The sequence below is a fragment of the Bactrocera latifrons genome, unplaced genomic scaffold (assembly GCF_001853355.1).
Source record: "Bactrocera latifrons isolate USDA-ARS-PBARC rearing strain unplaced genomic scaffold, ASM185335v1 scaffold_22, whole genome shotgun sequence".
Lineage (NCBI taxonomy): Eukaryota > Metazoa > Arthropoda > Insecta > Diptera > Tephritidae > Bactrocera > Bactrocera latifrons.
The window spans coordinates 935,161-1,007,249 of record NW_017535741.1 but is presented as its reverse complement, the minus strand read 5'-3'; the positions used below and the strand labels follow the sequence as shown (position 1 = coordinate 1,007,249).

Here is a 72,089-nt window from a genome sequence, read left to right as displayed (position 1 = left end):
ATTTGTTGTTGTATGACGCCTAGTTACTCTTTGCATTTGTACCCCATTCCTTTCATGGAATCATAGCCACATAGTTCCCTTTTTATTGCATTTTGGAATTCGCTGAAAGGGGGAAAAGGGCTGGCACAAACAATAACCCTATCGCGATATAAGGTGGGACCTATATTTAGAAGATTGTAAGTGGTGATAGGTAGAATTTATTATTATTGTAAGTGGGTCAAAAGTTTCCTATTTCATAATTTTTTGTTAAGCAAGTTTATTGTATTTATGCCGTAAAATAAATAAATTTTTGCAAAAAAGGTATGAGTAAGTGTAATACTTCCAGAACCCTTATTGGGTAAACTGATTTTCTTCGCAACTGGTGACCAGAAGTTACAGATAGCTAACGTCGACAACATTAAGTAAGCACCGTTTGATATGGATTGGCATGTATGCTCGCTTAGAAAATCTTAAATTTGGCCAAGTAGATTGCAATATGTACGTGTTATTCAGTTTCCCGAAGCAATTATAAAGGTAATTTTGTGGATATAAAAAATTAGTTTGTCAAATATCTCCCTTCCGAATTATTGCCTTTAAATTTGGCGGCTATGTATAAAGCGCTACAGAGCTCGTATCTGGCAATACTATACATCTTTGAAAGGTCGCCATGCCTGATTAGTTTGGATATTCGTTCAACAGTTGTAGACGTGTAAACATGGAGTTCGCAAACATCGCAATTGGCTCTATTTTAAAGTTTTCCTTCGTTAAAGGCAAATCCGCTAAAGAAGCGTTCCGTGAGATTAATGGTGTTTTGGGGGATGGTAGTCTATCACTACGAACTGCGGAGGAATCGGAGTGGGTGAAAACGACACCATGGATAAGCAAGCCGGCGCAAGACCTGTGACGACGAGTTAGACCGGCATGTGTTACCAAACCACTTTAAACCATCTGCAGGAGAGTAGATATACAATAGGCTTGATGTTTGGGTGCCGCAAGGTTTCACGCGAAAAAACCTTCTGCCCCGAATAAACGCCTGCGATATGCTGCTGAAACGGAACGAACTCGACCCATTTTTGAAGCAGATGTAGTCGAAGGCCAGTGAGTCGTCCCAAACAGTGGCCAAGCCGGGGTTGACGGCCAGGAAGGTTTTGCTGAGTGTTTGGTAGGGAATCATCCATCACGAGCTGCTCCCATATGGCAAGATGCTTAATTCTACCATCTACTGCGAACAACTGGACCGCTTGAAGCAGGCGATCGGCCAGATTCATCCAGAATTGGCCTGTAGTGTTGCAACAGGACAACGCCACACCACATATTCCGTTGATGACTCGTCAGAAGCTACGGGAGCTCGGATGGGAGGTTTTACCGCATCCACCATATAGCCCGGACATAGCGCCAAGTGATTACCACCTGTTCCTGTCCATGGCGACGCCCTTATCGGTGTAAAGTTGAAGACAAAACGACATTTGAAAAGTGGCCGTCCAAGTTCTTCGCAAATAAAAAGGAGGGCTTCTACGAGGGGGGTAATATGAAAGTTGCTGTTTAGATGGAAACAGATTATCGAAAGAATCGGCGCACATATGAACTAAATGCGATCACTGTAACACATTTTATAAAGCGTTGAATAAAGAGCAAAAAAAAAGCGGAAGGGATATATTTGATAATCTAATATTAGGAGGAAAAGCTAGGATTTAAATCCCCCACTTTTGTTTCTACTTTCTTGTGTTTGTTATTGATTCTACATTAAATGTGTGACAAGTTAGGATCATCAAAAGCAGTGATGCATCAAAAACTTGACATGATCAAAGTGATGCTGGAAGATGATCAGTAGACTGGTACGTCACCAGGAATTATAAAGTTAAGTTCAGTTTTGAAATCTATTGAAATCCGTATATCATACAGAAATCTATCTTACATATTAGATTGCGTCAAGCTTAAAAAAGTGACACAAGAAAGTGTTTAAAAACAGGATACTTTGTTATGTCCCTATAGAATTGGGCTCTGATGGATGCCAAAATAATAGCTGATTGTTAAGAACGATGTAGTGTTTTCCAAAGAGAAATCACATGAAATAAGGAAAGGTCTACAGATCTGACAAGCGGTGAACACACAACAAGCAATATAACTATATATACAGAGGGTGAGGCGGCTTTGAGAACACTTAAGTCTTATAGGACATTGCCTAAGTTAAAGCAAAAATGCCTCGATCTCTTGGTGATATCCGAGAGAACTGTAAAACAGGTTAATTAGCCAGAACAGGCACTCTCTTATATGTAAACTCCGCAAAAAGAGGGAATTTATATTCTCCTGGCTATTTGCGGATATTTAACCGACGAGGTATAGCTGGGTCTCGGTGGTGTCAATCCCCGACTTGCTCGACAAGTAGGCAAACGTGGCATGAATGGAATATGGGCCTCACTAAAATTTAAAAGTAATACTATAAGAACTCTAGCAAGTCTCTATATAAAATGCAGACATGCCAGCAGACTAGGAACGTCTTGTAATGTCTAATTCAGAAGCTCTCAAGATATAGAATTGAGGAGACTATCTAAAAACTGCTAAGTTATTGTGAAACTGTATTGGTAAAGGGTTTCCGAAGTTGTTCAGATAAAAGTTTTCACGATTCCGCTGGTAAGATAATGGGCCCAAGTGCGCTGTGAGTTAGCCAGTCTATCTCCTAAAACTTTGGTTAAAAAAGTCGAAAAAGTTACAAATATTTAACTGTAAATCAAAGCTTCATTATGTTGTTAACTGAAAAGCGGTTGTCCTTTAGGTTGCTAAATTTACATTTATTTATTTTTACTTGTTTTTATTTCAATCAGGTACAACTTCACAACAAATTTTCAAGGAATTTTTTAATATGTGAATCACACACACTGAACGACATATTCGACAAAAGGTAAATTAGAATAACGAAAAATATTATATATATATATATTTTATGGGAGTAGAAATAACTTGAGGACGAAATTCTCATATTTTCGGCATTAAACTATTATCATCTATTACACGTTCAGTCAATTTTGCTAAGATATCCGACTGATATATATATATATATATGGTTTAATGCCAACCGGAATTTCGAAAATATTATCTTACGTATATGGAAGATAGGGGTAATATTGACCTGAGTAATATTGCTCCCTGAGCTTCATTAAGGTACCTCAGTTACCACCACCAATATTTTTGGACTAAAGTCTAAGTAAAAATGTGGAGTTCCGTAAACCTGACATAGTTGTATGTGTACTTTCGATTGGTTTTATTCATTTTTGTAAGAAATGCACGTTGTACCATAAAATAAACCGGAAGTTCAAAAATCTGTTTAGTGGCTATTTCTGGGCTAAGGAAAACATTTATCGGATTCAACTCGTTTTTGAAATACAAGCTTACTGTTATCATGCCAGGACTTGGCCTGAATTTCAATAACATTTCTCACAGATTTCGATATAGGAACTGGATATCTGGGTACATATATGGTATCAGAGCTTTAACAGTTGTTGTGCGGTTTTGACAATTTTTAGTAGTAATCGATACATTCATTGGTGCTTGATTTAAAATAAAATGAAATAATTGGATGGATTTTAGAATTATGATATATGGAAAGTAGTCGCGGTTAAAGTTAGATCTTAGTCAAATTGTATCTAATTTATCTATATGTAATTGAAATATCTATATCAATATCAATTTCATAAGATAAGGTTAAATTGTCCACCCGATTTCAAATTCTTATTGGAATTGTTGACAAATATTGACGGGCTTCTGATGTTATTAGCAGCAAATAATCTACCACCACGAATTAATAGTAAGACATTTAACAAAATAAGGCAGAGATCTCTTTTAATTCGCAACTCGTTTTGAGAGTCTATTTTTTGTAATCGCTCTTTTATTAATAACGGCCAGCAGAAGTCTTCAGAAAAATTTTGTAAAATTTTTTATTCCCATTGAAAAGTCCCTTACTTGATTTCTTTAGTAGTTTTATAAACACAAAATGACATATTACCTAAGAAAAAATTAAAAATTATTAAGACTTTTGGCTTTTTTAAATATGATTTTATTTAAGCCGAGGTATTTCACTGTGCGAGTCCTAAATTAAAAATCACGCTAAAGCAGCTCAAACCATGTGACAGATCAATTATATGTTGCTGCCTCGAGAACGGTATGAGAAAATACTGAAGTAGATATATTATGTAGCTGCCCAGCCCACGGTTACTTTATTCACATAATAGGAACATATACATATGTATATGAAGCTTATATTGTAAAGGTGTCTCGTAGGAAAAATAGAGGTCACATCAATGTGATGGGGCTAGAAGAATTGATAATTCTTCTGGTTGCCGGATAATTTATATCTGCGTAGTACTCACGAGAACCTACATCGCGGGTTTTTTTCATCTTACCTTAAAAACTTGCTGTCTACTTTTTCACTTAAAAAATATTACATTTTTTCAGAAAGTAGTACCAACTTATTTCAGCAATTTCTTGTAGGGGTCTACTGTATACATATGTGTACTAATACTCCGCAAGTACTTATGAATGCTTATTAAGCCCGTAATATTATTATTGCCATTTCCATGTGAATGAGAAAGCACCTTAGAAGTTTAATCTGCCGAAGCGAAACAATACGACACAGTGTAACTCGACAAAGAGCATACCATATAATAATAAATAATAAATGCGGAAAAGCAAACGAAGCATGTAAAAAATCACTGCGAGACTAGATACAAGAAAACATGGAAAGACAGGCGACAGCCAAATAGAATGTATGTCGAAGATAAAAAATACTCAGACAACAATAAAATAAATTCGAAAATTATCGCAAAATCAGTAAATATTCGACAGCGGGAGGATTCAAGACAGTGCTCAAAGTGCTCTTCCAATAAAGCGTGACATTTAACAAGATAGTTATATACGGAAATATTTCTCATTTAAATTACTTTATTCTTTTTTTATCTAGAAATTAGCGGCTTTCAATGCTATCTATATTACTGGTTAGATTTCACCAAGTCCATTCTTCACCGACACCTTTTTCTCAGAAATACAAATTTTGGAATCTGTCAGACAGAGATGTTATATCATCCCTAAAGGTTAATAATAAGATGAAGACATGCCAGTTTTATTAGTACAATTAGATTGGGGATTGACTTGGAATGCCTCTAAAAGGAAAAGTAGGTTGTTTATCATATCTTTGGTGCTTCCGAATTTGTTTGTCAAAATAAAAGTAAAACAGTCGTAACAAAGTGTCAAAAATAACTCGAGAATGGATCACTGCATTATGCTTTAGCTCTGCTTAGATCACTTTATCTCTTCGTGAACCAATTTTTTCTGGATTCCCAACCAGCTTAAGAGTTATATTTACCGTAACATATGCATCTAACTAGCAGGACCGATGGACTGATAACATAGTTTGTTACCTGAAATTTCAAAAAATACATTACAGAATCTTATACGATATTTCATTCAACTAAAGGCTAATTAAAAAATTGTCTGACAAAATGAAGTTAAATGGCTTTTGGGTGTAAAGTGGTGAGAGTGGTGAGGGTGCTACGCGGCGTATGAGTGACATTTTTGCGCTTTTCGCAGCACTGAGCAGCTGATATGGACGTACATAAGTTGTTAAGCATGGCGGAACACAACTTGAATAGCAACAAATTATTATGTCATGAAATCAGAAATAACAAAAACAGCGACAACTGAGCTAATAAACTCAAATACAAACAAGACCGCGTTACCTACAGCTAAACATCTAGTACAGCCATTCATGCCTTCAGTCAAAGGCACTCCATTTCGCTTTCCTTCAGTCATGCTTCGCTTGTTTCGGTACACATTCTACGGCTGATGAGCTTGTCTTGTTTTGTTAGCTTAGCTATATGTGTGTATGTGCTGTGTCCTCTGTTTGCTGCACGAGCGGTTGTTCCATGTTGTTACTGTTGTTGCGGTTGGTAGTTGTCGTTGTTTTTGTTGCGCAGTAGTGCATGAGCATTCAGTAACTCATTCATTTCGGTAATATTATTGTTATTTGTCGTTTCATAATGACAACGCACACAGATTCATTTGAAAGTGGCTCTTTTGTTGCTATTGTTTGTCTCGAGTACACCTCTTCAACTTTATAGCTGTTTCATGGTTGCTTGGCAAAAATGCTACGTATTTGTATAATACTTACTTGCATGTGGGTGTGACATTCAACTGTTATGAAATCAAATAAATAAGCTTTTCGGCTTTATTATTATTTTCAAAAAATTTAATGGATGAAGTTGAAATTAGACTTAATGGAAAAATAAGCACTTTTCTTTATTTAGGCAAATGCCTATTTCGTAGAAAAAGCCAATATGAAAGAGTTCTTTCCTAAGAGATCTTTTTCATTCTGCTAAAGATTTCCATTCCATAAAATTCTTAAATTTTAACAAATAAAGTGTCTTTAATATGCCTAAAAACGAGAGTGCTTGAAAACTACTCGAAGCACTAACTTTATGAAGCGATATATTCATTAAATTTAAAGATTTAGACGCAGCCTTTTTTCAAGTTTAAGATCCGATTCAATTGGCTGAGCTGCGTAAATATCTGAAGGTTGCTGTGCCATCCTAACATGAGGATGAAGAATAAACAGTGAGTGCTCTGTATCAATCATGTTATGGACCAGTAGGTCTATGTGTAGCGTAATAGCCGGTGAGTATAACCTAGCCTATCCTTGGGTATAAGAAAAAGAATGAATATAAAACACAGTTTTATATACGAAATCATAAACGATATTTCAAAAATTGAGCAAAATTTATTTTTCAATCATTCTAATTAATAATAATGTCTTTTAGTAAGGCCAATTCCGACATTCAGTAGACTAACTTTGAAAAATAGTCAAATCATTGAATTCCTCATGACTAACTGTGCGAAAAATATTAATTTAGTGAAATAATTTGCGGAGGACCGTGTTAAGGGAACTGGATATTTATATAGAAACAGTGATACCTCTGTTCACAAGTAAAACTAATTACGAGTATTTGACCCGAGCTATTTTTGAGAGAAGAGAAAACAATATCTAGTTGACAATAATAAGAAATACCATATTTTAACCTTAAGTTCGAAGTAATGTATTGGAACTTCCAACATTGACATTTCAAGAAATAACAGACAAAAACCATGACCGACGCTGCGTTTTCGCCTTTTTTGATTCATGGAATTCGGTGACCATAAATATATACCTACAGATGCATGGTAATTAAAAATATTCCAGTGATACAGAAATACTTTTGAAAGTGGTAGCGATTGCGATGCATCCTTGGGTTAACATGTCCTCTGATTTATAATTGCATATAATTGTGTTGCAGTTTTTTATTTGGTGGTGCAACTACTTTCCGCGCAAAATAACATTTTTAGTTGACGCTTAGAATTGAGCAAAACTATATTTTCCTTCAAGCCGCTAGTTTTTAAGGACAATAAAATAATTATATTTCCTTTTGACAGTTTTGTATCATTGGAGATATAATATTTTTGGAGAGTAAAACTGGTTCAAAATGTTGGCAACATTGAAAGTAGCGGCTGTACTACATTAATCAGGTATCTGCAAATTCTTTTGTGTCTTTTGTGTCAGCGCACGAAAATAGCGAGCAGAGAAACGTCGAATCGACGACGGCTAATAAAAACTTTTTGTCATTATAAAATATCCTATAGGAATGGTTGCGTTCAACGCAAGTAAAGTCTTTTTCGCTTCCATGCAAACAATTGCATGCATTTTGTATGAGAAAATGTTTAAGTTACCAGGAACTTATACAATTTCTATAAGAAACCATAACGAAATCATTTCCCCACCTCAAATGTGGGTCGCAGCTTTCCTTCTCATAGACCTTATGATATTGTATTATATTGTGGCAACATAGTTGTACATTTTTATAACCTCCGCAGAGCGTCAAACAGCGCAACTTAAGATGACCTAAGTATCAGTTTTCGGTTGCGGCAGTCTTATTTAATAACCATCGCAGTCCAGCACCTACAAAGCACTTTGTTCACTTTTTATTTATTCCATAATCCGGTTGCCTCTTCCTCCTTACACTTACATGCGTTTTTGCAGTCAATTGATTTTTAGCTCTTTCGCAGCCGTTAGCACCTTGCTTGCCTCCTTCACTTGTTTGACATACGCGAATTTATTTTCGACCAACGACAGCTGGCCGGATCATTTGGTGGGGTCTGGTGTCACTTTTATTAGCTCAATTCTGTCAACGCGCGTTTCCGGCATTGGGCAAAAGTTCCGCATTTTCGCAGGATTTTATGAGCCAGCATAAACGCAATAAAGTGGCCTGTCAAACAGCCACGCAGCGGCACACATTCGTAAGCATCTACTCGTACCGTTAAGCGCGCGAGTGCCTGCTTATGCCGCTCACATATTATCTGGAGCATGCATGGTATGTCCTTATGTCGGATTTGTCAATTTGATTGCGACACTTCCATAAAGTTTTTTTATGTTTCCATTATTTGCAGATTTTTCATCATCATCAACGCCCGCAAAATCAAGGACAACAACAACAACAACGGCGTCGGTAAAAATAATTGGCATAAAAAATCAGCAGCAGCAGCATCAATCACTGGCGCATAGCAGTCCGAGAGCGATCAAAATGCCAAGAGCTTACATTAATTTCACTTTTTTGATATGGGCACATTAGGGTGATACTTAAATAGCACATAAATAAACGAAATGAAAGTGAAAGCTCTGAGAGAAATTTACAATAATTCAGTAAGTTATTAAAATAAAAACAAATAACAATAATTTGTAAAAAGGTGGCAACGCTCTAAACTAATAAATTGTATTAGATTTTCGTTCGCAAATTGAACGGTTCTTAATTAACAATTCCGCTACTGCATATATTTTATTACATATTTTGAAATAGGTGGCAACCATTCACAAAACTTATTTTCGCTTAAAAACTTACCGTTAATTCTTCAATTTTTAGTTTTCATTGCGCATTATTTTGCTTTAGTTTTGTTAAGTATTTACTTTACAGGTGGCAACCCTTCTAATATTTTTTTTTTATAATCTAAGCTTCTACATATATTTAATATTCCTTTATGTGGTATATATAAATGGATTTTTAAACTCTTTTCTTTCAATAGTATTTCTTATTTTCTCCCACCCTAGTATTAAAACCCCATATTTGCTTGTATAAAATCGTGCATGCCAAGCAGCCTCAATATGCGTAAGTGGTATTTTTTTGTACCCACAAGTTATTTACCCAACTGCACGGCTTACATTTAAGTGATTGGTTGTAAACGCCTGACTTTATGCTACATACCCACAACTAAATTACAGTTATGGCTGCTTGCTGTAATCAATGCAACACACTCAGCCGCTATCCGCACACGTCTCGTATACACACACCCATAAAAAGGTACATTGTTTACATGTGTGCGTGTTTGCCTTGTTTCATATGTGTTGCTCGTTTGGTGTTGGCGCTAATAAAAATTTCATTAAACTTGACCCGCTGCCAAATGCGGCCGCCAGTTATTACAACTATCCACATTTAGCAGAGGCAACTGGCAACTGGCAACTTCACCGCCGCAAAAGCTGTCACCGGAAATGGTCAGCATTGAAACGAAATGAAATTTCCAGCATTCATAAGCAGCCAACTAGCCCGCCGCAGCCAGCAGCCACCAGGCAACAAACATCACAAAGCGCGCCAATTTTTCGTCTGCGCAAACTTCTTCCACACTGTTGCAGCAGCTGCCGTAACAATGGCCGCCGCAAACACTGCCAATCTGTTGGCTGGTTAAATGAGCGCCCGAAGCGCCCTTTGCACCCTCCACCAGCTATTCCTCTCTCTAACTGTTAGCGCGCCTCTGCCAGCTTCAGCGTCCGCCTGACGCATTTGTGCTGTCTGCTGCGAGTGCACAGTTTTCACATTTTAAATCATTTATGATCGTTCACGACATTTTTGTGTGCCGTTCAAATGAAATACGCGCTTATTCGTCCTTTTTTCGGTATTTTCGGCACTTTTTAACTCACTCCCTGCGTTTGGTTGGTCGTTTGCGCGCTGGGTGGTTGGTTGAGCGAAACCAGGTCATCTGGTTAAATGTCGTAACGGATATTGGTCATATAATTCGATTTAAACCGATATGGCTGGCGTTCGCTTGAGTGGAAGCGATGACGTTGGCAATCATAAAGTATGACTGAGCAGCTAAATCCCCAAATACATGAATATTGTAATTAAATGTAAATTTGAGAAGGGTTCAAGATCGCTGAAAGCAAGTTGCGTTAACAGCTACTAACCAGTGTTAAATATTATTTATTCTATATGTATATCATGTAGTACAACGGAATAGAAAAACGGGTGTTGTGTGACTACTATCTAAGCCTGTACTCTACTTTCGAGCGGTAGTTTCTTATTATTGACCTCTCTGATATTGGATTTGTTTGAATATGCTCATTAAAATTCTTTGTATAATATTTCGAAAGTTGATTTCGAAGCTTAGTTTTACCTTTCTTTGAAAATGGGGAGTAAACTTTCTATGAAATATTTGATTTGATTTCGAACTTTCAGTTTAGCACTCTACGAACACTTCGCATAAGTTCAGTAAAATTTTTGCTAGAATATTTCCAGAGTTGATTTTCAGCTTTCAATTTATAGTATTTATCTTCGAAGAAGTTCAGTGAAATTCTCCGTATAATATTTCCAGAGTTGATTATAAGGTTTGAACTTTCTTTTCGATCTTCTAATTGAAGTTTATTGCACTTAGTGGTAAGTTATTTGGGTAGAAGAATTCGGAGAAGTACAATGTAGTGTTCTACTAAATACTTCGAATTTTAAATTTGCTTAATTAATAATTTAATTGCTTTTCTTTCAAGATGATAAGGACCCTTTTGCAGAGACATATGCAAGGCGCGATTTTCAGGAGAGATACGAAGTAAAAGCTGAAATCGTGCAAAAAAAGATGCAAAATAATCCCACCATGCTTTTAAGAATATCATCTTCTCCTAATTTGCTCACATTCATTTGAGTGGTGGTATCGATTTCGGTGCGAAGAAGATCCTTAAATTATTCACGAACAACCATTACATTCATCTAAATTAACAGTTTGGTGTGAAAATTTAGAAATGACTCAACTGGTCGATGAGATCGATGATAACCAACTTTTTATGGCCGCAATTAGAAGAAGTTCAACTCGACAATATTTAGTTCCAACGAGACAGTGCTAGGTGCCACACGGCACTAATTGATTATTTCAAGAAATTGTGACATTGAATGGCCTACAAGAAGTAATACCACTTATGTCACTCGTCTTTAGTAGTAAATCAAACTCTATTCAAGTTTTAGAAGTAAATATTGAACGTGCTCATACGTGACATACCGCTTAATTTAGCGGAAAGTGGAAATCGGAAATTGAATTCATCGAATTCGTTCCAGCAAAAGACGTAGGGGAGGTCCTTTGAAATACGTTTTAGCCATAACTTAATTGCGTCGATTTTACTTCACATTAAATAAAAAAAATGTTTTAATATACTTACAAGTTAGTGTGTGTTTCGTTTTTAAAGGAATTATTCACTTTTTTACCCCAGCTCTTGCCACCCGAACCCGCACGCAAAATAATCCTGAACAACAAATTGACGCTTATTAATAACGACAGTAGGAAACTCTGGACAGAATGGCCGTGACAAGGGTGCCTCTAATGACGACGCCGACAAGTCAACATTAATATACGTAAGCTGTGTACGAAGATAGCGCCCACCAACAGCTGCGGTACTATTTCTAATATATATGGATATGAGCTTATCTAATATTTAATTTGGATATTGCGTTTTTTGTTATTTCCACTCGGTCAAAACAAATGAGCAATGACGCGTTGGACTTACGGTGACATGCTGCCAAAGCGCTTCGGCTCGATGTCTGGTTACTTCAAGATTTCCAGCAAATAAGTAATGCAATATTCGTGAGTATATTTGCTTAATTTTCGACACACACACACATACACATTTGATACTTTCTGAATGACATCATGTGTGCTCAGCGGTATATTGTTGTTGTAGTTGTTTTTGGTACGCAAAATATTTCATGGAAGATCCATTCCTAGCAGGGTAGGTACAATCACATGCTACATGCTCTCCCGCTCTCTTAGAAGAGTGCAAATATATTTCTTTAACGCGTTATTTTTGGCTTCTATAAGAAAATTATTAAACTAACTACTAAGATATATTTGCTTTGCCTAAACCACCCTAAGAAAAGTGGAGTGGAAAAATGGAACCAAAAATTTCAAAGTATGCAAGTACAGATAGGAAACGAGCACTCGCCTAACGGTCGGCTAACTATGGGTTCGTAGTGAAATCGATGCGCCAGTCGTCGGCGAAATCGATTGCAATAAATCAATCAGCGTGTGAGCGCGTCGGGAAGGGCGTAAACAAACTAGGCAGCGAGTGAGACGCGTGTATAAGATATTTCACTGGAGATAAAGTGTCTGGGCAGGAAACGTGACAGGAAGGAAACGGAAGCACTTACTTACTATAACATACACACACAAACGGGATTTGTAGGGCGAGCTCCCAAATGAAAAAGTCTACTGTAGCAACCTACATAGACCAAAGCAAAATAAGATAAAGCGCAGCAAGACGACAGAAATATTACTTCTGGATCGAAGTTAAATATTTAAAAAATGTGGAACCATTAATTTTCAGCTGATGTGCGAAGAAGTGACCAAGGCCAATCGCTATTGACTTATCGAAGGCGAACACAAACGGATTTTCCTGGTTATATAAAAAATTTTTTGTTTGGAGTATTTTGTAGAGGCACAAAAGAAAATTTGAGTATTGTTGTAGTTAGTTTGGTAGAAAATAGGCATAAAGGCAAAGCTGCTGTCACCAAAGAAAAGTTTCTAATTCTCAAAGCATTATAAATCTGAAATCATAGGGTTACACACTTAAACCCGTTATATAAAAATCTTTCACTAAATTTTAGCAGTTCAACTAAGCTCTTAATTTCCTTTCTACGCGGCAATTGTAAATAAAGTACAAAATATTTAATTATTAATGGACAATTATTTTGTTGCCTTCAAAGTAATTGCCATTAGATGTAACACACTTACTCCAACGATTTTTCCAGTCCTCAAAATATTTTCATAAGCACTTTTTCGGATGGCCTTCAGCTTTTTCAGCAAATTTTGTTTCATCTCTTTAATTGACTGAAAACGGGTTCCACGGAGCGGCAATTCCAGTTCGGTGAACAAGAAAGCATCACACAGAGCCAAATCTGCTTTTTCAATGGTATTTATCGCGTTTTTGGCTTTAAATTCAGTCACAACCAGCGGCCGTTAAAAATAGAAAAATGTCACACCTTATTGACCGTCTGTCGAATAATGCGGACATGTTTGCATTTCTAACTCCTAAACCCGGAACGAGTCGAGCAAAAACACGTTTCATTCACAAAATATCCACCAGAATTATACGAACACCTGCCAAATGATTTTAAAACACTACATCCATTACTCTTTTAATATTTTCATCAACTGAAGAGGTCGGAGGTCGTCAAGAATGAGGCATGTCTTCAACGATCTCTCGACCGTCTTTGAAGGCGTTGTTCCACTCGGTGGCTTGATAAAACTGAACACCATAAGCCTTTTCCAACATTCGCAACGATTTCGCACACGCAATTTGGAGCAAATTCTTTGCTCGATTCATGCATTGTTAAAATCGCAATGCATACTGAGCCGAACCGACTTAATCACAGGTTGAGAGTTCCTATTTGCCATAGTACTAAGGACAGTCCTGTCATCATAGAAAAGTACATTTTCTTGAAATATAATATCATTTACCCGGGACATTTAATTAAGATTTCCGGATGCTTTTTTATTTCAATGCTGCAGACTGGTGTGCATGCTAGTGGACGACGGAGTCATGTGTAGAAGTCCACGCAAGTGAAGAAAGTTCTCTGATCGCAATTCACTTGGGAGAGGCCTAAAACGAACCTCACTTAAATTTTAAGATATCCAGCTGGGATTTTGTTTCCGTTCTCTTCTCACTAACAACTGTACCGAACAGCCGTAATCGGATAACTCTCTTAGTCAAACCTTTAATTTGACATTTGAAATTCGCTCAGAGTGTGATCCAAGGCATGGCTAAAATCTCTCAGGATATTAACCACCATTTAAACTGACCTGTGAAACCAAAAGTGCAATTTTTTATATACTTTTATGCTTTAAAAAAGACACTTGTGAAGGGTATTATAGCTTCGGTGCAGCTGAAGTTGGTAGTTTTTCTTGGTTTCCAGTTTTACACGAGTTAAAAGACCAATAAACCTTCATATAAACTTATTTCGTATTTGTTAAATTGTTCAAGAATTGTTATAATTTCTATGCCTGAAGTTCATAGGTGACCGAAGTTGAGTGCATGAGGATGATTTCTGTTGATATTTAACTTTTCTTTTGTTTTGTGATCACAAATGTAATTACTTTTTATGATTAATAATTTCGTATACAAAAATGGCAAATGTTTTTATGCGGCATAAAATTCGTTAGCAATAAATTTCTTTACCTACAACAAAAACTAATAGCTAAGCTGAATAATCACCAAATACCGACCGTTTTTCCAAGCGATGTTTTGTTGGTTATTTCTGAACAACAACAACAGTTACGATTCTAGTCACAACACAAACACCGCTTTTTATGCCACGCACTCAACAATCATAACCCGTTATATTTATGGAACCTAAAATTTCACTATAAACTCTAATATTCCCATTCGAAATGCACTGAAATATCTAATAACGGAGAAATGCGCTTGCGAAATTGCAGCAGTGAAAATTACTGCCATCACGAAATGACAGTTAAACGGCAGAAAATCAAAATGAAATGAAAGTACAAAGATTGCTAACAGCATAAAGTTTGGCTGGCAACGACGTGCCGCTAAAGGCTGCGAGCGGCATTATGAATAACTTAGAAGCTGGGAAGCAAATAAACGGAGCTGCTTGGTGGCTTGTTGCACTTCACTCGCATAATAGCGGTTTGCTGTTTATGCGCACTAACACACACCGTTGCAGCATTGTAGAGCTGTGGAGCTGTGTAGCAGCAATAAACGAAAAATTATCGGCGTTGATGGAGTGCAGCTATTTATATGGCCGAGCAGCGAGATGTAGCGCGTGCCAAGTAGCAGCACTTCAAGATAAAGGGTGTGAGGCGTAGTTTACGATTATAGCTAGAAATGCGAGACTTTTAATTTTCCTGCCTGACTAGCATTGCACTATCTGCGGCAGGCATAGCAATCTTGCCACAGCGTTGACAACTTGTAGATGCCCTTCAATGGTTCTTCAAGCTACGCTTTGCGGCGACTCATGTCGATTAAACGGATTTACAATTGTTCGCATGTGTATGTGCTTGTGAGTGTGGGGGGGGGTTAACAACAGCAGCGCGTGAAGGCGGTAAATACTTGGCAGCTTCCGCACGAGCGCGCAAAATGGCGAAAGCGCGAAAAAAGCGTTAACAGCCGAATAAGTGCACCAGCGGATATGCAGCTGTAAGTACGGCATTATTAGTTGCGGCAAGGAATTGTGTCACTGGCGGTGGCACCGCGCAGCGCACAATGTGGAAAGATTAAAAAATTGCTGTGTTTTTGTGTGCACAAGTGCATATATCCGTAAATATAATACATAAGTGTAAACTGACTACCATATAATATTGGATGAACATCATAAACAGCGCCATAACGAAATATAGGAAAAAATACAAGGGTGGTATGAAATCAGAAAATCGGAACATTGCTGCACCGAAGTTAACAAAAATTTTCAGGATAGGCTGAAAGAAAGAAGACATTGTTCGGGAAAATAGTATATTTCATTCATGTGGATATCTCGGCCAGTTTTTTAATGCTTACTTATACTGATCTGGAAAATACGGCAAGTAGTGGAACTATTCGGAGTCTAATTTATGTAGACGTTTTGCTAATTTGTGAGTCCCCGCAACATCCATTTCGTACAAAGCTTGCGGGTACGCATACATTCATGAGCGTCCAAGACATTTCAGGGATATCTTTATACTGAGTTGTTATCTCCTCTCAGGTCTCTTTTGGACAATCCACAGTGTACTCGCATGGCCTATAAAGTGCTTAGCTTATAATGGTTGTGTGGCGCAGAGATAGACTGATAATACATTATCTGATAGGTCGGATCTAACTACAAAACAGATGAAACTTACTTCAAAATGAGTACCTGAAAAAAAATAAAAAAATTTGTAACACAGCATCTTCTCTTATATGGATCAATGGACACAAGGGCGAGATAGTTCACTAACTGGAAATCGCCAACCACCAAGTTGACCGGATCAAGACTCAAGAGCACTGGAAGGAAACCAAATGCAATTGGATATAAATATTTGGTCTTCACAAAAGGATTTGTTTTTTTTAAGAGATTTCAATGGATTCAGGGAAATGAAGGCTATTTATAGCGGTACACACAAGACACGTCAGGTTGTGGTATCATATACATACATAATAGACATTTGGTCGAGTGGAAACTATCAAATCTTCGAACTCGTGGGGCAGATATCGGAACATCTATAACTTGAATGTGCATTGCCACGGTTCCTTCATGAACTGGAAAAGATGGGAAAAGAAAAAGCGTACTATAAAATAAAAGCGGCAGAATACACATCATCTTCTATTTCTCTATCGGACTTTAATAATCCAATGTACCTCAGTTTGCAGGGAAAAGGGAAAATACAGACAGACAATTGTAGTGGCTCGACGCTGAATATTGAGAGTAATATTTTGGATTTGTGGACTTAAGCTGCATACTTAAGTTATCCCAGTTTACCTTAGCACTTTGCATAGTATTTTGCCATCAACATTAAACCACCGACCCCGCTTAATACTTACAACTTTCCTTCAAAAAGTTCCATAAACAAAGACGTGCAACACAACAACACCATCTACATATGTTGGATGCACGTACGAGCGCCGGATAAACTTATTTAAGTGCTGTTGCATAAAAATAGTGGAAAATCGCAAAGAACCCTCCACACAACATAACTTGACATGAAACCCTTAGCATAAATTAACAATAAAAAACACCAACAAAACACCGTGCCACATTCGGAAGAAAGCGAAAGGAAAGCATAAAAATTATGGCACGCATCAAAGGACCCTCTCTTACATGCGGAGCGAAGAAAAAGGGCGAAACAAGAAGGAAGCGCTTAACTCAAAAGCGGAAAACGAAATTTGAGAAGAAAATAAAATGAAATAAAAATTTGAAAGGATAATGTGTTGGTGACAGGCATGACGAGTTTGTAAGAGAAGTTCTCCCTTAAATTTATATAAAACTTATTTATTTGTTCTTTCTTATGTGTTTGTGTGTATTTGCTTTTGTCAATTACCTAATCCTTTGCACAACGTAGCTGGTCGGCTCACCTTTCACCTGTTGCAAGCAATGCTCGTTTAATAATTATAAGGTTTCTCTTCTGAAATTGTAACCAGAGACACGGTATAAACAGCGCTATGGTTGGAGTATTCCATGGCGACGTCTGTCTTTAAAAGCTAAGCTCGTTGTCAAAAGTCCATAATGGGGGAACTTGAGAGTAACCTCTTAATATAGCCGGAAGATATGTGGCGGCGAAAGCTGCTATATGACTTAAACACTCCGAAATCCTTGCTCGTGTGAATGGGGAGGAGAAGAATGATTTTCTTATCGTGATGAATGAGGCAAATAGTCTCTAAGAGTTGTAAAAACGAGGTTTGCAGAATTATTCACAATTTCCCATTCTGTTTCTGAAAATTTTATTTGCTGAGTTTTTTTAAGAGATCAAGTAGATTTGCAAATAAGAAACTGTAGTAAAAATACACTTAGAAAGAGAAAGACCGATCTTAGCTAAAATCAATGTGGTTTTCGAAGATAGAGGTCAATAATAGACACCATAATAAGCTAACTGAAATCGCAAGCAGGACAATTGAAGGAACCAGGTGGTTGAATGGTTCCAAAAACTACTGCACGGTAGAAAGGTTGTTAAAAATTCCTTCAACTCGGCCTACTGGCATAGAAGCCATAGATCGAAAGAAAACACCACTCTACCTGCAGAGGATCATATCTAGCTAACTTTGGGTGAGGTTACTATAGTAGTAACATAGAAGAAGGACCTGGAAACTACAAGGTGTGTTCCAAAGTAAAGAGGACTTTTTGAATGTAGTGCCCTCTGGTACCATCTATATGTCGACTGGTGCGCTAGAATCTGCTATCTTTATCGGTCCGAAATTTTTTTTTTTTTTTTTTTTTTTATTCAAGTTAAATTTACAATCTGTCTTAATATTAATAGACAATAAGTAAATGTGCTGTTAAGGTACAAACAAATTGTGAGTGATACTTCATTAAGTAACCCTGTGTTTAGTGACAGTATAATAAAAACAAAAGTCCAAACTACATACATACTAATTTACATAATTATGTGCTAGTTTCTTTATGTTAAAAAACAAAAACAAAAAAAAAAAAAACATAATCATACACTAGTTTGTGTTAAAGTGCTGGTTTACAAGTTTAATATGTCTTTTCTTTAACCTTGTTGTAGTGAGTGCCTGTAGTAATGCCACTGCTAAAGGATTGGGATGACTCTCTAACCTCATTTTGTATCTTTCACTAAACTTTTTTATTTCATCTTTCACTTTGCATATTTCTAAATCTCTGTGAATAGTATGATTTCAAACATAGAATGGAGCTTCTGTAATTGACCTGAGAGTTTTTGATTGAACGCGCTGTATTATTTCAATATTTGAATTGCTTGCCGTGCCCCATATTTGTATCGCATAAGTCCAAATAGGTTTGATAATGGTTTTATAAATTAGCAGTTTATTTTCAAAAGAAAGAACAGATTTTTTACCCAAAAGCCAATAAAGACTTCTTAATTTTACATTAATTTGTTCTTTTTTCGCTTTTACATGATATGAACAGGTAAGCCTCTATGTGTAGGTCCGAAAATGAGTTTCGAACAAAGAGCCAACATTAAATTTTGTTTTAAAATTAGTAAAAATTTTACAGAAACATATCAATTGATAAAACAATTATCATTGATATTCATAGAAATGGAACTGAACATCTCCAAAACATCGTTTTATCGCATTTTGACTGAACATTTGGGCTTACGAAAGGTGAGTGCATGGTTTGTTCCGCACAAATTGACTGGCGACCAAAAATTGCTCAGAATCCAATATTCGAAAGCCGATTATTTGACCAAAGCTCAAGTTTTAGTCATTAACCACTCCCCGTTTTCACCTGATATGGCGACGTGTGACCTGATTTGCCCATGAAAGGAAAGCGTTATGCGGACGTAGAGGCTTGCACCGGCATACTAGCGGCCATACTGGCCAACGAGCTAAAACGCTCGTTCGAAATGCTTTTGGACCGAGCCACAAGCTGAATTGAAGCAGGAGGACACTATTTCAAATCAAATAAATTGATTTTAACGAAAAACCCATTTGTTCTGTTTTTTTCAAGTCCTCTTTACTTTGGAATACACCTTGTATATTTTGAAGCAGACGATATAGCAGTAACGGTATTGGCAAAAGAAATAAATCAAATGGTGTACCTATGTATCCACGAGGCGATAAAAATAAAATAATGGCTTACAACAACAAAGCTCCAGCAGGCCAAAAACGAGTATGAAACTGGTAGAGGCGGATCCGCTCAACATTGACAGATACAATATCCCAACGCAACATTCGTTGAAATGTTTGGGGTGTCATTATTGGCCTGAGGATAAACTATCGGACCCACATTGAGAAAGCCTTTGAAAAAGCAGCAAAGATGATGGCTGCACTAATGAGAATAATGGCCACCTATGTTGGACCTATACAGAGAAGACGCGCTCTCTTGGCAAAAGTTAGCCTTTCAATACTAATGTACGCCGGACCTATATGAGGAATAGCATTGCAGCACAAAAAATATGCGAAAACGGCGGTTAATCCCAATAAGGCAGCTTGCGCTTTCGGGACTGTGTCACACGAAGCGGTTGGAATTATTTCCGGTATCACGTCTGTAAAATTTGAGTCGATGGAGCTAAACATTATGTATGACAAAACAAAAAGCTCTGGCAGATGACTTAATAAACAAGAGAGGATGCAAGAAAGACTAGCCTAAATGACTGCCACAAAGGGTGGGCAAAATAACAACCAAAAAAAAGGTAAACTGATTATTACTTGACGTATTTTCTGAGTGGCACGGCTGTTTCAGAGAGTATTTACACATTCAAAGACAGAAACTAAAGAAACTTCTTGGAAAGCGGCTAATCCTTGAAAATATTGTACCGTTACCAACAATTGTGGAACTCTGTTAAATAATTGAGCACGACAGTTTTAATAGAGATTAGAAAAGTGGAGAGAGTTGGATGGATTTTAGATCGAACGCCAACCGGCGTTCCTGCGCCCCCGACCTGGTCGCGCTCCCGCTATGAAAATAAAGAGCTACAGGAGACGGAGTTAGGGTTTAGTACGTAGATGTCTTACTTCGCAAGTACCGCATACTGACATTTGACACTGGTGAGTAGGTTCAATCGTACATGCCGTCTACAATATGACGATATCTTTCGAAGATTCCTTTTCCCTCACTAAAAAAAGTTGCAATAAAATGACTCTCTTCTTTATATTAAGAGACACAGTCAGGGCCGTCTTAAACTAAGCTGCGGTCCTTGGGCACACAAGAATTCGGGGCCCTTTTTGAAAGTTAAAAACCAACTTCTACTAAAAAATTTTTACATTTAATAAAGTTTATCAAATACAATGTCATTAATGATGATGCGTGTAGGTGTGTGATTACGACATTAAGATAACGATTTCTTTCGGGATTTCTGTTGAGCAAAATCTTCTATTATATATTTAAAGTCAATTTTTGAAGGACATCACTTTCTATGCACATAATTGACAAACTACTCAGTCGTGCTTGTAACATTGTTGTTCGCAATTAATTGTTTATTCTCTTAAGCAAATTACCGCTCTCCACTACAATTGGTAACCATAAGACAAGGGAATATTCTAGTAGCAATTTCTACGTTTGGAATAGTTTCTTCCAATTTATCTGATTTTATTAGGTTATGCAAGTTTGAGATATTTAAATCCGCTGATTGCTTTGCTGTATTTTTTAAATATTGGCTTAAATGAAAACATTCTGTTTTGAGCTCATCTGCGTTAATGTCTTCATGATAAAATTCTGAAAATTCTTTGCATTTTTTGATCAACTCGCCAGATTCAATTGTTGTTAACTGACAAAGAAAACTAAGTCGACTATAAGTTTCTTGGTATGCTGCCGAACGTTCTTTTATATGTGCATTTAATGTGTCAATTATGGGAACTAAAGTATCTACACGAAACTTATCCTTGCCTCTCAACTGTGCAGTCTCTGATGATCCTTCAAAAAAAGTGATGCTTGTGCTGCGAATTTTTTGCTTTCAAATGTATCTTTGTAGTCAGCAAATGGATTGTTTCTTTAGCAGCCGTTTCGTATTGATCAAAATTATTGCGTGCGGTATTGACGTAACTGATCAGAGATTCGTAAAGTTTCGTTACAACGTCCAGGGTGCTACTCTGTAAGCTTAGACTTGTTTTATTCATACTTCCCAAAAGATCATTCCCTATTTCCGTTAGAAGAGCAGCCTCTAATTTTCCCATTTTTTTCTAGGCTTTAGGCTTCCTTTCAAGTGTCTCCTGGTTGATTGGTGTCACTTGCGATTGAAGGCAATGCTTCAGAAATATTTAAATAACCATTTTGCAAAGCATTAATAGCATTGGCACGTGCTCCTAAATGTTCTGTCAAAATTTTCCATCGTTTTGTCGAAGTCGAGAAAAAATTGAACAATTTTTGTAACTGTTTGTTTTCATGCTCTATCAATAAGTTACTTATATGCTTCCAATCTTTATACCCATTAGGAGAACTTAAATTATGTCCAGTACCAGTAGTGGTATTAAATAGAGGGCAGCAATAACAGTATACAGATTTCTTTCCAGGTGAATAAAGGAGCCATTTTCTTTCTAAAGACTCACCATTCGTCAATTTACGAATAAAAATGTTTTTAGTTTAGTATCTAGTTTCGTTTTACCCTTTGAATCTGGAAAACTTGTAGAAGTTTCAGAGAAGTCACTATTTATATTTTGGAAAAACTCTGGTCCTTTTTGAATAAAAATATCACGGGCTTCTTCCGGTAAAATGTCGTCACAGTAAGTACCAGAGTCAGAAGACGCAGATACATTCTCCAAGCTTGCAGTTATTAATTCACAGTGGCTTGAGTCGATGGGTTAGCATTTAAGGTATGGTTGTTATTTTCGTCACAATTAACTTCTTTTTCCTGGAGACATTCAGAGGTACTTTTGTCTTGCGGTGATGAGAATGAATAATCCCTCGCCTTATTTGTTTCTTTAACCGTAAAAAACGAAGTGAGCTTTGGAAGCTTTTCCGTTATTTCTTTGTGAGCTGTATTTTTTTTGTGAACCACTTAAATATGTTCTTTTCGTCATAATGAAATTGTTCAAAAATGAGCATGTACGTTGATACCAAGAGACATTCAGTACGCATCAATATATTTAGTATTATTATACTTAAGAATATTCAACATATTAAGATATGATATTGTGCAATTCTCACTATTTTAAAAACACATACAGTCCACTATTATTGAATAATTATGTAATATTTTCCCTCGGCAATATCTTATCTTCGCCAATGCTGAGGCAGTACAAAGTAAATACATAAAATATTACTTAAATAAATAATCAAATACTTAAAATACATTGCCATGCAAAACAATAGCATTCAACAGACAATAACGCAAACACTACTAAAAACGTAACTTTGCATTTGATAATCCATGTACCCATATTAAAACAAACCCAAGGTCCCACAACATAGGTTCAAACAATAACCAACATATGGACATGCACACATACACTTATATTAAGATAGTTCTTAAAACTGTATTATTATTCGGGGATTCCCCCAACCATAGACAATGTCGACATTTATGCTAGGCCTTGTTTACACTTTGCGGCTTTAGAATCGGAATGATTGCGTGAGTGATCGCTAGATGGTGTACTTAGTAAATTAGGTAGGATGCGTTCGGAAATATACCCTCTGATAAGATTACTGATTTGTGAAAAAAGTGTAATATGCCCGACAAAAATGTTTGAGAGAAATTGTCGGTCCTTCGGGGCCCCTTGGCACGGGCCCCGTGTTCCCTTATGGTGAAGACGGTAATAGACACAGCCCAATCTTTGAGAAAACAAAAAGTCAAGGCTTAGTTACTTTAGTTAAAAAAACGATTTTATAATCCAATTAATCTTATTGCAATATAATAATCCGATTTACATCAAACAAATCACCTTGTTTGATGTAACTGTGTAATCAGGAAATAATTATCGCTAAATTTTTGACGCATTTGTGTATGAAATATTAAGGGTTTCGAGCAGCAAGACCAATTTAAAATTCTCACGCCACATGAAAATGATTTCACCTACACACACACAAAATATTAGGAAATGTTCAATGCAAATACATTTCAAATCAACAACCAGGCGCGATTTGAAGTGGGAGGCGCAAAGCGAGCCAAATTACATTTATGAAATTTTCAAAAATACATTAACGTACATACATACAGAAATAATTTCGATGACACTCAGCAGGTTGCGCGTGGCTTAGCAGCGATGAATGAGTTTTTGAATAACTGAAACGGCGACTAAATTATTGAGAGCTCGTGGCGCAGCTGCCGCCGACTGTGCCATTGCAAAATTGCCAACGCAGCAGGTGGTTAAGCGTTGAAAGCTTGGTGATTGAGGTGTTGCTGGTACATTTTGCTGTTGGCTTTCATTTCCATCAAGTGGATTCGCAAGAGGGTTTACATGAGGGTGGCAGTACTTAATTAAAGCGGAAGTTACAAATTTAAGAATCTGGGTAGTGAGTGAATTTAAAGAAGAAGATAATTAGCTACGAAAATTTTAGATAAAATAAATTTAACAAATGACTTAATGAGCTAAAGTGTCAAATTATTAAACAGCTATACAGATTGCTATTATCATCGCTGGACCAATTATAGAGCAGAGTTATCGAATAACTAAAAATAATATAATGATTTAATATTAATGCTGTTACATGTCATCAGTAAATACTGATACAGAGCAATCGCTCTGATGCAAAAAAGAGAGCTACGTTCGAAAGGAGTTAAACAACTAGTAACGGAGTGAAAAGTTCCATGTCTTCTTTATTATGTAGCGAGTTCGCTGTGATTTCGTTTGTTAGATCGTTTATCGTCTGTAGGTGTTCGAAAATGATATAGAAATCAGGAGACTCAGACACCGATTGAACGAATGAAATACTTATATTGCAGTGCTTTCTAAGTTTGCTGAGTTCAATTAAAGGAACAAGGATTTGATTGAAGATACAAAGAAAGCAATGACGGCCAAACCACATCTCCTGAAATCATTAAAAAAGGGGTCTGAAAGCTGATGAACTAACATTAACTTAGCTACACAATTGTTCAGTTATATGAGTGTTTAATTACTTATTTAGATTAATCAATTAATTCAGATGACTAAATAACACAGCCTCGTTCGCGGAAAGCTGCTTGTTAATTTTCCCCAGTTAAACAGCTTATGCATATGAATATTGACACCGCAGTTTGCGTTCTCTCTATTGACGGACATCAATGTTGCCAGCCATAAGTCTCAGTTTTCTAATTACGAAAACTGACTCTTACTTACAGCTTTCCATTTCTCGACAGGCACATGAATGGGACACAACCACCGAGTGTGAATTTTAGTTTTCCCTTGTATTTGAAAAGCGAGGACAATAGAATAATACATGTTCAGAGTATTCTATATACCCTATACTTGGCGGGCAGTTTGGACTAATGTCATTGGGGAATCTGTAAAAATAGCTTCTAAAGCACCCTGTACACTAAGTGCTTGAGTCATATCGATCGATTCTGTGTATCAACGACTGAATGACGGGAACAAGTCTGTGGGTCCATCACCCTTTGGATAAGGATTGCCACCACTGCTAGTTATCTTGTCTTTCTCTCACCTGCCTTTGCCAATACTGTTTTAGGCATTGATACCTGATACAATCACTTGGGTTCATCTCACTGGATATCGATAGATCGGTTTCGTTTGCTATAGTCCAAAAAGTACATATTACTGGAATTTACAGAAGCCTTTGCGCTGCATTTATTTGCTTATCAATCGCTTTTATATCCAGCGACTGTATCCGTATTGGTGCTATACAATACAGGGTTTGTCCGGAAAATAATAGGACTGATTTTCCTTCGCCGCTCGAGGACCTTCCAAGCCTTAAGTTAGCTAATATTGTCGAACAACTTCTCTCTGGCAAAGATCCTCCTGGAATGTCGATGGGTAAAGTCCGGTATTAAATCTGCTAATCGGGTCTCCATCCTCCTTTCGTACACTTTGCATTTAAAATCCGCAACTTTTATTAAATCTCACAAAGGTGTGCTTTGCAAACAGGCCCCCATTTGTAGCCACGCCACATTTTTGAAGGAAAGCACCTACTTTGCACGCTTTGTCTGGGTGAAAATGTTGCACAAATGAAATTAAAATGTATTTATTTTTTCTTTTTGCAGCTGCTGAATAAATAACGAGCACAATAAGAAGAGGAGAGGCGCAACGGATATTTAAGAACGAAGAAATGTAAAGTAGGAGACAGGGAGATTGCAAAGTGGAGGAAGTGAAGACAGCCAAGCAGAAACAAATACAGGCCCATGAGTTTTCAAAAATATTTATATTCATTTATGTACACATACACACATGTATGTATGTGTGCATCGGCGTATGGCTGTGAAAGTATTTGCATTTCGGTGTGCGCAGGAGTGACACATTCACTTAGAAGCCGAATTGTCCTTGTGCAAATGCTGACGCAATGGTAAGCAAATATGCATACGCATAAACAAAAGCGAAGACTGCGCGGTAAGCCCAAGCCTTTGTAGCACGAGACACACATACATGCACACAGAGGCTTTTGCGGCATTGTAAACGAGTGCAACCACACACAGCGTCGAGCAATGAAGAAGAGGATGCGCCACAACGCCAAGCGGAAATAGCTAGGCAGCGGAGCGACAGAGGCAAGAGGCACTTGCTACGAGTCCCAGGCACAGACAAAAGCCACGCTAGAAGATAGTAAGACACACAAGAAATGCAAAACCGACAATAACAACGACGCCAAGTACGAGGAGGCCGACAATGATGAAGACAACGTTTACCACGACAAATGCGTTGGCAAATACAAATACAAATGCTCGTACAAATGCGAATGTGAAGATAAACAAAGACAAAACTGCTGGGCTGAGTTGGTCTGAGTTGGTCTGACTAGCTGGCGGGTAAGTGCGCGCACACAATAGCCCTGTGGTGCAGCAAACGAAGGGAAAGGGCAGGCGGGGGAATGATGAACGCACAAAAATGCAAGGATGCACGTAAACAATGGCGGCGAACGGGACGTGGAGCTTATAGGGATAAGTGTGCAACAGCGTGGGAGCAAGTACATACACATATATGTATGTAGGTGGGAATGTTCAGGTAGGTATGTGCCTTACGGTTACCCTTGTGACATTTTGCAGCATAGTGTAATATATTTGTTCACCTTTTAAATTCGATAAATAAGTTTTGCATATCAAAACGATTAGGATGTCGAGCTTAGTTGATTTCTGAATATCTCCCACGGATCACACAAGTATCTGCGGAATCTTATTTATTTAATGAGTAATGGTGATTATCATTCGAAAGAATATTCTCTGACAATTTGATGGCTCAGATGGTCTATGGAGTCCAATTTTGGATGACACTTTCGAGCATTTCGATTGGTAACTGCCCAATGACAAGTGTAATGTTTCTCGCCAAGGCCTGAATCGAAACGGGCTTGTCCGCATAGACTTTAGGCTTTGCATTTCTCAGCAGGAAAAAGTATAACGGTGCCACATGACCTTGGTGGCCAAACGACTGACCCAAGATGTGAAATTATCTGCTCATCGAAGTGTTCTCTCAACAAAACCATTCGTTGATGCGATGCGTGGAAGTGGCGCCGTCTTGTTGAAACCAAGTGTCGCCAAGGTCACATGCTAAAATTTAGGCATAAAGTCGGTTATCATGGCGCGATAATAGTCGGCATTGACTGGTACGTTCTTACCGGCACCATTTTTGAAGAAATACGAATCGATGATTCTAGCCGCTCTCAAACAACAGCAAACCATTGTTTTTTCTGAATAAAATGGCACCTCTTGAACCTCTTCAGATTGATCTTTGTCTCACATATGTGGCAATTTTTCTTGTTAACATATCCTTTGAGATGAAAATGGGCCTCATGGCGGACAAAATTTGGCTTGAAAACGGCGGATCTTTTTAAAACTTTTCTAGAGTTCAGGGAGAGCTAATTTCCCTCACCGCGTGCTGGACGTGGTCTATTCGGTCGAATATTATTCAATACTGAATGCTGGGTCTTAAGATGAGTAATGATGTTGCGAATAGGCTCAGTGGGCTGATTATGGTGATCATAAGTTGAGTGAAGTGTGAATTTTCGCGACAAAGGTGAACGATTTGTAGACATTGTTCAGACGTTAGTCTTTCCATGATGAAATGCCAAACTGAATGAAAAAAACTTGGGATTTGTCAAAAAAAGGCTATATTCAAAAGGGCAATAACTTTCTAACAAATCTCCGAAGAACTAAATTTATCTCTAAGGATGACAAGTACGAGGTATGTTCAAAAAGTATCGCGAATTTTCAATTTTCGCGGGTTACGCATATTCGAATTTCGAATTTTTTGTGGCGTTATGTTGGTACTCATGTCTCTCACTTATGCCGACAAGCTCGGCCATTTTGAATGTTCATTTAAATGTTGACAGCTGCTTTACTTGCACGTTTTTTGGATCGTCTTCGATTTTTACATATTCAAAAAAATGGATCACAGAACATGTATCAAATTTTGTAAAAGCGAAATTAAGTGCGTGGATGCATTCCGAATGTTGACTGTGGCATACGGAGAAGCTACCTTGGACCGAAGCAACGTYTATCGGTGGTACAAAATGTTCTCAGAAGGCGAGAAGATGTGACAAAAATTGGCTTTTGCACCACGATAACGCCCCTGCTCACACATCGCTGCTTGTGCGCGACTTTTTGGCCAAAAACAACACACTAATGATGCCGCAGYYWCCGWATTCCCCAGATCTGGCCCCCTGTGACTTTTTCTTGTTCCCTAAACTGAAGGGGCCTATGAAAGGACGACGTTACGCTTCTCTTGACGAGATAAAGACGGCATGGAAGGAGGAGCTGAAGAAGATAAAAAATAATGATTCTTTGCAGTGCTTTGAAGATTGGAAAAACCATTGGTACAAGTGTATAATATCTCATGGGGATTACTTTGAAGGGGACAAAATAGATATTCATGAATAAATAATTAATTCCTGAAAACACACAAAATTCGCGATACTTTAATCGGAGATTCGGCTTGACACCGCCTACTTTTAGCTGAAATTTTATACTTCAGCGATAACTTGACTAGTTTCACTAGATTTGATCTATCCCTAATGAAATACTAATGTGCAATAATTTATGGTGAACTGCTTTCGAACTTATTCCTTCCTTACTAGTTAAATATACCATACACATATATTGTGCCCATACATATATTGTAAGCATGTGCAACAGAAATTTTTACTCCACATAGAAACGCATTCTTAAGCATCGCTTCGATCCGTAGCTCACGCTGGGCCGCTCCGTTATGTCGCTCTGATACAGCAGCAGCTCTACACGCTTGCAACGTGCGGCTTTAAGGCTGCTCTTGTGACCCCAAACGACCCGCTCAACAGGAATTTTGAAGCCTGCTGGCTGGGTTGCATGTCGGCACGTCGCTTCTGTGTAAGTGCCTGCACATTTACGAGCTTATGCTGTTGTGGCAGCATCATGCGTGACTATAAATATAAACAAACACACTTGCAGACGCACACACGCAGGCAAATTTATTTGAATACTTTCTCAGACATTCATATTTTCTTGCATGTTTCCATGCATCGTTTTTGCATACCGTTTAAATAACGCTGAGTTATTTAATTAACAAAGGCATGTCATTCGCTGAAGCTTATGACTTGTGCCCAAAGGTGTACGGGGCATTTTCGAAATGGCATCGATAATTGAGGAAAAAGCAAATATTTGCATACACGAAGTGAAAAGTCTTGAATGGCTTCCAATAAATATTAGAGGAGCAGAAGGGTTTCCGTGTTCACAAGGTTAAGGCATGTCAGATGAGTCTATTATAGAAAGACTACGAAAAATTGTCTTTCCTTGACCCTTGCCTTGCCAACGAAACGCCCCCTTTTTGACGAGCTTGTGATTGGGAATTTTGGTCGCGATTTAAGGATTTTCTTTTGAAAATGAGGCTGGCCAAGCAGTGACTGTTGCTGCTGCTCGATATCTCGACATGATAGGCCAGTTTTTGTTTTTGTGCCGAAATTGCTTGACACTGGTGTGGTCAATATATGGTTTCAACAAGACGGAGCCACGCATTCAGCGCGTGAAACATTTCAATCACTGCATGAGACTCAATTGACAGAACTGGCTTTTAGATCGTGTTAATGAACACCATTTAATTTATTCTGATTCCTTTACTTTAATTTGGCTTCTAGAACTAATGACATCCTGTGAATATATTCAGCCAATATTAATTGAGCATATTAAAGATTCAGTTAATCTACTACGTGATGCTTAAGTAATCAACGTTACCGTGACGATAGTTAAGGGCCTGGAACAGAAGACAGTGTTGTAAATCTTACTTTGTTGTCTCTAGTTTTCAGTTTCTACACCTAAGTTATCTCATAATGAGATCAGCAAGATGGCATTTGTACATATGTATGTACTGTTTATGCTCGGGTTGGTTTGGTTTTGAACTGTAAATGCTTTCATGAAGTTTTGATTTGAAGCATCCACATCGAACTTCTACCAACTTTAAACCACAGTTCTGAAAAATTCAGAATATTGACCGAACATCAAAATCTAATCTAATCAAAACCTTCATCGAGGAGATGCGCCTTTCCAAACATTTCGCTTCTTAAAAAGCACGACCAATGGAACAAAGAAAGCTCTTTATGACGACTAGAAAACTTTTTACAAACGTGTCAAGCATTACGATTTAAGAGAATGCACCTAAAATGTCCAGCTGCTTGATGTCATGGACTGAGGCGAGTGGGTCCTTTGGACATTTACTACATTGGCAATATAAAGGAGCGCAAATTCGGTGTGGGAACGTCTAGCGGCAATCCGCATCAAAGCGACGTTTTCCAACATATCAAAGATTTACGCCCACGCCCCGACGGAAGAGACGACGTGAACAACAATGTTTTCTAAAGGCGTGTGGAGCGCACCTATGAGAGCTGTCCACGTCATGACGTTAATTTATATTGTTCGGCGACTTTAACGCCAAGAAGGTATCTTTGGCACAAGAGTTGGTAAATTCAGTCTTCGTATTCAATCGACTTTCTGCTCGACCTTCAATTCTGCTCTCGGAGAACACTCATCAGCAACTCGGTATACGGAAACTGTGGGACGCTTTTCAAACTCCGTACGTACAGCTGCAAACGAAACCCTTTCAAACCAAACGAGGTTTCGGTTACCCCCTATCATGCGACTTCTTCAACCCACTATTCGAGAAAATATTTCGAGCTGCAGAACTAAATAGGGAAGGTACTATTTTCTCTAAGAGTGATGGCATACGTCGATGTTATTTGATATAATTGACATCAACACCCGTGCCTTTAGTTCTGCTTACTCCAGACTGGTTAGGGAAGCGAAGCAAATGGGTCTGGCAGTGAACGAAGGCAAGACGAAATATTCCCTGTTATCAAACAAGCAGTTGTCGCACTCGAGACTAGGCTTCCACGTCACCGTTGTCAGTCATAAATTCGAAATTGAATATAATTTTGTCTATCTTGGAACCAGCATTAACAGCAACAACAATGTCAGCCTCGCAATGCAACGCAGAATAATTCTTGCAAATAGGTGCTACTTCTGACTCAGCAGGCAATTGCGAAGCAAAGTCCTCTCTCGACAAACAAAAACCAAACTATATAAGTCACTCATAATTCCCGTCCTGCTATATTGGGCAGAGGCTTGGACGATTTCAACAACGGATGAGTCGACGTTATGAATTTTCGAGAGAAATGTCGAAACTTAGAAAAGTTGTCATTCGCAAACGAGAAACTAAGAGTGAGATATTGTTTAAAGGAGTAAGGTTTTGATACCTTCTTTCAAAGGACCTGAGCAGAAGAACTACACGTACATTGAGACCAACTCGAGTTGGAAGCAAGGCCTTTGCAATTATAATATCCAGGCCGAGAGTATTAAGCGAGTAGAAATAACTTTCAATGGATATGTTTCAATATAGTAGAAATTAAAAACGCAAAATCTCAGCTCTATTTTTGTATTTCTGTATATATTCTAGTACCAGCCAACACTCTACATTCTCATAACACCAAGAGCGCAGGACTACATTTAGCTAAAAAGCAAACTCAGCTAATCATCTATATGTATTGCGAACTTTCATTTTCTTAATCGAAAAATTCTTTTAAATATTGTTTGTCAAAAAAGTCTTGCGGTATTTTCGCTAGTTGGCGCTGAGAGTGGGTAGTTCTAGTTTTATTCGTCGCATCGGGTCATGCTATACCTTTTTGGAAAGCCCATTTCACGCGCTAACGCGTGTTTGATTGATTGTCGTTTCTTTTAAATCATTCGTGAGTTATAGCGTCGCAAACATGGAGCAAAATAAAGAGAAAATACGGCATATTTTACAGTACTACTACGATAAAGACAAAAATGCATCTCAAGCCGCCGATAAAATTTGTGCAGTTTATGAACTCGCTACAATTTCCATTTCCACCGCACAGGTGGTCGACGCTTCGGAAGGCCTGGCGTCGAAAATTGCGATAAAATCGCTGAACTGGTCGAAAGAGACCGGTATAGCAGCAGCCGTTGCATCGGTCAAGATTGAAAATTCAATAAAAATACCGCAAAAATACCGCAATACTTTTTTGACAATCTAATATATTTGCTCATCAAAAAAGGTAATTTTTCAATGTTATTTCCATTCAATTATTAAATCATTTATATAATTTATCTTATTCAACTTGCCTTTGTGTGCGAGAACGAGCGGAGTGCTAGCAAAACCGCAAGCATATTATAACCGGAAGTATAATTTCCTGGAGGGGAAAGCGTGCAGAACACAGGAGGAAAATCGAAATATGACCAGCGAAATGCCAATGCTGCTGACCCCAGCAATCAGCCGACCGCATTCCATTCCATGAGTTGTTAGTAGGCTTGATCCAGGCTACTGGCGATCTACCGCCACCATAACTGACAGCTCATTTTTCTTCATTGCGCCTTCTTCACTGAGCATAATGTTTTATAGTTTAAAAATACACATAAATTTATATGCAGTTGCGTGCGTATTTGAACTTCTAGATATATTTTTGTTCTTTTCCTAGCGCTTTCACTCTTAATGACGTTCAAATTAAAATGTGTTATTTGATAAAGACCATAAAATGCGAGAATATTAGTGAGCAAAGCAAGGAAGTAACGATGCTGTAACGGAGAAACGTTTACAGCCTCAAACATTTCGAAAATAATTTAGCACAAAGTCATGGAACGATATGTGAGTTTTGCATTCGATATCCATCTGCAAATAGACTAAAAATTGTGCAATTACAAGTAGGACTTTCAATACGAAATTAACTAAATACGCAATCAGCACTGACTTGACAATTGATATTTTAAATGATTGAAAAGTTGCAACATACCTTCAAAGTGTGTTCAGTGAGAGAGAGCAGAACACTGAATATCACAAACCTTATTGTCCAAAAAGCTAAATGCCGTAAATATAAGAACATAATTAAACTACTTTTAAATGTAATACCAAACATAATGAGACATTATTATTAATTATTGACTTAGCTAACTGAAATCTTTTAAAGTGCTTTCATATAATCCGGAAACGATTTCGATACTAGCAAAAGGCACTATTTGTTGTGGCCCACCAGTCGTCTAGTTCTGATTTGAAACACAATAAAGGGTGATCCTAGTAGAGGTACTTCTTTCAATAGCTGTCATGTCATTACGAATGTGTTTCGCGCGCTTCGCTCATCTTATGCTCAATGTAATCGACCCATCTTGAGACCCAGCATTAATTGTTGGAAAATATTCGACCGAATAGATCATATCCAGCACGCAGTGGGGAAAATATAGCAGCCGTAGCTGAGAGCGTATGCGAAGATCGTTGAGAGTCGATTCGGTGCCGTTCACAGCAACTCGGGCTGCCGATGGATTTATTGAGAAAACATTTCGGTGAACAGATAGTTTCATGTTTTGGGCCAGCCGATTGGCCATAAAGATCGTTTGATAGCACACCGTTAAACCAGCAAAACTACTACTCCAAATTCCTACCGACATATTGAAATTTGTTCGACCTCGGCTTCGAACTACGACCATCATATTGTTGGATATATTCTAAATCTTGATATAGTTTCAGTTAAAGATGGATTTTTTTGTATTTTAGCTTTTGGATTTTGCCTTCTCGCTTCGGAGAATGTGAAAATATTAATATGTATGTATCCCTTATAGTTTTAATGCAAGACCTTGAGCAAATACACACTATTAGTTTAGTCCTGAATAAACCATACGCATATTGCTCTAAGCTCTTTTGTTTGATGAACTTGCTATTCTGTCTCTAAGGCCGTGGCTTATAGCCTATATTATTTATACCAATTGCTCTACTTCTAAGCTTACCACAAGTTAGAGTATGTTTTGGCGCGAAAAGTTAAAAGTGTCACAGAGCATTTAGTGAATGTCGCGAAGTCATCGAAAACTTTCCTCATGTGAGTCGTCCATCCATCTCTATTAATGACGATAATATCCCAAAATTTAAAGAAACAGATGAGAACAGAAAGATATCAGATTATCCAAACATCTCTTATGGATTGACTCTAATAGACTTCTGTATATTCTTAAAGAGTTTGTAATTGTAAATAGTCACAAAAACAGCACTTTCAGAAAGTGGAGAAACATTTAACTACTAATTTATTTGAGCTGCTTCTTCTTCATGTTCACAATGCTCTTTAGTTTAGGCCCAAACTGACCTTCCGAAATCCAAAAAATAAATAGGAAATAGTTGACGAGACTTTTCTACTATCCTAGTACACAGTATTCTTATTTTGCCAACGTTCATCCACTTGGTATAGATCCTTTGTTTTGACAGCTTCCTGAACCATATAGTATAGCATTGCTATAAAAACGCTGCGATAAAAAGAGAAAAATCTGATAGCTTGGAGTTAAGTCCATAATTTAAGGCCGTACTATAATTTCAAATTTAGTTCTTATTATACTTCATCCACTTCTTCATTTTGCTTAAAATATAGCGCAGTGAGTTTCTTGAAAGTTGACAAGGTGGCTTATCTGCTTTCAAGTTATATACCAAAAAATCCTACCATTTTAGCAGTCGTTAGTTAAATAGTCGTAAGAAAATGAAAAAAAAAAACAATAAGTATATTAATTTAACAATTACTTTCCTAAATATACTTTTTTATATCACAGTTACCTCCCAATGCTTTCCATTACATTGAACTCGTTCCTTCCGAACCGCCAATTTAATGATTACATCAGCGGCTTTCACTTAAATTTCCACACCACGCCCAATTTCCTTTCCACTTAACCAAGAAGCGCCCTATACGAACGCAAGTCTTTAAGTACATTACTATTTGCGCAAGTGTGTATAAAAATGTAATCTTTCCTCCTTGCTAACAGCAGCATTTTGTATGCATTGTATATTTTAAAAATTTGCCATGTAATCATAATTTTTTCAGTACTTCGGTACTTCGTGCCTATTGAAAAGAGAATTTCTTAGAAAGTCATATAAACATGCCACATATGCTGTTGTAAAGGAAAATCTAGAAACGCTGCTCCTTTCGTACTCACGAATATAGACGAGTATACAAATGTACTAATAGTCTACATATACATATATCTACTATACGAGTATAGCCGCCAACATTTACTCATAACCAACATTCTTTAACGCCACTCTCTGTAAAAATGGCAGTAACGTAACCATCGTACTGAACAATAGAGTTGCCACTTATTTATCATTTAGAAAGGTTTCTTTAAATGGGAACTGGAGGCATAAAAGATTTTAATAGCAGAAGAGGCAGGACATGTTTAGTGCAAGGCACCTGCGCAACAATGGAGCATCTCTTGTGCACAGAGTGTTGAAATTTGCGTCAAGCACAGGCATTCTAAAGGATGATTACTCCTCATGGACCTAGTAACTGAACTCCACCTTGAACCGCAAAGGAACAAAACTCGTCTATGCGTAGCTCATTGGCCTACCAGACTAACCTAACCCAAACTTAAAGAAGAGACCAGGTCGGTTTCGTAACGAACTAATTCTTAGAGTTGATACAACATACGAGTACAGCTCACGAACGACTGGACCGTTTTTATTATACATATAATTTATAAACATTGAAAGTAGCAATATCGGCCATTAAGTGGAAATCAAGGAACGTTTTATCATGCTTAACCGTGCGATTCTGTAATGTGATATAGTATCAAGTCTCTAAATTTGACAGAGACAATTTTTGAGACTTGAGACGATTTTGCTATTTTGTAAGTGATAGTCACAAACTCTATTACATTTCATTATTCAGAGATGTTTTTATACTTGAATGAAAATAAATATGTCGATAACAAATATTAAATTTTCTATAACACAGTCAAAAAACATAATTATCAATAAAAATAAAAATATATGTTGGCTTTGTTTCATAATATTAACGAAATTTATGTAAAATTTATTTATTTTTAACCTTTTCGTGTTTGAGTTGCTTACAGAATATAAAAAAACGACAATCGATTAATATCTTTGGTGATCTCTATTCAGTATATTCAAAATGGCAGACAAGAGTTCTTTTTGGTTTTGTGACTTGCTAACTACAAGGTCTCAAATTTGAGGCAATATTTTGAGACTAAAGCTAGAGACTGCTTAGTGAATAGTATTTTACCACAAAATGGCTCAAATAAAGACTAGAGACTGCTTACAGAATCCCACTATAAGTTTGTATTGCTCGCAGTAGTACAATAAAATATATCCAGAACTTCTCTAAGAGGTGACTTTAGTAGTCTGTATATCGTGATATCTGTTTAAGTGCGATCCGTTGAGATCTATATTTCATTAGAAGGATAGAATCCCGTACTAAAAAACACTTGTGATGGCCACAGGAAGAGAAAAAGGTAATATTTTGCAGTTTTCCTTCGATAAAGACGTCAACTCCAGCCGGGCGTAATGTGAATAGTATTTTTGTTTCGTCAATTCCATTCCGGCCAAATTAATTCCAAAAATATGACGATCCGGAAGCCCATTCTCCAAAAAATTGCGGTGAAATAGTTGTAAACCGTCGAGTTCGACCGTCATGTATACGATGGTTTATTCATTTGGAACTATTTCAGTAAGACTGCATTTCATCAGAACACTCGAAACCTGCGGAAGCTTGGTTGAGAGATTTATATGCATACATCTTATCGATTAGACCACCAGTTTCTTTGTTATTCAAACCGGATAAAAGTATCTTAAAAACAAGTAAGGAAAGGCCATGTCGGGGTGTAAGTGAAGAATTCACACTCCTACAAATTGCCAGGACTAAATTCAGGGAAATACTTTCAGATGCAAAAGGTTTGTTAGTTTAAGGCACAAATGGAGTAAAACAGTCTCTTCACTTTTTCACTGAGGTAACAAGAATCTTTATAATATATTTGTGAGCTAAGGGAAGCATTAACCCGATTCAACTTATTTAATATCCAATATACTAATCGATATTTTCAGAGAATAGCCAACAACGTACTAGAGTCCACAGAGCTAAAAGAGTTTTAGTTCGATCATGCAGTTTTCTCTCGTTGTATTAATTGGTTTTTGATTGCATATTGGAAAGTAGGCGTGGTTGAAGTGCGATTTCACTAACTTTCGCAGCGTGACGGAGGAATGTTACGTACCGATGTGTAATATCACCTAAAAGTGGACTGTGCCACGTCCATGGCCCATTTTGACCACAGCTCTACAAAGCTTTTTCACTCCTTCTTGAGTTAAAATTAAATTTATCTGGCATATTTAGTTATTGATTTATTGCACCGTTATATAGTGAGTGAACGGGTTTATCATCCCGTTATATCAGTTAATAGTCCATATAAGCAGTTGAGCAGTTTCGGTTGGGCTGCCTAAACCATTTGCCTCGAGTGATTTTTCGTTTCAGTACTTTAAATTGTTTAGGAGATATGCACTTTGAACTTATTAGATGCCTGGCCACACCCACTTTTTAAATTTTTTAGCCCACAAGCGCAACTTGTTGCTGCGATCCCTTGCATCAAAGGACTTTCTCTATCTTAATTTAGTTCTTAGTTACTTATATCTTTTCGCTTAATGTCATCCATCTTACGATATCGAGAGACATATTTACCAAGTTAAATTGAGATATCTCAATTTTTACTTAAGCTATGGATGGGCGGATGAACGGATAGACAGTAACCGGAATGGATTTCTTTTTACGAGACCTAATGCATGAAATTTTTTTCCATCTTTGGGTTTGCTTTTATTTCGTTAACCAACTGCGGCTTTCTTTTTAGTACGGCTAATTGATTTCGTATTCTATGACTTTGATTTTGCTATCTTAAAAATCCTTTTCATGCTACAATATCGGATATACAGCTTTAAAGGGTATTTTTAGCTTTTTGCAAAGCAGAATGAATGCATTTTAATTTTGTATTGGCAACCCTGTCTGCATGAGTTTTGTAGAGGCTGCTGTTTCTTCGAGTAAACCATATTTGTTCAACATCTTAGATTGTACGCTTGTTTGTCCATGTCCACAAAAATCAAAAGGCAAGAAATATATTCCATCCTTGTCCAGTTCATAAATCGCTTAGTCAACTTCTCCGGAATGTACGCATTTCCTAACAACTCTTTCATGTAGTGGTTGCTTAGTTTCACTGTTATTCTTTTCTTTGCCATTCCACATTTTTTCCTTGTGAGTTTACGCTTTTTTCGTATCTTTTTTAAGCTTTCGGCTACTATTGTTCATTGGATTAAGCCAACTTGTGTGTTTTACTTCAGTACCGTTATTAAGCTGGCCAAACTAGTATGTGCAAATTAGCCTTTTATTCGCAATTCTTTGTCGAAGTTTTCTTCGGCTCATTTATGTTGAATTCTCTTTTACGTGGCTTATGTTCTTCGGTCTTTCCTTTGATTTAGTACAACGTCATTCGAAAGTTCACTGGATGGAGACTATCCCAAGTTGAAGAACTTCCATGCACATATACGATTAGTAAGTCAGAACACGGTTTCTTTCAACAGATTTCAGGACTAGAATAATTAAGGGCGAACCTCATAAAATATATCTACAAGCTCATCTTACCTTCCCGGCTTTATTTCCTACATAGCTCAGGTTAGTCAAGTGCGAGTTAAATTGGTTAAGGATCTCAATAATGCCAAATTTCAAAGTTGGAAGCTCTACACACCGTAATATTGCTAGAACAAATATTATAATTTGAACAGTAATACCCAAAAGTAAAAATAGCGCAGTGAACGCTTTATCTGTTATCCACAAACTTTCAACGAAACTTCAAACATAAAACAATTCTTCTAAAACTTGATTTTTTGAGAAATTTACTGAGGACTTGAAGACTACAGCGGTTTCTTCCCATTACTTCCTTAAAAAAACATAAGTTTGTGAGGTCGCGACCGAAGAAGCCTTTGTTTATAAATTAAGGGCGATCTAAATAGAAGTTCTTTTTCAAAAGCCTTTTTGTGGCAGATCAAGCGTGAGTCTTGTTGAGCTGTCATGATACTTCTTGTTTACTATTTCAGTATTGTTTGCCGATTCATAGAAAGACTTACGCTTGAATAACGTTTCAAATCCTTCAACTTAAATACGAAAATGCACGTTCTGTAAAGAATGTGTTTAGCGCGCTTCGCTCAGCTTATATTGAACGTACTATTCGCAACACAATCACCCTTCTGAAACCCTTCATTCATTATTGGATAACACACTCTCGAGGAATATATCACGTCGAGCACACAGTGAAGATAATATAGAAGTTGTAGCTGAGAGCTCGGACTGACGAATGGAACGACTTGGCGCATTGTACATCGAGATCATAAATTAAATGCGTACAAAATATAGCTTGTGCAATAACTCAAGCCGCTCAAACTTTCCAAGCGACATCGGTTCGCTCCTTGGGCTCTTAAAAGAAAATCCAATATTTTCGATCCAAATTTTATTCAGCCATTAGGCCCAGTTCTGGCTCAATGGGTATGTAAATGAGCAAAATTGCCCCATTTGGGATGAAAAGCAACCTGCAGAGACTCAAGAGATGTCATTTATCCAGAAAAAACCGACCATTTGATGCCTAAAATTAAAGCCCGTGATATCGGCGACATTAAGCTTTAACAAGACGGCGCCACTTCCCACACATCACATCAATTTAGTTAAGCTTTTTTCTATGGAAATATGTAAACTCTGAAGTCTATGCGGACAATCCCGCATCGATTCAGGCCCTGGAGCAAAACATCACGCTTGTCATTCACCAGTTATCAATCGAACGAGTCATCGAAAATTGAACTCAACGGATGGAATATAATAAACATTTCTCAATTAATTTAATTTTTATCTTTGAAAAGTACGTAACCTCGAAATGGACCATACGACCATTTTATAGTTTATTTCGATTATGACAATTAACAGTGAGAGAGTTTTGCAGTATGTTTACTTAGAATTTGATCTTCAGCGATTGTATATGTATGTAACTGCAATCACGGTGGACTACTGGACTTTCAGTGGCTTACGATGCTGGAGTTGAACGTTGAAAGAACTGAAGTGATATCTTGCTGTTGTCGTTGTAATGGCAGAAAATATTCCACAAAATTTTTGGGAAAAGAAGTCGAAAGTTCATGACAGCTTGAAAAGCTGAGTCGATTTTAACCCGACAGTCTTTTATGTAGATATATAAGCATATTCTGGAAATAACTAGTGTCACTTACTTTGAGAAGAATGGGAATATAAGGTCCTACTTTTGAAATTTTTGTAAATATAACTTCTGCTTGTACAAAATAAAAATTTATATTTACTGATTCACATGCACAGAGTTTGTTTTAATAAATTACAAGTTCAGTAAAAAATTTGATTGCACCGTTAATCACTGAAACTGGAACAGCTGATTCTTGCCAGGATTGTATCCGTAAAAGGCATTCAGCAGTGAGGGAACAAGCAACAGGCCTTTCATATAGCCCCGTCACATTCAGCACCTCAGCCCCCGTTAACTTTGTACCAACAACTCAGCCACATCAGCGAGCTCCGCCGAGAGAATCGGCACCACTTTTATGAACTCATCCACTCTGCAGGCGTACAAGTATCCACTCTTCAAGGTCTCTTCCCTATTGCGCATCCATTTAAGCCAAGGCACTTGCTCGCGCACATCCGTACATATCACATATTCCTCGTGTATTTCGCGCATTGTAGCAAATGGGTCGTTAGTGCCCAGCAACACGATGCCAGCGCGTCCATCCGCAGACACAATGATGCGAAAGTACAGAGCCGGTACCGGCAATAAGCCGTTATTATTTTTATCGTAAGACAAGTAATAAGGACGAGGGATATTGCCGCTGACCGTCCTCAATTGCATTACGCCCACTGTGCCGGTATAGCAAGTCACCGTTTGCTTAAATTTTTGGACAGAGCCGCGCACGCTCTCCTCCAATGTCGCCCATTGTCCGCCATTGAACGACTGCCACTGGGGTGCGACATTGAAGAAATTGTATGTGGTGCGCTGCTGTGTGGCATAGATCATATCGGCTTTGGCAGCCAGATGACCGCGCGATAGAAAGAGCGACTTCTTATCGAAACAAGTTTGCGCATGCGCTTCACTGCCCAACAACTGTGCTGCCTGTTGTTGTTGATTCTTCTGAGAATAGAAGTAATTCATGTCGTATTGCGAGAAATGCCTAGCTTTCGAGAAGCTCAAACGCTTTACACCGGGCTGATAGTATTGGTTGGCCGGCTGGAGCCTGTAACGCACATAATGCGTGCGCAGCTCGTCGTCGTCGTGGCAAATCTGCATGGTTTCCAGAAAATGTGACCTCGTCAAATTGTAGCCGACGCGATAAAGCTGAGCGCTATTGTTGGCGCAGGTCTGCGCTGTGCGCTCGACAGTGTATTTCACCGGCTGCGTGCAAAGAAACTGTCGAAATTCGTATTTTTCGCCGTTCAGCGTGAATGTGGTGCCTTGTAAGCAGCGCGGGCGGATGGAACGCTTCCTGCGCGATATACCCGCAGTATTTGTGGAGGCATTTGCGAAAGGTGAGGTGCAGATCAACTCTATGCTGCTGCCTTGTGGTATCTCGATGAAACCGTCGTTATTTGGTAGCCAGTACTTTGTTGAGTTTGGACGGACATACAGTGGTTGCGGTAGGTTCGGCTTCGGCAAGTCATATTGGGTATCAATGCTGCATGGCAGACCTGAAAGCATAATGAAATAGATATGAACTTTAACTAACACTTGAGTTAAGCACAAGCAAAAGGAAGTTCAACATGAATTTGCGTAATAATCTTGAACAGTTTTCAACTGTTGTGTCAAAGTAAATAAGATGAAATAAATCTTACTGAACAGACATACAAAATTTTACCATGGCCATGGGTTGTATACCCAAAAATGAACAAAGTTATGAACTTAGAAACTCTCTTTCAAGTGATGGTCGAGCCTGCGTCTCAGCTGGTCCATCCGTGGAGTCCAACTTTCGATGTTTCGTTCGAGTCAGGAGTGAGGTTTTGCTTCAAGGGCGGTATCGAAGCGGTAATGTCCGCATAAGCTTTACATATACTTATAGGAAAAATACTAACGGTGCGATATCACGCGATCTTATGGGCCAATCAACCAGCCCAAAAGGTGAAATTATCTGCTCACCGAAGTGTTCTCACAATAAATCTTTTGATTTATATAATTTTGTTTATTTGTACATATATTCAGCCAGAAATGGGTCTCGGCGCTAAAAAAATTTGGCTCGAAATGGTCGGATCTTCTTGTCCTCTTATTATTGCACAAGCTGCATTTTGTGCGCTTTCAATTTAAGATATCGAGTTCGGGTCACTGCAAACGGCACCGAATCGATTCTCGACGGTCTTCGCGTACACTCTCAGCTATGGCCGCTATATTTTCCTTCTTCTTTTTTTCTTCTCTGAGTGCTGGACTTGGGCTATTCGGTCGAATATTACCCAATAATGATTGCTGGATCTCAAGATGGATGATAATGCTGCGGATAGTACATTCAGTAGCCCAATTACGATTGACCGTAAGTTGAGCAAAGTGCGCGAAACACATTCATTACAGAACGTGAATTTTCGTAATAAAGTTAAATGATCTCTAAACGTTGTTCAGGCGTAGGTTTTTCCATGATAAAGTGCCAAACAATACTGAACAAAAATAAAATGACAGCTTGACCAACCTCCGCATGATCTGTCAAAAAAGTCTATAAAAAAAAAAAAAAAAAATACCTCTACTTGGATCATACAATATAAGGGACTTAAATAATATAACCTAAGAAATATGTAATATTATCTTTTATAAAAACACTTACAGTTCACTAATGTGAAATATGTATGTTTGAATATATGCAACACGCCTGCGCTCATCACTCAACAACCAACAATACAAATATATTTACTTAGCTCAAGATATATAGTACACATATGATAACATAAGATATATATTTAAATTAGTTTAATTAGTTGAAAGTAAATTTACAAAAGCGCCTGAAGTGCATTTAAGCTTAAGCATTGGGTCCATTTTGTAGACCAAATTAAGCACCATTTAGAAGATCGACGAATTTGCTGAAATTTCTACATTTTTCCCTCCACTTCCACTTCATTTTAAGTTAAGCATTGAGAACCATCGAAAGTATCATTGTGGAAATCTTCGCTTATTAGCAAAACCAAATCGCTTTTGTAAAGGTGTAAATATATCCAAATGGCTAGACACGTTTTCTTACGATTTTATTTTTATACTTCGTTCGAATTAGTCAGTAATATATATTCTTATGTTTTAAGGGCCAGAAATGAAAGTCATGTAAACAATCGAAAATTGTGCTTTCACATTCAACTAGTACTTATTTGTCATTGTATGAAGCTTCACATTAGGGTGTACCTTTAAAAAATCTTGATAAATCTTTTTCCGAATAAACTTGCTCTGTAGCAGAGAAATGCTGAAAGATATCGCAAATGAGTTACGGTTATTCTTAGAGACGGTTATTTGTTAAAAATGTCTCAAACGGCAAAATCAAGGCAATTGTCGGATTTCTTCAATTTTTTCTTGCCCAATTATGATTAATTGCAAAGAACTGTGTTTTAGTGCTGACTTCGATATAGTGGTTTAGAAAGTATAATCTTATACATATAAGCCCCACCCTAATGTATATGAACAGAAACCTTAACATTGATAACTTTAAGACTTACCGTTGTGTACCGACGTATTCTCCGACGCTATGACACCTGTGCCAACACGCTTCAATTCAGTAGCGACGTCATCAGGTGGTTTCACCGCTTCTCTGGCAACAACACTGACGAAAACACAGCACAAGGTAAAAATATTTAATGCTGAACGTATCAGCTGGTTTATGGCTGTTGTTGGTGTTTTCACCGTTGTTGCGGCGCGTAAGCACATGCTTATTTACATTTATCCACAACTGGCACCAGAGATCGTTGACTGGCTGCCGCTCTTTTGTTGCCCGTAAACGCGAGCGAACTGAGCTGTTCGTGCCAACTGTTGCCACTGTTATACACTTTCAACGCAGCACGATCACTATCCGTTAACGGTAGTGAATATTGACATGTTTTCTCAATTCTCTGATCTTAGATTTGCATTAAAAGAATGCATTTTTTGGCTAGAAATGCCATACATTTTAAATTAATTAGTTTTGTAATAGAAGCACGCTTATAAAATGCTTCCGGTTCTTTGTAACAGGCAGAAATGCCTTTTTGGGCAACATAATTCCCATAAAACACATATACAATATTTTCCTGAGCTTCAGCGCTGCGCCCATCGTGAAAGTCTTACATAATTATTTAGAAAGCCGCTTAGAGTGGAGTTAAAATAAAACGGTAGTCACACGGAAATGAAAACTGAAGGAAACTGTGAAAACTGTGAAAACCACTATGTTACAAACCCTTTTCTTTATGAAATACATACACAGTTATTCTAATTAGCATTTGACCCGGTAGCAAGCTGAGGTCTGCCGCTTTAACTCAGACTTCATCTTTATTTTAAGACATGTTACCTTTGCATTGTCTGTTAACTTTTGAGTGGCGAAATTGTGAATTGAAAGCTCCAGATATCATTATGTAGCTTTGCACATGACTTAAAAGTTGAAAATACGCTCAAAAGCGCTTTTTGTGGTAGAGTCTTGTAGTAGTGATACTCGTATAAAAATGAAGGCAATATCAAAATCTGACTTAGAAGCTTCAAAAAAACCATTTTTGTGAGGATTTTTTTTAGGAGGGAAACAAAATAAGTGATTGAAACAATATTTCTAGGGTTTATAGTTTTATATTTAAACATCATTCACAAATTTTTTGGATACGAAATCTTTGATATTCTGCCTTTTGGGAAGCAATTGCCAGCAGGGCAGGATGCAGGTCGCTGTTTCTATCGGCAACAAAAAATTCAAAAAGATTCATAATTTTTAATAATTTATCTTCTAGTTAAACTAAAAAAAATCAAAAAAAAAAAAGTGTGAAAGTTAAGAATTTTTTTTAAATTAGAAAAAAATGATTTTTGACCAAAAAAAATTTACTTTATGTTGTTTAAAAATAAGTTCAAACTTGACATTTCGTGCTTTTTTTTAGTTTAAATAGAAGATAATTTAATTCAAAAGATAACTACATTGCCGAAATTCCATACAACATTTTTTTTTTTTTCTTGCCCGCCAATTAAGAAAATTCGCAAAAATGAAAAATCGAGAATCGCGCGTCAAAGTTTTCGCTTTCTGCCCAAGCGCTAATACATACATACATCTGCTAGATGCTCGGTCATTATTTCCCTTTAAGTTTCGAAACTGTTTCGAATTCCCATCTGAAACTTTGGGAACGTATTTTTAGATTATTTTGGAGATTTAAGCAAAAAAATTTATGTTTTGAAGCTTCTAAATCAGGCTCCCCCCTGAAAGCAAAGCCAAATCATTTATATTTAAAAGTATGCATAGCTAAAGCAATAAAGGTTGTTGAGCTGTACTAATTTTTCAATCGAAAGAGCTTAGGTAAATATATGGACTAATATTTAGTTGTTTGTACTATATTTCTCCAAGAGTGAAGTTAGGAATTAGATCGTGAACCACACCTCTATGACAATGGCTAGAGTTAAGGAAAATAGAGTTGGATAATCTAACTGGTACAGAATAATACACCGCTTGAAATTTATATTAATTGTTTTTGTAATTATGTTCACTGAGTTTATACATACAATTTAAAAAAGCTTTCAAAATCTTTAACGTGATTTGATCAGTCAGTTTGTATGTCAACTATTAGATGTAATAGTCCAATGTAAATAATATCTTTGAAGATCCTACCGTTGCTCTGCTAAATAATCTGTACAAAACTTTAATTTCAAATATCTGAAAAAATGAGGGTTCAGTTCGTATGCATACAGACAGCAGACAGTTGGAAATCGTTGAATTCTCTCATCTTGACAAGCTGACCTTTTATATATGTACTTGTAAGTGTATTTTACAGGGTATCTTTTTAGGTGGTGGACTTAATTAGCTCGTACACTTTACAGTTTATTATATTAAACGATTAATGCGGTGTTTCATTGAGTTCAATTCACGACGCAATTCTTATGAAACCTCGCTGATTCCCCAATAATTTAATATTGAACGTCAATGTGGCAATATCGAAATATCGACTTACATATATATGCAAATATTTCTAGAATATCTGGAAATATCGATATACTTAAGTATGTTCTAGAAAGTTGAGAATTTGGGGCAAAGTAGGAAAAACAGTGTTATCCACTTGGAAAGCAAGTCATTGTATCCGTATGTACATATCTGTAGTCGGCACACAGATGCGCCTTCTGTTATCGCACAAACGATCTCTTACTGTGCACCAGACATATCATAGTTATATCAATAATTTTTGCTTAATATATTGATTCCGGCCAAGAAACGCATTTCATTTGTACGAATGAAAAAGTCAAACAAAAGGATTACTTTAATATAGGATAGATGACGTCATATTTTTTATCTAAAGGCTGTATATCATTGATATCCCTAAGCATTAGGCCAACTAAATTACCATTGCCTTAAGTATTGTAAAGAATGTAAACTAATCCTTTGTAGCTTAAAATTCTAACTAAAACCCCACTTCCTCAACTGAAAATACGGCTCCACCAAGTTTCATCATGGATCCTCCAATTTAACTCAAGCCAGGACGGGCATCCACTCAGCTTACATAACATAATATGAAAACACAATTTTTAAGTCGAATTTTATTTATTTATTTTTGTAATATTTTATAAAGTATATTGCATTTTCCACACCACCATGAGGTATGCAACCAGGCACGTTATCGATTTTTTTGGGTGCTCGATTCCCCTAGAGGCCTATTTTCACCCGCATACTTTAAAACTATTTAATAAATTAGTGTTGTAATATCTGGAAGTCGAAATCTTTAAATATTAAACGAAACTTCCTAAAAATGTAGCAAAAGTTGAGCCTATCACAAAAAGATTCCAACACAGTAGCCTAACAAAAAATCTAAAAATCAGACATGCCTAGGCTAACATACAATCGCTACGAAGTTTGGCACTGAACAGGCATAACAATAACCCTTCTCGATATTTTGCCCGCCCCAGTTAATCCAATCAATTTTGGCTGAGACATCTTTTGCAATCAGATATCCTCCGGGTTCGATTTCTTCAATTTTCAGATAAGGGTTATTCACCCCCACGAACGTCACCATCGATAACAATAGTTTCGAAACTGATATGAAATTATTGTCGTTCCCTAGGTATAACTCGCGTTGCTCATTGTTAACATCGGGCAGAGTGGAAACACCCCAGGTACCAGTCCAGCAGATTAGGGTGCTATTACTCTCATGGCGAACTGACGGACGCCATTCTAGATGCGTGACCAGTTGATGCGTTACGGGCATTGAAGGACTCCCATTGTGGCACTACATTCAGTTGATGAAAAGTGCCCTTTTGTCGGCCACTGAAAATCAAGTCAGTTTTGGCAACCACGTGGCCACGGGACAGGAAATTTTTGGTTTTCACGTAAATCGAATCCTTTCGAAGTATATCGCTGAGTATTTGTTTGGCCTTTTTGTACAAAACGTCAATATTTCTACCACCAAAGAAATCCCCGGAAGTGAAGTTTTTTCGCGTCACATGTTGTTGGTGGTGAATACTTGCAGGGGTGTGTTCAACATAAATAGTTGTTTGGCGAATTTTGTCAAAGCAAACTTTCAGTGTTGGTAGTAATGACTCATTGAATTTATTGCCGAAATGGAGCCATAGGGTGCCTCCGCTGCAGCGAAGTCCCGTTCGCATTGGCGTTGGCGTTGACATGGTAGGGCAATTGATATTTCATTGGCGTGACATTGCGCCTGCAGAGTTTGTCCGTCGAACGGCTGCTTCGCCGCAGCGCAAACTCACCCACTGGCCATGGGGCACTACAATTTCACCACTTGAATTGGGTTGCATGTACGCAAGTTGATTGTGTGGCGAAAGAATTGGCGAATTGTTGAGCATATCGCCATTGACTTTGATGCCACAAGGTGAGCATGGTGCTTCGTCATATTTATCTAAACTTTTGATTATCGTTTCAACTGGTAAATTAAAGCTTGCTGAATCAAAATTATTTATCGGTCCATTTTTGATACCGTTAATTTGTCCATTAGTCCGATAATTGTTAAAGTTTGCTTCAGTTCAATTAAGCCAGATATATAAAAACCAAATAATCAATACAACTACAACTATTAATAGCGTCCATGTGACAGATGCTTGCAGTTTTCGTTGCATTTGATTACAATTCTTGTGTATATATTTAAAATTAGCAATAACTTTTTATGATTGATTACTTATAAATTTGACAATAACTTTATTTGGATTGACTAATTACTTTTTTCTTTCTCTTATTTATTATTTCCACAATCACTAGCTTATCACTCAGTGGTTCCCTGTTTATTAAAGCGCTTGCGAAGCGTTCTTCTATATAAAGTTTTTTTTAACTCACGATTACTCATAATTGAGAGTGATCGCTAATTTCGCAAAATATGTACTATTCTCTAATTCTCTCAGAATAATTCCAACAGCAGACAAATTTGTTGCACTCTTCTAGCAGCTACACCAATTGTGAATGTGTGGCATTGTGCTCAGCAGCATTGCAATTTTATTGTATTTGGAAAAACAAAAACATAATTTCGTACGTAAATGGTAATAAATGAAAACCAAATAAAGAAGGATAAAGTAAAATGCACTTTTGCATTGTAGTTCTTAGCATTAGCAGAATTTATTCGTACTCAACTTTAAAGTGGCGCTTACAAGTGTACTAAATTACTTTGCTAGGATTATCTTTGTGAAACTCTGACCAAATTATGGAAATTTTTCAAATCCAATAGTAATAACACATAGTCTTCATACAGACAGAAAAAACACTATAAATATTTCTTAGATCGGCATGTTCTGGCAGCACTGCATGGGAGAGTAAGTTGTGATAAGACACAGCGTATCTGTGTGTGGCTGTTTGAGTGGTTGCACTTCGAGTGCAAATGTTTAGTACAATCGAATGTTTTGAAGTTCTTTGGATATAATAAGGTTATTTACAGCTCTATTTTAAGATTTGTTTTCTACCAAAATATAGAAAAATTGAGGTATGTGCTGTCTTCGGAGTTGCCAAAAACAAGTGCCGCAATGGCTGACATGATTCCGGCCGAATGAGTTGCTGAAACAAAAAAGTTCAAAAAGGTTATTAAAGTTTAAGGTATTTCCAATACAATAACTTGAAAATATAGTATATGGTGAAATAATATTGAAAAAAAAAACTGTCGTTTTTTTAATGTTAACTTGACAAGTTTGAAACAATCAAAAAGATAGTAGGTCATTGTATAGTTAATATACTCAACAATACTCAGTTTTAATTAGAAGCTGAGCGGTAAATTTCTTGTTCAGTTATGATGTCAGCAATTGTGACGTTTAGAGAAAAAATATATATAATATTTACATATGTGTAACTGCGAGCGGCCGCTTTCAAGATACGACCTTGCCGGTTTCACATGATATTTTTGGAAATATAATATAAACTATCGAAAAAGCAAACAAAAAAATTTAAAATGTCACGCTGGTATAGATCCTTATATTTCTACAAAGGACTCTTAATTCATTGAAGTTAAAGTAAATATCTGAAAATTCGACAATATCTAAAATATATATGTACATTATAAGTAAAATAATATAATCATATTTCATTAATGTGTGGAATAATTTCCTTTCCCTTGGTAACTTTTGGATGCAGCAAAATCTCAGAAGTAGAAGTGTTATTTTCACACTTGAAATAACATAGCGGCCACACTAAAAAAATGATTAAGTGGAACCAACCAAACTAAATAACAAATCTGGTCAATGCGATGGCATTTTGTATTTCGCGAACAGCTGCCACATATGGCAACATTGACACATGTTCTAGAAAGTTCAGTTTGTAACAACTACTCGGCGCCAAAACTAAAATATGTGAGTATCTCGAAGTTTTTTTTCGCTATTGCATTAACTGCACGAAGTGCAACCACTCAAACACCCACACCCAATGACGGCACACAGATACGCTGTGTCTTATCACAACTTACTCTCCCATGCAGTGCTGCCAGAACATGCCAATCTAAGAAATTTTTATAATGGTTTTATGTCCGTATGAAAACTATGTGTTATTACTATTGGATGCCAAAGTTTATTTTAGAAGCTTTAGCCACCAAAGAAACTGCTCTAGGATCTACTCAAGTGCAGATCGTTCATATGTAATCTTTAACTTCTACATAATTAAGAAACACAATATCCACCGAAACAATATTTGAAAATTTTCAATAATTTGGTCAGGGTTTCACAAAGATAATCTACTAATTCTGCTAAGAACTACAATGTAAAAGTGCATTTGCCTTTATCCGTCCTTATTGGGGTTTTTTTTAATGAATTTTTAAAATTTTCTAAGCCTGTTAATGTACAAGTTACTTACGAAATTATCTTTCTATTTATTTAAACAGAGAAAGATGGCAATGCTGCTGAGCACAATGCCACGACATGCACAAATGGTGTAGCTTCTTGAAGAGCGCAACAAATTTGTCTGTAGTTGGAATTATTCTGAGAGAATGGGAGAATAGTACCTACCTGAGAAATCAGCGATCAAGTTCAAAGGAAAGGCTATATAAAGGAGAACGCTTCACTAGCACAACAAAAGGAAGGAAAACACTGAGTGTTAAGTTAGTGGTTGTGGAAATAATATATAAGAGAAGAAAAGTAATCAATCAATCAAAAATGCAAATATCTTCTTTATTTTGGGTGCTATTCATAATTGTAATATTTGTATTTATACTGATATTTATCCAGTGGACTAAATCATACTTTAACAATAATCCAACTAATGGACAAATTAACGGTATCACAAATGGACCGATAAATAGTTTTGATTCAGCAAGCTTTAATTTACCAGTTGAAACGATAATCAAGAGTTTAGATAAATATGACGAAGCACCATGTTCACCTTGTGGCATCAAAATCAATGGCGATATGCTCAACAATTCGCCAATTCTTTCGCCACACAATCAACTGGCGTACATGCAACCCAATTCAAGTGGTGAAATTGTAGTGCCCCATGGCCAGTGGGTGACTTTGCGCTGCGGTGAAGCATTCGCAAAACCGTTAGACGGACAAACTCTGCAGGCGCAATGTGCCGGCGATACAAATTTTCGTATAAACAATGAAATAGTAAATTTCTCAAATATCAATTGCACCACAATGTCAATGCCAACGCCAATGCGAACGGAAGTTTGCTGCAGCGGCAAAGACACCGAATTGATTAATATCGCCAATAAATTCAATGAGTCATTACTACCAACAATGCAGGTGTGTTTTGACAAAATTCGTCAAAGCACTCTTTACGTTGAACACACCATTACGCCTGCAAGTATTCACTACAAACATCATGTGAACACTAAAAACTTCACTTCCGGTGATTTCTTTGGTGGTAGAAACATTGACGCTTTTTACAGAAAGTCCAAACAAATTAAGGCACTCAGTCGTATACTTAGAAAGGATGCTTCGACTTACGTGACAACCAAAAATTTCCTGTCCCGTGGCCACTTGGTTGCAAAAACCGACTTGATATTCAGTGGCCAACAAAAGGGCACTTTTCATCATCTGAATGTAATGCCACAATGGGAGTCCTTCAATGCCGGTAACTGGTCGCGCATTGAGAATGGAGTGCGTCAGTTCGCTCATGACAATGGTAGTACCTTACTTTGCTGGACTGGTACCTGGGGTGTTTGCACTTTGCCAGACGTAAACAATATACAACAGGAGTTATACCTAGGGGACAACAATAATGTCCTACCGGTTCCAAAACTGTTTTACCGTATCGTTATCGATGCTGAGTCTCGAAACGGTATCACGTTCGTTGGGTTGAATAACCCTTATCTGAAAACTGAAGAACTGGAATCCGGAGGATATCTGATTGCAAAGGATATCTCACACAATATTGATTGGATTAAATGGGATAGGAAAAACATCGGTGAGGGTTATTGTTATGCTTGTTCAGTGACAGACTTCGTAGCAGTTGTGAAAGATTTGCCGCTGGTTAAGTTACAGACGTTCGGAATTTTGGGTGAGAAGGAATTGACCATCTAGCCCATTATCGCCTTTTTTTATATTATTATATTCTCAATAATATTTTGTTTTTAATACAAACTTATTGAAAAAATAAATACATTTTATTCTGTATTAAGTGCGTCTGCTGTCTTATTTGGAAATTATTTAACGGTAAGCCTAAGTTCTAATATTAATACAAGAATATTTTTGGCTAACAAAATGCGATGAGCGTCTCTCACCACAGCAAGCTCAGAAGGAGATATTTTGACAGTGGCGCGTGAATAGAGCTGAGCATTCAATGAAAATTATGCTCAGGATATAGTAATATTTTTATTTAATGTGCAAGTAAGAGTTACTTTTTAAATATTTCATATGTTCGATAATATATTATAAATTCACAAATCAGTATGTAGATATGCTATATACATATATGAATTATATACGTGACATACTATCATAATATCCTAAAAAACTTAATATATTACAATGAAGTTATTTGTAAATTATATATCATTATACCCTGAACAGGATATATCAAGTTTGGCACGAAGTTTGTAACACCAAGAAGGAAGCGTCGGAGACCCTATAAAGTATATGAGTCTACAAATGATCGTTATGTTGAGCTGAGTCGATTTAGCCATTTCCAACTGTCTGTCCGTTTGTATATATACGAACTAGTCCCTCAGTTTCGAAGATATCGTTTTGAAAGTTTGCAAACGTCATTTTCTCTTCAAGAAGTTGATGATTTGTCGAAACTGCTGACATTGGATATAGCTGTCATACAAACTGAACGATGGGAGTCAAGTGCTTGCATTGGAGACTTTTTCAACTAACGAGATACATTCTGCAAATACGTCGTGGTTTATTCTCTAAGGCCACGCTACAAAAGTTGAAGAAATTTGCAGGTTGGGTAACAAAACCTGGCATACAAAATGAAAAATGCTTATGTGACAAGAAGTGTTCATGAAGTTTAGCATGGATTATTGCACAAGACATCGCTTTAACCTTCAAAAAAAGAAAAGTAGTAAGGTATGACATGTTAAGAATACGTAACATAAGAATAAGGAGCAAAAATATATATTTTTTTATTTGCCATAATTCTTTCAAACACATATTTCACTACCTAATATATTATATACAATTTCCATGTCATAATGTTAGTTATGGTACTCCTCCGAGACGGTTTTACCGATTTTTATCAAATTTTATATGCGTATTCAGTAGGTCCGAGAATCGGCTACTATCTACTTCCCAAATTGGACAATTCCAAAAATCAACTTTTTTCCACAAATCTTTTTTTAAATATTTTTTTTTTTTTTTTGTTTTAGTTTTCAACATTTTGATGTGTAAATTATTGCAATCGTTCAATTTCGGTCGTTTGCTTTTTTATTCCAGGATGCGATGACATAAGTGTCAACATTAAGTGTCAATCATGCGGAAATTCCTGATACAGAGAAAGATCCAGTATTATACGAAGTGAAAAAAACCAATATTTTCCATGGACCTTGTGGACACCACGATCCCACTTCGGATCGTATATCTGACAATAAATACACGAAACACTATCCACGTGCTTTTCTTTCGGAAACACAAACTGGAAATGATGGATACACACTCTATCCGCGTCGCTCACCAGATAACAAAAGCAGAACATTCAGCATTAAATTTAGAGGTGTGAATATCGAAGTTGACAGCACATGTATCGTACTATATTCACCATTATTGCCTAATTACATTCAATACTCATACCAATGCTGAGTTTTGCCGTTTGGTGTAATCGATAGAATACCTTTGTAAGTACGTTACCAAAGGAAGCAACCTGGTGGTTTTTGGTCTTGAATGATACGGTGATACGTGAACTGCAATAAAGCGCTTTGTAGGATACTTCCTTTTGCAATTGATGAACGTTTCTCGATTGTTGTGCGTCCTGCAGTTAATTTGGAGACTGGCCAAAGAATATATTTCCGCAATTTTCGTTAGTGATCCGTTTGCGAGAACATTGCTCTATTTGGAAATACCTTAATATTATACATGGGATGCATCGTCGAAGAAATAGTTACGCAGAAAGCAAGGCCAACCAGACATTCGGGTGTGTTCTCAACTAAAGCATTAAGACGAATTTGTACAATCCACCCGAAACAGCGATTTCTTCTACACTCAACTGTTATTGGCAAATGTACGCGGTTCAACTTCATTTGAGTCATTGCGTACTGTGTGCAAGTTTTGGCGAAGCAAGCCAGCAATTACAATTGCTGGAACATGATAATCACTGGAATCAAACGATGGACGATGCGATAGCGACTTCGAATACAAATGAAGGTCGCACACTTTTCGTGATGATCAGCCTTCAAACCCGCGTGAATTATGGGAGACGAACAAAAATTACATTGCCGAAGACATTTTCATCGTATTCGCTAAGAATTGGAAATGGGTCAATTTCTGTTGATACTTCCGGTGGTTCGATATCAATTCCATCTTCCCTTTATCAATTTAGGAAAGATGAACTCATCACAAATGTTAGGACATTGGCCAAATGATCATAACTACGATTCCTTAAGTGCAGGCGCAATGTTAGCTGTCAAAAATACCGATGGTGTTGATTTAAACTGGAAGATTCAAAGTCAACTTCCTTGAGACTTGCGCTCATACAAATTGATCGATCGTCTTGATAATGAAGACGACGTCGTGAGTTATTAAGTGGAGCTTCTAAATTCTTTGGAGAGGCTTGGTATGCCACCGCATCATTTGCGTCTCAAAGTTGGATCTGTCGTTATTATGTTTCGGTATCTTCATGCGCCGAAACTATGTATTGGAATCCGACTGATTGTGACGCAGCTATCTAATACAAGGGGCATAATGCTTGATTCTACGAATTCCTTTGAGTTCTAGCGATTTATCATTTCAGTTCCAACGTATTCCGTTTCAGTGAAAATTGTATTTGAATTGACAATCAAGCGTGTGGCATAAATTTGGGAATGCTATGTTTTTCACACGGCCAGATATGTGTGGCGTGGTCACGAGTTGGAAAACCACCTTTTTTGTATACCGGAAGAGCACCAAAAAGATGTTTTTTATCAAGCTGCTTTACATTAAAAAAAAAAAAAAAATGTAATGTTAAATTCAACATTGTTTTCATTTCAAAACACATAATTTCACACAGGACAGCGGCTGCGGGGTCAGCTAGTAATTATATAAATGAATCTAATCAGCACTACTGAGACAAGTAATGGAGAAATTTGGGCTAGGAATTTCTCCATTAAAAAAAACTGCAGCACATCGGAAACAAATTTGTAAGCGGATCGAAAATATCGGCTATAGAAGCAGCTTATAATATTTTGGGACTGCATTTATGTGAAACCAGTAATGGGGAGATATTTATAAACACATCACATCCAAAAAAGCAAGAAAGGATGCTAAAGTCTGGGCATCAATTGGATGCTTTACAGGAAAATTCTACGGACATATATGTACCGAGTCTACTGGAACACTAGGAAGAGCTCATTTTTTAAGGGAAACTGAAACGGAGAAATGAGGAAATGACCGAGCTCTTAAAAAATGATGCAGAGACTGTTTGCAACGCACACAAGAAAAAAATCGAGCAGAATAAGCTCGAATATGACAAATTTTTATTAAATAAGCTTGAGCGGTTTCTGCAAAACCTGGATGTTTCAGCGGAAGAAGCAGCTGGTGAGAGAGGTGCCCCTCAACTTTTGGATCCCGAACCCAGAGCTCTAGCTGAGCAGAGCAAATAGGAGATGATAGTGTTTTTCACGAGGACAACAATAGTGTGGAAGAGGCGGTTCGATTAATTAAACTACCCCCTCTAAAATTAGAAAGCAAAGCAGTGCTTTCTTTGTACGTATTCCAATTAACGTGTTTGGTGACTTAAAAAGTTGCCATCAATTGGAGATCGATGGATATTTTTGCTGAATGGGTATGATCGTTATCGTGCAATTACAAGAGCCCCGGTTTGGGATCAATTTCGATACTTCGAGCTCGCCGAAATAATACGTCAGTGTGAAGATCAAGAATTTTCCATCGCTTTAAATAACATGTCGGAGGGAAATGGTACACACGCTGACATACAATTAATCAAAAGCATAGAAAAGACCTCTAACGAGATTCCCAATGAAGCCATCTATATATCCACAAGTTTATTTCAATGATAAATCTTCTTAAAATTTTAAATAACTGTAAACGTCTAAAATAAGCATTTTCTTTATTAAATAACGTTAATGTTTCTAGCAAACAACCTGGCTAAAAGAACTAGTAAAATGTTTTCTCTTGGATGAAAACCACTGTCCGGTTACGTCATAATATCATCGGTCATAAGTAATGTACTGTGCGGGCGCTGCTCTATATGTACATATGTACATATATGCATATGTGAGTATGACATTCCCTTACAATATATGTAGATACATTTCTGAATACACATGTAAGTACAATAAAGCTCGGATTTTCTACCAACTACACAATGTTGTGACGCTTCGCCGTCGCGTCAATTCTTCGCCACTCAAAATCAGCATTGACTACGCATAATTGATAACGGAAAACCAAACGCAAAACATAACGAAATATTTGGGCAGTACAGTACAACTCTGGTACAGCAGCACGAAATTAAATGCAGAGTTATTAGATTTTAAACAGCTTTAACTTAAAAAATGTTAGCATTTATTTGAAATGAAACTTTGTTCCAAAAATGTGTTCATAGCTGTATTTGTATACATTCATAAATATATGTATATGTATGTGTGCATGTAAAAAATATGACAGACCATAACGGGGCATCTCGACAGGATAAAATCTGTGTCCTACAAGCTGTCAAATCTATTGCTATTGCCATTGCCAAATCTGTATGTGGGCATTTGTTATCATAATGTAATCAGAGGCGTAGGGTAGGTAGGCTCCAGCTGATGTAGCGCATGTTTTGAGCTCTTGAAAATTTATTTTATCACATTCCGAAATGCCGTCGGGTACGTAGCTGATATAGCGCATGTCCATCTTTTATGTGGAAATAAAAAAATTATAAAGATTTGTTCTTTTGTTTACAGATGTACGAGTATTTCTGGCAAAAATGAGATAATAAGAAAAAGATAAAGTTTACAAATGTATTTCTGGGAAAAATAAGAATTAAAATTTTTGGACTACTATATAATCATTGTGGCATAAATTTTATGTAACAATTAAAATAATAAATTTAATATGAGATATGATATTTTATTTGGATATAAGTTTATTAAATATAAGTCTTCGCTCATTTCCAACCCTATTTGCATAATTTTTCTGTAAATTAACAATATTAAACTAAATATTAATTTTTGGGAAAAATGTTATTTTGAAAATGCACTTTACTTTCATAATATAAGACAACCATTTTAACTCGCTTTTCTAAATTTCATATTACTGAAATGAAAATGCCGTCGGCATATGTGCAAATGGGATATGTTGCTTCTTCGAAATTTTCATAGAAATGAAAACTACGCTGTCAAAGTGCTGAAGTCTCCACAGGAAATAGGCACGGCAATACAGTTAGTAAGACATAGATTTTATCCTGTCGAGATGACCCGTCACCGCTTCACTTGCCGCTCATGCTCGCGACAGACTGCAAACGACATCTGTCAAGTATTAAAATACACACGCTCTTATGGACGGACCTATTTTGACAGCTGCACGACTACACGACTGCAGGCCGACAGCTGTCGTTCTCGCTAACTTCAATTGGATCCTATATTTGCCAACGACAGTAGAGTTGATAGTAGAATGGAAGATAGAGAGTTGAGGTAAAGTGGTGATGCCACTAATATGTAAAATGTAAAATTATTCACAGCTCTAACGAACTTGACGTTATTTTACAAATAAAAGCATAAGATAGCTGTATTATATCATTTTTAATAACAATTGACAATTTAAAACAAATAAATTTGACTCTTTACTCATTTTTTGCTTAAAAAATTCACTTTGAACAAAATATTAAAATTTCATTGAAGTGCAAGGTATTAGTATGTCCACACCGACATTGTGTACATGCAAAATGGACAACTGCGTTGTTTTGTGTACATGCCGGCCATTGTTATGTTGCTGCCCTCTCACAAACGTTCATGTAGTAGGATTCACAACGTCATTTTCGGTTCACTGTCGTGCTGCTCTGTTCAACACATTAAACAGCTTTGCTTACAAACCAGCGTAAACATGTATGTTTCTGTATGACCTTACATACATATCGACGCAGATTTTTGCGAGCGACGAGCCCTCCTACATAGGGTTGTGCGCTGAGTTTGGGACCCGCCACGTAGAAAACCCTACCAATGAAAACTAATCGACAGCTTCGGATGAGAGACAACCCTTTTGATGACGACAATGGCAAACGAAATAAGGATTACGATTTGAGGGCATGTACCTAGAATACCCCTTAATTGGGAAAGTGCCGCTGCTTCGCTGGTTGATCGTCCAAGAATTGCGATGGGCGGGATAAGGCTGAGGCCAGTTCGTGGTGAGAGTGAGACTCCGTCGCCGAGTACTGTTATTCACGCCGGTGGATGAACGTCTAGGCACAATCCGCATTAAAGCGAGGATCTTCAACATATCGCTGTTTTGTGCCCACGCTCCGAAGGAAGAGAGGGCCGATGTGACCAAAGATGCCTTCTATGAGCGCTTAGACTACATCTATGCGAGTTGTCCCCGTCACGATGTCAAAATCGTGCTTGGTGACTTTACCGCCTGGGGTAGATACTTTGTAGCAACAGTCGATAAGTCCAGACAAGGACATATGCTCAAATGGGTTGAGGCAGATCAAATTCGCCGGGGACCGAAATATGGTCATATGTGGTCCCAGATTTCAGTATTTAAAAATTCATCAAGTCTCTGGATCGAAAAACCACCAAACATATCGATCATGTTGTGATAGACGGAAGACAAGTGTTTTAGAATACACTCCGAGGTCCTAACATCGACTCCAAGCACGATGTTGCAGCACACGCCTCTGTGCAGCAAAAAACGCATGTCAACAAACGAATCCGATAGCCGAACATTTTTCGACTCCACTTTCACTCCCGCTCTCTGAGAACACCCGTGAACAACTCGGTATAAAAGAACTGTGGGATGGCATTTCAAGCTCCTTATGTAGAGCTGCAAATAAAGCCATTGGTTTTCGGAAAGTACAAAATAACAGCTGGTGCGATGAGGAGTGACGTGTTGCAGCGAAGAGAAAACAGGCTGCCTTCCTGGCAACGTTACGATCGACCACAACACGTGCGGAATGGGATAGATACCGAGAGTTAAAAAGGGAAGCGAGACGCATTTACAGACAGAAAAAGAGAGTGAGTATGAAGAGCTTAGCACTGCGCGCGACAGGGGTATGTGCGAAAATCCGCGAAAAGATGCGGTGACTGTGACGGTGAGAAGGTTTCATGACCGGAGCATACTCTTGTAGATCCCCCAGAGGTGATCTAGTAACCGATGCTCAGAGCATACTTAAATTATGGAGGGAACACTTCTCCAGCTTGCTAAATGGCAGTGAATGTATAACGCCAGGAGAAGGCGAACCCGATTCCCCAATCGATGATGATAAAGCAGATGTTCCACTGCCCTACCATGAAGAAATTCGAATAACAACAAAGCGGCGGGGACCGATGGATTACCGGCCGAGCTATTCAAATGCGGCAGCGAAAACGTTAATATGGTCGGACGAAATCATCCCCAATGATTGGAATTTAAGTGTGCTCTGCCCAATCCCTGAAAATGAGAGACCTCACAATCTGCGCCAACTATCGTGGGATAAGCCTCCTCAACATCGCATTGTGTGAAAGATTAACTATCAACAAATTTTGTGGCTTTGGACCTGGAAAATCAACAACCGGCCAGATATTCACAATTTCAATATTTGGAAAAGACCCGTGGGAAGAAAATTGACTTACACCACCTCTTCGTCGATTGCAAAGCTGCTTTTGTCAGCACGAAAAGGCACTGCCTTTATTCCACGATGCCTGATTTAGGTATCCCCGCAAAACTAATACGGCTGCGTAAACTAGCGTTGAGCAACTCCAAAAGCTTCGTCAGAATCGGGAAGGACTTCTCCAAGCTTTTCGATACCAAACGAGGTTTCAGGTAAAGCGACTCTATTTTGGGCAACTTCTTCAATCTGCAGAAGGAGAAGGACTTGGACTACCCTCGAGCGTAGCGTCAAAAGGAAACGAGTGTAAGAAAAGGTTGTAACAGTCCAAGAACTCTCAATAAATACGGCAAAGAGCACAACAACAATGTCCTTGTCCAGTTATATGTAATAACTGTTCACACCTAAATTCATTACTTTCTCTTGTATTTTGTATTACAGAAAATGAGTGAAGTCTGCACTGTTGGGCAGCACAAACAATTTCGACAAATTAACACAACACAGCATAACGCCTCCATGAAATGCCCACACATGCCTTGATTCATATGGCTGGAAATATGTAAAAAAGACAGTTATTAGGAAAACAGCAAATAATTTGGAGAAGTATTTTTTTTTAGAAACAAAACTAAACACTCGCAGTTCCAGTCAGTTTTTTCAAAACAAGAATCGTTTAAGTTTTAACAGTCTTCAAGCGGTTAAGTCTTGAATTTTAATTAATATTTCCGTTTTCAGTAGAAGTGTAATTAATAACGACACTGATATTTTTCATGTGTTTTGTATAAATAGTGCGCCAAATTTTTCCTAAAGCTTCCCTTTCAACTAACAGCACAATTATTTACAATTTTTCTAGTATTGTAAAACAAATGTTATTAACTGATATATCAAATAAATGTTCAACTGGCCCTGCCTTCGTGTTTCTGGTATAATAATTGCCGCAAGCACAGTTCGCTCAAAGACCCGCGGTCTACGGCCTGCCGATCACTGGCTTGAAGTTTTCTCTCTCTTTTCTGCTTTGAAATATCGATATATGTGCGATGTCAAACCGTAAAGCCCACATTACGAATACAATCTCCAATCGAAACCGGTTAAAATTGTGTGACAAAACAATTTTTTTAAACTGGGTCTACCAAAAATGCTTTGATCTTGGATAGCTCCTGTTTCTACTTTGATTTATTAAGCAACGTAGCGATATTAGCTGATAAGTGAAGATTACTACATATTTGAAGTCACCTCCGGGAGTTTGCTGAATTCCAGGCTATGCCATTTTCATTTTCTGAATCTCTATGACCAAACTGTGAAGAAACGAATAATCCACTGAGAATTGAACGGCGTTTGAGCTCTTCATAGTTTAAAACTGCATTGCTGGCTACTCCCCGTGTCGAGGAGATTATTATGACTGCTATCTTATTTATTTTTAATTTGTTGGGTAAATTTTTATGACAGCTATATGCTGTGGTAGCCCGATCTAAAGAATTTGTTCGGAGAAATAATATGCTTGCACATATGTCAAATTTCGTGAAGATATTTTGAGAAACACAAAAGGTTTTCATATTGTATGGCAGCTATAAACCAGGGAATGTCCTACTTATTCTAGTGTGAGAGCTAATTCAAAATTGGCGTTTTTTATAACATTTTCTATTATGACCATCTTAGACAAAATAATAATTTTTGGGCATTCAAATTAAAACACCAAATAAGAATTACTAATTATTATTATTATTACGGTTATTTAATATACATAGAGAAGCTATTTAAATTTTTTTATTTTAATTTTTTTAAAATGTTTTTAATAATTTTACATTGAAAATAATACTATGCTGCTTGACATTACAAAATGTTTCATCAAATACCTTTAAATTTCATAAATTTATTTAATTTTCATTTTTCAAATTTTTTGTAAGTGCAACAAATCCCTCTATTTACACGTTTTTTGGTAAGATTTCAATCTGGCCATTGCTCGTTTCCAATTGCTAAACGTCAAAACCTCCTGAACTCGATGAACTCTCAAATTTTAGGAGGTTTTGACGTTTAACAATTGTTCTCTCACTTCCAATGAGAGAGGAGTCGGACATCACTTTATCTCTGTATAAACTATAGAGGTCCGATAACTTCATATCAATGTCTCAAAAACTGAGGGAACAATTCGAGTATTCTCTGTATATACTGGATGGATGAACTCAGCTCGTTATTCTGATCATTTACAATAATTTATAAGGTATCTGAAGTTTTTTTTCTAAGTAAAGCTATTATAACCTGTTCAAGTTATAATAATAGAAGGCAGAGTCTTTGAAAAAGTATCAAATTATTTTTATCTCACCAAAGATGTTTCAATGACGAAGTATTTGGCGGTGCTGTGATCTTATCTCTTCAGACTAAAGCGTTTGGGTTTTCGTTGCCTTGCCTGATGCATCGTTTTCTTCTCGTTCTGTGTTTTCTATTTTTTCATTTGTTTGTTCGCATTTAACCTTTTAACTAATTAACTTCCGGCACACCCACTAAAATAAGAAACATCAAGAAGGGGACAGCAAAAAGTAGTACCCACTGTTACTGTAGTTGTTGTTATTTTGATATTATAAATGCAAGCGTTTTTTGCTGTTGTATTAGGCACTATGCCGGGGTGTTGACATTTTTATTCAATTAGGCGCAAAGTGCTCGCCTCGCAAATTATTCCATTTAAATGTGTATATATATGTTTGTATGTAGGACAGCAAGTATTTTTTTGCTGAAACACTCACATTTAACATAACGGGATACAAAATTGTACTACTCTGGGCTTAAACATTTTAAAGGCAATGCCAGGCACATATGATTACAGCGGCGGACGCTAAAATGCTTACAGCAACAAATTAGAAACGTTTTCCATCGCAATAAAGCTTCAATTCATTAAATAACAGCTCAAACATGTAAAGCGGCTTGGGACTTGGAGATGCGAAATTACCTTTAGCGTAACCGAATTATTGTGTGATTTTTATTTTTTGCTTTTTCTGATAATAAAAATTGTAAATTCCATCTCATCTAAAAACTATTCAGAAAATGGTGTCCATACTCCCTGTAATACTTCCAAGCCAATTTTGTAGTTCCAAAAATTTGTATCTAAAATTTTCGAAACGCAGAGACGATAGTGTTCGTTGGTAGATGAAATTCGGATTCAAGAAGAAATAAGACATTTTCGTGAAGTGTCAATCAAACGAGCGTTGGCATAACGTTTATTCGTGGAAGTATCGGGTTTTTATTTTTCCAGTGTGATATATAGAGTTTGAGTATTCAAATCTGCTACACTTTTAACCAAAAATTAAGGCTTCTGTATGAAATTCGAATAGAAATTGTAGCAGACTGCAGATGCCTACATTTCTTATACGATTTTTTTCTCATGACAATAGTCTGATTATAATTCCGTATTTGGTAAATTTGCGATCGATAAAAATAAAGTGAAAGTTCATCCTGTTCTGTGAGCTCGAAAAGAGTGCTTCCCATGTCGTTAAGTTGATTAATTTTGCAAGCTAGACAACACTGGTAACTTTCATTAGAAATATTGACCTATGAAGGATTTGCATTATGTTTTTGGAATTTTTCTAAAAATTTAATTTTGCGAAACTAAGTTCGTTTGATACGGTTTTTAAAGAGTCACTTAACTGTTGCTAGATGTAGGTAAGATGCACCTCATCAAACAATAATTTTTGCTCTTTACATTCTGTAATTGTAAAGGTCCTAGTTTCTCCAGCGAGGCAGAAATGGACATCTCTTATGAAATAGAAACCGACATTTTTACTTTCTAGGTTTGTACTTGAATCTCTTGTGAGAAAATTCGAGTGTATATATAGCTTTCCAGCGGGCCTCAGTTCAAGAACATAAAACTACAGTAGAGTAGTATGCCTACTTGCTTTCTTTAGACACTTTTTATTCACCATTTGTGTTACTATGTGCATTTAGCCAAAGAGGGTATATCTGCTTAGCTCATTATATTGTTAATTTTTCTCTCCAATTCCAGTTGCCTGTTAAAGAGTCTTCAAGCTTAAGTAAACAGCTGATTTCGCCGAACTTATGTAACTCAACGACATTCTAAACTTGTCCACAATGCTATGTCTGCGACTGTATCACTCAAAGGCAAATGAGCTTAGCATTAACGGAATGAGCGGCTATTAACAGAACTAAGTTGAGCTTGTGTATGTTGACATTGTCCTGAAAGCATTTTCACATTTTTCGTAACTTTTCTTATGCGTACAATTATGAGCGTGAGGCCAGAAACATGGAAAATAAGCAGACGCAACCGCCTCAATTATGTTTTGAAATGTTTTTGCTCATGCGACGAATGCAAACGGGACAAAAGCCGTCGACCATAGCAATCACAAGCCGTAATTGTCTGTGGCTTTCGCTGCTTAAGCGTTAAATGTTTTAAAATGCTGTCATTTCCCGCCTCATACACGCGCTTCCATGCTATGCTATGCCATGCGCCGCCACTAATTCACTTTGTGCCGACTAAGCAGATTATAATGAACACCTCCCAGTGCGTGTTAGTGATGATTATGCGCGGAATTTACGAGCAAATAAGCTTTAAGCACCATTTTTTCCCAATACACAGTAGCGCAGCTTTAAAGCCACCGACGCTTGGCACTGAGCATAAACGTCATTTCCATTTCAATATAATTTTTAGTAGTGCATTATATGTTGAGCTGTCGCACACTGACCACTGCGCAGTTGGTATTAACAGTCGACACACACAAAATGAGGAAGATGAGAGATTTCGGCTCGTAGATAACTCGTTTTCTAAATATTTAGTATACTTGCAGGCGTTAAAACTTTCGGCATTATTTTATTTGTAGAACACAAAATAAAGCGAAAGAGTTAAATAATTATCATAGAAGAGATTGAGGGTAAACAGTAAGTGCTATTTTAAGAGCGCATATGTGTTTTAAGGATGGTAAGAAAACCATTTCAGAGAGTTAAAGAACACTTTTTTTTTAACTTCTTGTTAGTTATAAAATGTGGTTTAAGCTATTGAAACTTCACTTTGAAAATTAGTACGGTTAGCTCACACATCCCACTCTCAACTCTGATGCTCAGAGCTTCTTGCTTACCCTTCGGTTGAATACGGAGTTTAAATTGCAAATTAAGGAGCCATAAGATTTTCGAATTATTATAAAGCCTACATATTTCTTGAAACTTATGTTGTATAGAATAAATGCAAATTAATATGAACATTTTTGAACACTACCCCGACAAGAAGAGTGATCCCATTAGGCTGCAAAACAAATACTTTAATAAAAAAAAAAATATTGTGAATTATTTCCCAATTTAGTCTTCTTTTAATCTCACACGTTTTGTCCAACTTTAAAATATGTTTCCTGAACACCAGCAAAGTACACCTTCGTTCAACTCAAACTTTCTTTCCGGTTAGTGACCCTTCCAAGTGCGGGTAAAAAGATAGACTCATGGACTGATTGCAGGGACAAAATTCCTTGGGCTAAATTGACAAATTTTCCGATGCCGGGATAGAGATTTGAACCGATGTCTTTTCATAGTGGAAAAGCCGATTTACTTCGGCCCAACAGAACGTACTGAGTTTTGTGGCCTTTTATTTTATGGATCACATCTGGTGAGTCCCGGAAAACAGTAACCGTCAGTTTTCCGTTAGATAAGAAAATATTCGCCTTGTTAAGAGTAGTTTTGTTGTGTGAAGTCATTAGAAGCATTAAGCTTATTTTAAAAAAATGCTGGAAGCCTGAGCTGCAAGTGAGGCAGTTAAAAATTAATATTAATTTTTTATGACTTCTCGATCAATTTGATATACAAATATATACAAATAGTACACCAAAGATAAACCACCCCCAACTTAAAATAGTCGAAATCCACTCACAATATTTCGAAGAAGCTATAATCCCGCCCAAAGATGCACTTCTCATGGCATAAAAGGATATAAAAGTATATTTACCGCAATTTCGAATGACCACTTTGTATATCAGCTATAAGATAGTGGCCCGATATCGGCAATTCCAACAAATGAACAACTTCTTGTGAGAAAAGAACTTGTTTGAATTTGAGAACGATGTTCTTGTTCTTGTATATATTAAAATATGGACAGACAGGTATGAAATCAACTCGGTTCGATATGCTGACCATTTATACTATATACAATACAAATAACGAATATTGTCTCCGACATTTCCTTCTTTGTGTTGAAAACATATACACCATACTCTGATAGCGGTATAATAATCAGCCATTCCAGCAGATATCTTGAGTGCAAACTAAAAATAGATGGAATCCAATATACCTCATTAATATAACGTATCTAAGTTAATATAAAAGTTTATTAACTTTGGCTTTAACTTATATTATATAAATACAATGTATTGGTTAGTTAAAAAAATATTTTCGTATTTTATCAGTGTCCTAGCAGTCGTATAACTCCAGTGTTACCAATCACATTGTGTCATACCATATAGTGTTGGAACGGTGAGAGTTACTAAAAAATATTTAAATTCGGTGAAGTCGAAAAAAAGTTACAGCTGTTCATAAATGAGTGAAAATATTGAAGAAGTTCTCTATATTTTGAAATTTTTGTATAAAAAAGGGAAGAATACCATGCAAGCCACTAATGAAGTATGTGAAGTTAACGGATCCGATGCTGTGTCAGTTCGGGTAGCACAACAATGCGTCGCTCGCTTCCGTTCTGGAAATTTCGAAATTTCCATTTACACGGATGGAATAGTGTCTTTAGCGCAAAATGGCAAAAAAAGTTCGACCAAAATGGTTCATATTTGTTTATTTATTTATTATTATATAAAAAAAATAAGTTGAAATTTTATTAAAAATACGAAGAGACTTTTTCGACTACCATAGTTTAATGAAATTAAAACACAGTGATTCATCTATCAATATTAATGAAGCACTGCAGACCTTGAACTATCCACAGAACACCTACCATAACAGTCTCCGCCACTCTAGTTAAGTATTTCCTCATATATCCAACAGCATGATTGTATTAAATTCTTGCATTTGGTTAATTTAGTGAAAACCTGTAAACACTAGTTAAAGGCACCGAGGTAACCACGTAAGCGGAGTCTACGCTAAAAAAGAAGAAAAAGAAAGACATATATTGGGGTCTCTTCAGAGTTGGGTATTTTGACGGTGGAAGCTGCTTTATGATAAAAATAAGTCTGTAGCACTTTGGCAAATATCTAGTGACGACATATCCTCACGCGACTCAACTAGAAGTTTAAATCTCAATTTGTATAGAAACTTGAAAAATATATGTCTTATTTTACCAAGTAAAACGAGGCTCAATGCAAAAACTATGTGTGAAGTCATGAAATTTTCTTAGAATATAGTACAGGAAAGATTATGTATTATCAGCGCTTTTGGCCCTGCTCCCGCTACGCTGATTAACATAACATAATGCAGCGCATATCAATGAAGACTGTCTTAGCGAAGAATTAGAACAACAATTTGAAATAAAGATTAAAATGAGTTGGTTGCAAGTACGTATTGTGGCCAGAATTTCACGTCCCTGCAACTAGACAAGCAGCAAACGCATATAAAGGCAAGAAGTAGCAAAAACAAAGCAACAAAAACAAGCAACTTACCTTCACAACAAATATATGAATATAATTGCAGCATTGTGCGCTACAAGTGCGTCGAAATTAAATTTTATAGCGCCTGCAATGCGCAGAGTTTTTGTGTGCGGGAAAGTATAAAAATATTAAAATGTTATAATAATGAAAAACGCAACACGAGCGAAGTTGATAATAGCCCAAGACGGAGCATAGCAAAAATCTAAACACGCATAATAATAAAACCGTTAAAAATAATCAAATTTCATGCTGAAGAAATGGCAAAGTACCAGTAAATGGCATTCAGCGGGCACGTATACGCCATGGAGCACCGCAATGAGCACGCTGCGCACGTAATGCGGCACATTAGGTTGCCACCTGCATTAAATTTTTATTATAACAGTTATAAGCTCAACATTTATATTTGTTTGCACAACAGTCGAGAGAAAAAATTTTGACTACAGTAGAAAGAATACTGAATTTTTGTTGTGATACAAAAGGGTGCGCACTCTTTAGTTATATTACCAAGAATTTATTTAACATAATAATATCTTCTTTTTATCTGTTACAATGGGTGGAATAAGGCAACAAATTATGGAAAAAGAAGAGGAAGATAAAAACCCCTATCAGAACAAAATTATGCGTCAAACATTTCTAAATAATAGACACCCCTAAATGTTACTTAGCATCACAAGCGACCTAAGATGTTCATATACCCGTTATTACCGGGATTTTATTCTGAACTCATGTGGGAATATAGTACATTGGTGAGAATGATAAAAAAGCAAGGGCCAGTCGTCAAACTGACATCGTTCAATATTATTATAAAATGCAGTTTTAATTGAAGTTCTAGCGCGTTCTTGGTGCCGCCATAAGATTAAGATAGACTTCGTTCTGAGGTTATGGCTTAACTACCTTGTTCAGTTTTAGTAAAAAAATCACTATTAGATATGACCTCTTTTATGAACATTAACAATATGAATACTACAAATCTGTCTATGTAAACCTCAGTGAGAGTTGGAGAGGTCGCCATAATAAAAATTTCTAAATAAGCTGTACATAAGGCATCAATAAGCCATAAGGGTTAATTAAAAGTAGAAACGATTATCACATATCTTTATTACTTACTAGAAGGCTTCTAAATGTGTTCTGAGTTATAAACCTAGGTTCGCTAAACTTGCATTTTCAAGACATCAAAACTCGGTCGCTCACTTCGGTAAGTTCCAAAAATATGTCAGCTAATAGTAAATATTTTGTTGTTGCGCAGTGTAAAAGCAACGAGCAAGTGATTTGATAGATATTTGATGGCCATTGTGAGTGTCATTAAAGACAAAATATAATAAAAGGATATGCATTTTTTCTAGTCACTCCATCCATGAAGCTCTCTACAAAACTAGCTATGCGCTTCAAATGCTTACAAAGTTGCCAACTATGCTTCTATTAAACAGACCATGAAAACTTAGATATTTGTAACTCAATATAATCTACCCTCACTTAAACACAGCATTATTTTGAAGAATTTGGGTGAAATATGAAGTAGAAATCAACTGTTCGCCCTCACAATGTTGCCAAATTAGAAAAAACAAACTTAAAAACAAAAAAAAAAAAAACTTTCGCGGGAAACTTATCAGAAATTTTTAATTGAATAATTAACAATACTAATGAAGTTATTTAAAGTGAAATTACTTGAACTGTACTGAGAAATCGTCTGTTCGCTTACATTACTGTAAATGTTGTCCATAGAACCTTTCTTGAGCAAAAAAAAAAATGTTTTTTAAACAAAAAATTGGGTATTAATGAGCTATTCAGAGAAGGAACCTTGACTTTGACCTTGAAGCTCTTAAGAGAACTAGTTGGTCTAGAACAAACCCTTTTTCAAATTAAAAGTGCTAAAGTGGCAACACCGAAATCGATTTGTGTGTTCTTGCGAAAATTCACGTAGCTACGCAGGAATGCATGTGTGTGGATGTACACAATGTAAATTTTTTGTAGGCGTAAGCAAGCAAGTAATTGCAGTCATTTCTCTCAAATGACCCGCGTCTCAAGCATTCAGCAAGTAAGAATATTTTTACTGCAGACATCTCGTGCGCACACAAATGCAAATAAGTGCACGTGAGCGATTTACATATGTGTTTTTTATATTCATGCAACATGTTGCTACAAAGTATTATAGTATTGTTATTCTAACGGTTGATTGGTTTGTTTTATGGCGTTATATATGACCAGGATGACGGGACTCTTTCAATATCGAGTGATTGCCTGTACGTGCAACGGTCAGTCACTATAGGTTTAGTGCTCATATTTCACAAACCATATGAGTATATGTTAGTACCAAACGTGCTAAAGGCGAGTTCTTGTGACATCTCCTCACATAAAGCGAAAATGGGTGAAATCAGAAGGCAACCACGCCAAACTTACGAAGAGCGGTGATGATTAAAACTTCCTTAATAGTCATAGCATAGAAATGGACGAAATCGGAGCTTCAATTTACAGGGTATAAATCGAGATTAACTAGCATTATCGAATTAAAACTTCTTCTTGATTATTCGCGGGTACACCGCCTACGCGATTATAGCTGAGTTTACAACAGTACGTCAGTCATTCTCCCTTTTCGCTATTGACCGTCAACTGAAGATTCCAGGTCTTTCTCCACCTTGTATTTTCAACGGAGTCTATCACAACAAGGTCGTTTTGGCTGGTGGCTTTCCGATTCGTAGGGCGGCTGGCAGCCTACTGAATTTTTCTATGATGAGATCTAGATAACCATATTTCGGGCCCCGTCGAAGTCAACCAGCCTCAACCCATTAGGCGATGTTTCAGCATAGATGATGAATTTGGATACCTTCTTTACCAACCCTGACACATTGTGGCGGGAGCAGCTCTCCCAGTATGTCCTACCATAGGAGGCATCTTTGGTTATATCGTACTTCTCTCAGATCGGGGCGTAGGCACAAACCAGGAATATGTCGAAGAGCTTCGCTTTGATGCACCGGGGTGAATGACGGTACTCGGCACGGAGTCTCTCTCCCACCACGAATCCCACACCGAATTTGGGCTCCTTTATATGGCGACTCTAATAAATGCCACAAGGATCTATTCCTGTTCCGTCCATCGCACTTATTGGACGGCAAGTCCAAGGACATCAACTACCTGGGCAGCAGTATCGTCCCAATTAAGGGACCGGACATTCCAGGTGCATGCCCTTAAATCGTAACTCTTTATGCGTTTGCAGTGATCGTCATCAAACGGGGAGTTCCTCAACCGAGGCTGTTGTGTCCTTTTCTTAGCGCTCAAACCTTATTTCGTCTTCATGCATATGTTTTTCGGCCACCTAGAGGATATTTGGTCTCGGGAAGTCTCGGGAAGTTGCGGTGAAAGTTTCGTTATTGGGCCCTCCCAGGTGAATTGCGCTCATACAATTTTCCCCATTTGTGTGAGCTTTTCTACATATTTTCTTCATCCTCGAAATTAAGCTATGTACACAAATTTTTATATAAGGTTGACGATTTAAAATCCAAAAGTAGTCGCAATAAGCTATAACCTTTCCGGGCCCCATATACGAAATTTATGAACTTCACTATGTTGAGGAAAGTGAGCATCAGGAACATTGCTTTCTACAATTAGCATCGCATGGTTTAATACATTCAGGAAATCTGCGCTAGATTTCAAAATGTTTCGCTATAAAAAAGCGCTTCCCTACTTGTTTATTCTTCTTTTGCCACATGTGGGTGTTTGAGTGCCACACAGTATACAAATAATATATGGAGGCTACAACGGCATATATTTTAAAGGCTGTTGCACGTACTTTCATCGGTATTTCTACAAAAAAACGCAGACTTTTGTGATTATATCGATATATATGAGTGCATATCTTCGATAATTTAGAGGCAGCTTACAGTCTGTCGCGCATAATCGTGCATAAGAATTCACAGATGCCGTTATATTCAGCTCAGTTAACACTTAGCCTTTGCTAGAGTGTAGGTGAGTATGCCTGTGTGCAGTTAGTACTTGGCAGCTAAATGTTCCTTTCTACATAAATTGTATCCGCTTGTATTAACTGACTATTGTAGTACCGATATACTTGCATACATATGTCACACACATGCATAAACATACTTATTTGCAGCCACACGTACACATAGGCAACCATAAGTCTTTTCCACGTAATATTTAAACATAAAAACACGTTTATTGATTCGACACTGAAAAAAGTCGTGAGCCAGGACAATTCATGTAGACATATATACACACATACATATTTATGAAACAGTGACTGCAATGGCCAAACGCACTGCAAAGTCGGCGGGTATCGGAGTATCAATGGTCCTTACTATGCTAAGCCGATTAGACCAGCAGAAGCGTCGGATCACAGGTGTTTTAGTAGAGTTGCTCCCAGCTTGAAAGCACACACTCACTAATGCATACGTATATGTACATACATAGAAATGTAGGAAAACTCCTCTGCGCATGCATAATGATATGCGAAAGTGTATATGAATACCATGGACACAATTTTTATACTTTTACCGTTGTCGCGAGCTTAACTGCATTTTAGTCACGATTCTTTTTGTTTATTCAAACGCGTCATTAGTCTCTTTTATAGAGTTTTGCTTTTCAGTTTAAGCTGACATAACCTTTAACTAAGTTTAAGTATTCTGAAATAATTTGAATACCTTTCTTGTTGTGACTGTAAAGCCTTAAACGTTATACACTTATCGTGCAAATTTTTAAACACGTAAATAAATAGTATTGGAGGGTTCAAAACCAAATGATGC

At 37.2% G+C, this 72,089-nt stretch overlaps 2 protein-coding genes across 2 annotated transcripts; one reads left to right on the top strand and one right to left on the bottom strand.

Moving 5' to 3' along the window:
- Positions 1 to 40,122: 40,122 nt before the first annotated feature.
- On the bottom strand, positions 40,123 to 43,760 carry LOC108968529. The gene is made up of 2 exons (XM_018932619.1): positions 43,482 to 43,760; positions 40,123 to 41,492 (listed from the first exon to the last, which is right to left on the bottom strand). Exons 1-2 carry the CDS (start codon positions 43,687 to 43,689, stop codon positions 40,294 to 40,296), a joined length of 1,407 nt encoding a protein of 468 aa, XP_018788164.1. The 5' UTR covers positions 43,690 to 43,760; the 3' UTR covers positions 40,123 to 40,293.
- A 5,009-nt stretch (positions 43,761 to 48,769) lies between these two features.
- LOC108968527 lies at positions 48,770 to 51,994 on the top strand. Its single transcript, XM_018932617.1, has 3 exons — positions 48,770 to 49,003; positions 49,535 to 49,749; positions 50,274 to 51,994. Exon 3 carries the CDS (start codon positions 50,311 to 50,313, stop codon positions 51,910 to 51,912), a length of 1,602 nt encoding a protein of 533 aa, XP_018788162.1. The 5' UTR covers positions 48,770 to 49,003; positions 49,535 to 49,749; positions 50,274 to 50,310; the 3' UTR covers positions 51,913 to 51,994.
- The last annotated feature ends 20,095 nt before the right edge of the window (positions 51,995 to 72,089 follow it).

What these genes read in the sequence shown, in the direction of transcription:
- LOC108968529 (XM_018932619.1), bottom strand. Translation starts at nt 43,689, where the DNA reads ATGTGCTTACGCGCCGCAACAACGGTGAAAACACCAACAACAGCCATA. An exon ending in GAATACGTCGGTACACAACG is followed by an intron (nt 41,493 to 43,481) that starts GTAAGTCTTAAA and finishes TTATGCTTTCAG; the next exon opens with GTCTGCCATGCAGCATTGAT.
- LOC108968527 (XM_018932617.1), top strand. Translation starts at nt 50,311, where the DNA reads ATGCACAAATGGTGTAGCTTCTTGAAGAGCGCAACAAATTTGTCTGTA.